Raw genomic sequence first — 71246 nt, 5'->3', positions numbered from 1 at the left:
GACCCACTTATCTTCCTGAGCCACCTTCCAAGGTTGGGCTAGGATGTGTAGGTCTGCAGTTCCCGCAAGATCAAATGACTAGGGCTGGGGAAGTGGGCAAGGAGCTGGGGCCCTCATGGGGCAAAGTCATTAACCACCGTGGTTCTGGAAGCTCATTCCTGGTCCAACCAGGCCACTGGGCTGGAAGCTTCATGGACCCGGAGGTGTGTGCAGGTTTGCTGCCCGTATTTTAGCGGTTCCTCCCAAGCCCGCCGAGGCTCCTGTGTGTTTCCTTACTCCTTCAAGGCTGTTTTGATTTCACCCACTTGACAATGTTGAGGGGTAGAGTGGGGCAGACAGAGAGGCCCGTGAGGGAGTCCTCAGAGCCTTGTCTCGTGTCCTCCGCTCCCAGACAGATGCCTGCTCAGGCCTGCAGGGCTTCCTCATCTTCCACAGCTTCGGGGGCGGCACCGGCTCCGGCTTCACTTCTCTGCTGATGGAGCGCCTCTCCCTGGATTACGGCAAGAAGTCCAAGCTGGAGTTCGCCATCTACCCGGCCCCGCAGGTGTCCACGGCCGTGGTGGAGCCCTACAACTCCATCCTGACCACGCACACGACCCTGGAGCACTCGGACTGCGCCTTCATGGTGGACAACGAGGCCATCTACGACATCTGCCGGCGCAACCTGGACATCGAGCGGCCCACGTACACCAACCTCAACCGCCTCATCAGCCAGATCGTGTCCTCCATCACGGCCTCCCTGCGCTTCGACGGCGCCCTCAACGTGGACCTCACCGAGTTCCAGACCAACCTGGTGCCCTACCCCCGCATCCACTTCCCCCTGGTCACCTACGCGCCCATCATCTCTGCCGAGAAGGCCTACCACGAGCAGCTCTCCGTGGCCGAGATCACCAGCTCCTGCTTCGAGCCCAACAGCCAGATGGTGAAGTGTGACCCCCGTCACGGCAAGTACATGGCCTGCTGCATGCTCTACCGGGGGGACGTGGTGCCCAAGGATGTGAACGTCGCCATTGCCGCCATCAAGACCAAGAGGACCATCCAGTTTGTAGACTGGTGTCCCACAGGCTTCAAGGTGAGAGCTGGTGACTCAGTGGAGACAGACAACTAGAGAAGCAGAGGGAGAGACCCAGGATGGGGAGAAAGAGGTGGAAACTCAGGGTCTTGGACTGATACACATTCCCTGGGAGCTTTGGGGTGAGATGGGAAGAGGGGCTTCAGCCAAATGTAACACTGATTTCATTCATTAATTCGTTCATTCACTTATTTTAGGTCAGGAGAGATTCTGAGAGGATTATTGGAAGAGGGGGAGGGCGCTAGTGAAGTAGGGAGAAGGGCTCCACCTGCTCCTGCCCTGAGATCTGCAAACATCTCAAAGGTCAGGCAGAAAGGACTTTTCTCTTACAGGGAGGAGTGAACGGGGCTAGGACAAACTTGTGTGCAAGTGGGATGAAGAGGATGATGGGGTGGGAGTGGCTCTGATCCGACAGTAGATCAGAGAATGCAGTAACCAGATTATTCCAGTTGCCGGAGAGGTGTAACTCCCTCCTCCAACAAAAGATGTGTTCTTCTCTCCCCAGTTTATTTTGAAAAATTATTCGCCTTGTAAGTAAGTTTTCATCAATTTAGAGTAAAGATAAGAAATTTCCTGGTTATCATATGGTTGTGATTCACATTATGAAGCCCTGACATTTCCACTAACCGGGACTGAGCTGGGAGCCTGTTGTAGGTCCGCAGTCTGGGGAACACCAGACTCTGAGGGTTGGTGTGGGTACAGAATAGCCAGGGAAGGCCCCCAGCTCCCAGGACCAGAAGGTGTCGAGCATTGGAAGCCACCCCCCCGAGTTGCCCTGGCCAGGCAGGCAGCTGCCCCTGCACTCGTGCCTGCTTGACTGCTTTGTCCTGTGTCCCACAGCTTTGTCCTGTGTCCCAGCTGCCACCATTCATGTTATTAGACCCCTGGTAGGCCTTTAATAATTTAGAGGTTTGCTGAACACCAGAGGTGGTTGTGACAGTTGCTTGAGACAGAGATGAGCACATCTCAGTTTTCCCTGCTGGGACTTACGGAAACAAGACACCTCATGCTGGCTTCTCGGCCGAGAGGCTGACGGCGGGGAGCGTTCCCCACCCTGCTCTGCTCCCAGCCACGTACAGAATCCTTTCCCCTGGACTGTGCCTATTTTTTGTGGCAGTTCTGGTCACTCTTGCGAAAACATTCAGGATCTTCCCCCAAGTTGTTGGGTTTTTTCCTTTCAAATGGAAACAAGCAACAAAACAAGCTAGTAGTAAAATGAATAGGCAAAAAAAAAAAAAAAAAGAATGAGATATGAGGGTGGTGGAGAAATTAACAAAAAAGGAGATGCCCCTGTATTCTCGCCCGTTTATTTTAAGCTGAAGCTCTGGGGTTATGACCAGAAAGATAAGGCAGTGCTAGAACCTTTAGCTGCTTCTCAGAAAAGCACATGCCGTGGGGGTGGATGGTGTTGAACTTCACCCTGTAGCATCCTCCCCAGGGTCTAGGGATGCTACTGCTGAAAAGAGAGCAGAGTTGGCTGGTCTAGTGAAATATGTCACGTGGCATTGCCTTCTCCCTTCTCACTTTGGTCCTTTGCCCCTGTCTCAGCATCACCTCCACCCCCAAGATGCCACTTTTGTTTAAGAGGAATGATAGATCATTGTGAATTCATTTAGTGGGTTACCCACCTTGGCTGTACAGCCTGCTGCCACTCCCACCTCCACCTCTCAGAGGACATGCATTTTAAAGCTATGAATTGAAGAGATTGGCAGTTGAGACCTGGTGGCCTGGTGGAGAGGCATTTTGGGGCCAGCTCCATGGTTCTCAGTGTCCCATGAGTATTATCACAGTCATCACCTGAGGCCCCTTCCAGGTTCCTAGAGTTCCTGGGGTCGGCTCCAGTTTGGGGTATGTGTGGGGAGAAGGGAGATTTCCGGGATAGTAGCCCCCTCGTCAGGTTGGGCTGGATCAACTTGGAGGACCCTCCATGCTTCCAGAGCTTGGGGGATTGGCTCATCCAGCAAGAGTTTTAACTGACTTTCTTTGATTTCCATGCTTTTCTTCCAAGAAACCCCACTCCCCAGAGATAGAGGGCCTGGTAAATGCTGACACCATCCCCAGAACCTTTTGCATCTCTTTATTTATTGCTTGAGAATATCTCCCTGATCTTTTTTAAAAATTGATTAATTAATTAATTTAGTTTTGGCTGCATTGGGTCTTCGTTGCTGTGCGCGAGCTTTCTCTAGTTGCGGCGAGCGGGGGCTACTCTTCGTTGCGGTGCGCCGGCTTCTCATTGCGGTGGCTTCTCTTTTTGCTGAGCACGGGCTCTAGGCGCGAGGGCTTCAGTAGTTGTGGCACGCGGGCTTCAGTAGTTGTGGCTTGCAGGCTCTAGAGCACAGGCTCAGTAATTGTGGCGCACGGGCTTAGTTGCTCCACGGCATGTGGGATCTTCTTGAACCAGAGCTCGAACCCGTGTCCCCTGCATTGGCAGGTGGATTCTTAACCACTGTGACACCAGGGAAGTCCTCTCCCTGATCTTTTAAACAGCCCTTCACCCTTGGCAGAGAAACTGCCCTAAACCCGTTGACAGCATAACTAAGAGGAACCCGAGATACCATTGGAAGGAGTGAATTTATAATAATCTCCACCTACTGGCACTGCACACCCACCCTGCTTGACCCCCCTCATTTGTCTGCTTGAGTCTCCCACTGGGGTTTCTACCAGCCCTTCCCCTCCCCTTGAGCTTCCCGGCCCAATGCCGCTTGCTTTTGCTTTCTCTCCCACACGCACCTCTCTACCCACCCGCCGTCCCACCTCCTGATCCCCCTCTTCGCATCCAGGCCTGCTGCCCCACCCACCATGTGACCAAGGTGCCCCAGCTTGCGTTATCCGCTGACTGCCGCATCTTCGCCCTCTGTTCCCCAGGTGGGCATCAACTACCAGCCCCCCACGGTCGTCCCCGGGGGAGACCTGGCCAAGGTGCAGCGGGCCGTCTGCATGCTGAGCAACACCACGGCCATCGCCGAGGCCTGGGCCCGCCTGGACCACAAGTTCGACCTCATGTACGCCAAGCGCGCCTTCGTGCACTGGTACGTCGGAGAGGGGATGGAAGAAGGAGAATTTTCCGAGGCCCGGGAGGACCTGGCTGCCCTGGAGAAGGATTATGAGGAAGTGGGGACTGATTCTTTTGAAGAAGAAAACGAAGGGGAGGAATTTTAAATACAAACGTTCCTCGTGGCTGTGTCTCTTTATTCCTGCTGCCCCTCCAAGCACGTTTAACTTTTCCTAGAGCAGCAGACCCCAGCCTGGGTCCCGACACCAGTACCTGTGGGTGACGGGGCCAGCACGGACGCTGAGCTCTGCCAGACCCTCCCGTGGGGGAGCGCAGCTCCGTGTCACCAAAGGAAACGAGAGTCACTGTCTCTGGGTTAGGGTGCATGCCAGTCACACCTGTGCGGAGACCTAAGCGGGATTTAAAATTCTCTATTAGGCTGGGCTCACCCCAAACACAGCCTGCTGGCTGGGGGGCAGAAAGGTGAGATCTGGGCACGGGGAAGATTCTGGAAAGGGAGTGTTCTCAGAGTTAGAGTTAGAAGCAAGAGCCCATTTCCTGCCCTTGTAAATACACAGATAAACGAGTGGGATCATTCCAGACAGTGTTCAGTGCTGTGAAGCAAAAAAGCAGTGATGGGAGAAGTGGGTGGTGAGGTCAGAAAAGGCCTCGTGGAGACCCGGGTGCAGCTCGGAGCCACCCCGGAGGTTCTGGAGTCAGAGACGCCGGGTGGGTGTGTGAAGAGCAGGGAGGAGGCCAGGGTCCCCGGAGGATGGAGGTGAGGGATGCGACCAAGAGCCACGCGGGGTGCAGGGCACACTTAGGCTAATCCTGCAGAGGACGTAAGGAGTTTAGGTTTTCTCTAAGTGAAACACAACATTTCTGTTTGGAATTTGGAAGGCTTTAAGCAGAATACCTACTATGCTTTATATACACATACACCTTATCTCTAACCCCCAACCATCTCAAAATGGATATTCTTCTCATTTTATGGATGAAGAAGCTGAGGTGTAGGGAGTTTATGTGTTGGAGATACAAAAGGGCGGGGCCAAGAGTCTGTTCTCTTGGCTACCCCGCACTCTTTCCACCGTTGGTGTTTGTGTCCGGTTCCAACCGCTGCCTCATAAAATGAAGGGTGGGGAGAAGCAAAGTCCATTTATTACAAGGGAGAGGACAAATTAATGCATCTCTTCCCTGAAGTTGGCAGCTCCGGTAGGATTTTGGGAGAAATCAAAAGGCTGCTCTGATTAAACTACTGATAAGACACCCAGGGTTGGGCCCATAGCAGGTCCCTGTGCGTTAAATGTACAGCTCGTCAATTGTGGACTTGCCCTACATGTTTCTACGCTGTATTCCTTGGAGGCCCCGAGAAAAATAGAATAAAATGTTCCAAGGAAAGGAAGACCAGGCAGGAAGTGACGCTGACCACTTGCTGAGGCCTGTTTGCGGAGAGACCACACTTTCTTGCTCTTCTGTGAAGGAGATCATGGTGCTGAGGAGGAGTACAGATCTCTGCCCATCAGGACCCCCTTGCCCGAGGTCACGCCTCACCAAGTCCCGCAGGGGCTGCAGGGACAGACCCAGCTGTGCAGAGAATTGGGGTCAGGAGCTGTGGCCCATCTCAGGAAGGGGCATTTCCCCTCTGACAGAAGTGAGAGACCTACCCACGGGTTTCAGATAAGCCTCGAAGGACTTCCCGAGTGTGTAACTAGGACCTAATTAGGGAGAGCGTGACAGACCCCCGAGGCCAGGGTTTAGGGGAAATCACCTACAGTGTCTTCCTTCCCTCTAGATTTATGTGAATTAGGTTAAAATAAATACGAATGGTGGGGGCTTCCCTGGTGGCGCAGTGGTTGAGAATCTGCCTGCCAATGCAGGGGACACGGGTTCGAGCCCTGGTCTGGGAAGATCCCACATGCCGCGGAGCAACTAGGCCCGTGAGCCACAACTACTGAGCCTGCGCGTCTGGGGCCTGTGCTCCGCAACAAGAGAGGCCGCGATAATGAGAGGCCCGTGCACCATGATGAAGAGTGGCCCCCACTTGCCACAACTAGAGAAAGCCCTCGCACAGAAACGAAGACCCAACACAGCAATAAATAAATAAATAAATAAATAAATAAATAAATAAATAAATAAATAAATAAATAAAAAAAATAAACCCAAAAGTTAAAAAAAAAAAATGAATGGCAAAGTCACAGAGGTGATGTCTGAGAGGTATGGGGAAGGGGGAGTTTGAGGGATGATATTTTAGGGCCTTGGATGTATTTCCCCCCAGTTTCTTCTCTTCCATTTTCCCTTGTTTTGTTGAGTCCCTGTCTGATCATGGGGTTGGGCCCGTCTAGCCCTGCTGGTTTTTATCTCTGTTCACGAAGCAGGAGTATTGAATTTTAGAACTGGAGTAATGCATCCCTAGAAAGAGGGTGAATAGGAAAGTGGATGATTCTCTAGCGTTCCCCAAGAAAAGGCAGCTTCATAATTCTCCAGCATGGGATTGGCTAGAGGCTTCTTAAGACGGTAAAGTAAGTTTGGCAGATGCCAGAATTGGGCCACGGCCTGTGGTAGGCAGCTTGTTTAGCTCATTGGACTTTAGCCTGGGTTATCCAGTTTCTTGAATCCTAATGCCATCTCTGAAGGATTCCTAAGTAATTTCTACCGATAAAAAAAAAGTCTTTTTTACTTTTTACTATTTTACCCCAGGAATTAGGAGAGCCCATAGTTAACGTAATATCTAGTGAAATCCACATGCATATTCATATGTACTCCTCACCCCAGTGTTTGCAGTCTGGGTCCTTCTCAGCAAGAGGGACAGATCTCCAGCCTTTGACCGCAGTCAGCTTAGGTTCCAAAAAGAACCTACTGAGGAAAAAGATAGTATGTTAATATATTTATTTTCTCCAAACTTCTGATTCTATCAGTGATTTGATCGACATTTAACTTTAATACAAAATTGCCACTAACCCCACTATTCTGAATTTTTAAGGGTCACTGGATCAATGCCATGCAATTGTCTTTCCTATTACAATGCTAATCTACTAAAGGGATCAAAAACTTCCCTTTTTAAAATTTTTTTATTTTTTTGGCCACACTGCGCAGCATGAGGGATCTTAGTTCCCCGACCAGGGATCGAACCCATGCTCCCTGCAGTGGAAGCAGCGTCCTAACCACTGGACCGCCAAGGAATTCCCAAAAACTTCCCTTTTTAAGTTCTCAGTCTAAACCGTCTACATTAAAAAAACAAAAAACGAAGAAACCAGTGCTATAATTAGTTTTTTATTTTTAGGTCTTGTGACAAATTTATGATGTCGACCACTTTAGGGATGAAGGTGAAAGAGTGAGTGGGGCAAGAGGGGAAGATATCAATACGGATACTGTTAAATTTTGTAGAGTTTATTTCATCCTTCCTTCCCATATACACAGAACCCCCAAGAGCTAAGGTGAGTCCTCACTTATCCACATTTTTTTCATGAATATGCAGAATGAAACTCCTTATGTGACCTTCTACATATTATATTTGGGGCTTAGACACTGAAGTCTAAAATATAAGGCTGTTTGTTTGGCTCATGGTTAATGAGACAGGACATTGTCTCTCCAAGCAGGTTCTATTATCTTGCAGTGGGGAGAAATAAAAACACATGAAGTGATCTTTTGTATTAATGCCAGGGACTTTCCTGGCGGTCCAGCGGTTAAGACTCCGCACTCCCAGTGCAGGGGGGATGGGTTCCATCTCTGGTTGGGGAACTAAGATCCCACATGACACGTGGTGTGGCCAAAAAACATCCCAAAATACAAAAAAAAATCCCCAAAACCCCAAGATTTGTATTAATGCCAATGCAAAAACCATTAGTAAAATATCAGCAGAGTCCATACCATGTTAAAAAATATAGCACAACCAAGAAGGATTTATTCCAGGAATTCAACCGTGGTTCAGTTATTAGGAATTTCATCAGTGTATTTTTTTTTTAAGTAATTTTATTTTATCTATTTATTTGTTTATTTGTTGGCTGTGCTGGGTCTTCGTTGCTCTACGTGGGCTTTCTCTCTAGTTACGGCAAGCAGGGGCTTCTCTTTGTTGCGTTGCGTGGGCTTCTCATTGTGGTGGCTTCTCTTGTTGCAGAGCACAGGCTCTCAGCACACAGGCTTCAGTAGTTGCAGCACACGGGCTCAGAAATTGTGGCTCACGGGCTCAGTAGTTGTGGCTCGCGGGCTCTGTAGTGCAGGCTCAGTAGTTGTGGCGCATGGTCTTGGTTGCTCTGTGGCATGTGGGATCTTCCCGGACCAGGGATCGAACCCGTGTCCCCTGTGTTGGCAGGCAGATTCTTAACCACTGCACCACCTGGTAAGTCCTATAATGTATATTGATGTGGGTTTCTTTGGCCTTATCTAGGGAGTCCACCCAGTTTCTTAAGTCTGCAGATTTATGTCTTTTGCCAAATTTGGGAAATTTTCAGCTTGTCATATCTTTGAATGGTTTTCAGCCTCACACTTTCTTCTCTTCTTTGGAGCTCAGTGAATGTTAGATCTTTCATTATAGTACCACAGGCCACTGAGGCTCTGTTAACATTTTTCAGTCTATTTTCTCTCTGTTGTTAATATTAGATAATTTCAATTGTTCAATCCTCAAATTCACTGATTCTTTCTCCTGTCATCTCTCTTCTGTTGAGATCACCCAGCGATTTTTTCCTTTTGAAACTTTGGCATGACCAAACAATTTTTTCTTTTTTAATAAGCTTTTATGGGCACTGATTGTAAATACAGATTTTATTTAATACATTGCATTTTACGACACGTTAATAAAATACAATGTTATTTCCTTTCCCTGTGCACATATTCCCTAAGTAATGAGAAAGCCAGTAATTCAGTACAGTATTGAATTACTCAATAGCTCAACCTTAAGACTGTCACTGGATTTGTTGTGAATTTGGCTCCTTCAATTTTTTTTTTTTTTTTTTTACTGTGGAACAGTGCTAAATTATCTATGCTCAGGTTGGCTTCACTTACATCTTCAGGGGTGGGCCCAGAAGAGGAGCTCCGTCACCCGGGAAGCCCCAGGCCTTCCTCTCACTCTGCTACAACTTGATAATGATGATGTTGCAAATCTTCTCCAGCTCTTTCTGCCAAAGTTCAAGTTCTTCCTTTTCTGCAGTCAGATTCTTATCAAGCCAGTTGATGATTTCATTATACTTGTCAAGAATCTTCTGTTTGTCCTCATCTTTGATCTTGCCTTTGAGCCTCTCATCTTCAACCTTTGCTTTCATGTTGAATGCACAGAATTCAAGTGGATTTCTGGAAGCCATCTCTTCCTCTGCTTCTCATATTCAGCTTTGTACTTCTCAGCTTTTGGACCATAAGCTCAATGTGTTCTTTGCTCAAATGGCCCTTGTCATTTTTTGATGGTAATCTTGTTCTATTTTCCTTATATTACTCTTATCCATAGCAGAGACACCTAGGATACCACTGGCATCCTGAAACTACATCACCAGAAACAAATACATTGAACTGTGTATCAGATGGACACCATAACCACGTAGAAGAAAATATAATCCACAGTACTGAACACAGTATTTTGACGATATATCTTCTGTGTAAAGATATAAAGAATGGAAAAAATATCTTGAACTTAGTAAGTTTGCTGTTGGTAGGTAGTGTAGCTATTCTCAAACTACCGTGTATGTGTTCTCAGATCGAGCAAAGAAAGAAATAGATTCATACTAATGGGAACCAGAGTTCTCACTGTGGAAGAAGGAATATACAATTATGGAATGGGATAGAGCAAAGAACAACCCTGTAATAGTGGATCATATTGTGAAATTGGAGTCTTCAGTATGAACTCATGTTTGCTTCTTTTCTTTTTTTTTTTTAATTTTGGCTGCACTGGGTCTTCGTTGCAGTGCGTGGGCTCTTTGTTGCGGTGTGCGGGCTTCTCTCTAGTTGTGGCGTGCAGGCTTCTCTAGTTGCAGATCACAGGCTTCTCTAGTTGTGGTGCGCCGGCTCCAGAGCGCATGGGCTCAGTAGTTGTGGCACTTGGGCTCTCTAGTTGCGGCGAGTGGGCCTAGTTGCCCCGTGGCATGTGGGATCTGAGTTGCCCGACCAGGGATTGAACCTGTGTCCCCTGCATTGGAAGGCGGATTCTTATCCACTGGACCACCAGGGAAGTCCCTCATGGTTGCTTCTTTGGTTTTTTTTTTTTTTTCTTTAGCTCTGCCCTTGAAAGGACCTAGCAGCAATGACACCCCATAGCATAGCAATGAGAACATCTAGTGCTTGTATCTTGGTTTCTAAATACCATTCCCCTCTAAAAGGAATTATGACTCATTGGAGAACTGGCTGATTTCAGGGCTGAGTCAGGAAAAGTACAAGATGAACCTGGAACATCTTGTGCCAGAAGGTAAAGAAGTGCTCAAAAAACGATGGAAAACATGTCATAAAGACACAGGAGCCAGTTTGACAGAGCTCCTACTGGCCAGTTGAGCACCAAAATTAATAAAGGCAGTACACATTGAGTATAAATGAATTTTTGCATTTATAATATGACGAAACAAAGAAGCAAAGAGGAGGGGGAGAAGAGAAAGCTCTTCTTTTTAGTAGAATGCCAACTAATAAAGAAGAACCATGACAGAATCACTAGGGGAAGCTAAAACCATTAGGTGAAAGGTTCTTGGGTATCAAAGATAAACAAAGCCAGCTATTAGTTTAAGAGGTGAAAACAGATTTTATTCAGTAACTACTGACAGTAGGGGAAAGAGCTGAACTCCATTCTGATTGGCACAGAGGTGACTGGGCATTTCAAGGGGAGAATGAGGGTGTAGGGAGGGGGCTCAAATGAAAAGTCACAGAGGGTTGGTCAGTGTAAATGTGACCAGGCCAGCTGTGTCTGCAGCTGGCAGTGCTCCAAGGGAGGGTTCTGTCCCCACAGAGACTGGGGACAGAGGCCTGCATCGCAAAGGAATGGCTTTCAGGTCCTTGAGAAAGATGCTCCTGAATTGAAGGAGATACAAATACATCTTGGAGGGACACAGAAAGGATTCACAATTGTGAGCCCTTTTGAGTAAATGCTCTGAGAAACGGAGGTCGGGGCCTACCCTCCGGTATCCGAACAAACAGTAAATTATTTTGACAGCCCTGAGGCTTTTCCAGACGGGAACACAAGAGAGGGCTGGGTGTCCCAAGGATGTGGCTTTGCTGCTAGAAGCTGTGTTAAAGGTTGGTCACGTCTCTGCTTTTTTTTTCCCCTCACTTCTACCCTTTTTTTTTTTTTTTTTGATCAAGTCTCTTTGTTCAGGGGTTTGGATGGAGTGTTCGTGTGCAAAGTTTTTAGAGTTCTCATGGGTTAAAGAATATTTACATATTCTCAAAGTGTATCTGTCCTCAGATTACTCGTTAATTAAAGGGAGGGAGATTACCTTTATAGTGGAGAAATCTGGTGGACACCATCTTAAGTGATGGAAGCTATCATCACCAATAACAAGACAAATGGCCATCGGGTGGCTCCTGCCTTAGGCACAGAGGCTACGTCGTGTACACGGCACTGCTGTCAGTCATGTGCAACCTGAATCATATTAGTAGGAAACAAGCCAACAACCCCAAATTAAGGAACATTCTGGAAAACAAGAGGCCTGTACTTTTTAAAAATGCCAGTGTCATGTAGGACAGTAAAAGGTCAACCCCAGAGGAAAGAAAACTAAAGAGACATTAAAACTAGATGAAAAACCCCAATGAGATATTACTATAAACCCATCAGAATGGCTAAAATGAAAAACACTGATAACACTAAATCCGGGCAGAGATGCAGGGAAATTGGATCACTTACAGACTGCTGGTGGGGATGTGAAATGGTATAGCCACTCTGGAAAAGAATTTGACAATTTCTTAAAAAATTAAGCATGCACCATCCTACCACATAGAAATTGCTCTCCTGGGCAACTATGCCAGAAAAATAAAAACTTATGTCCATGCAAAAAACTCACATATGATTATTAATAGCAGCTTTATTTGTAATAGACAAAAACTGGAAATAACCCAGATATTCTTCAACAGATGAATGGATAAACTGTGGTCCATTAAAATAAAAAGGAGCAAACTCTTGATACACTCAACAACCTGGATGGATTTCTAGAGAGCTAAACTGAGTGAAAAAAAGCCAGTCCCCAAAGGCTACATATTGTGTCACTCCATTTGTATAACTTTCTTTTTTTTTTTTTTTTGGCCATACCCCACTGCTTGTGACATCTTAGTTCCTCCATCAGGGACCAAACCAGTGACCCCTGCAGTGGAAGCACGGAGTCCTAACCACTGGACGACCAGGGAATTCCCCTATACAACGTTTTTTTAAAATTTTATTTATTTTTTATTTTTGGCTGCATTGGGTCTTCGTTGCTGAGCGCAGGCTTTCTCTAGTTGTGCCGAGCGGGGGCTATCCTTTGTTGAGGTGCGTGGGCTTCTCATTGAGGGGGCTTCTCTTTGCTATGGAGCATGGGCTCAAGGCTTCAGTAGTTGTGGCATGTGGGCTCCGTAGTTGTGGCTCATGGGCTCTAGAGCGCAGGCTCAGTAGTTGTGGCACATGGGCTTAGTTGCTCCGAGGCATGTGGGATCTTCCCGGACCAGGGCTCGAACCCACGTCCCCTGCATTGGCAGGCGGATTCTTAACCACTGTGCCACCAGGGAAGTCCCCCTATATAACATTTTTGAAATGACAAAGTTATACAAATGGAGAACAGATTAGTGGTCGCCGGAGGTTAAGGAGGGGGATGGGCAGGAAGGAAGTAGGTGTGTCTATGAAGGGCAACCTGCGAGATTCTTTCTTTCTTTTCTCTCTTTCTCTCGTTCTTTCTTGCTTGCTGCGTCGGGTCTTTGCGGCACGTGGGATATTTTGCTGTGGTGCGTGGGCTTCTCTCTAGTTGTGGCACGCAGGCTTAGCTGCCCCGTGGCACGTGGGATCTTAGTTCCCTGACCAGGGATCGAACTGGTGTCCCCTGCATTGGAAGGCGATTCTTAACCACTGGACCACCAGGGAAGTCCCGGGATTCTTGAGTCTATGGAAATGTTCTGTATTGACGTTGGCTGCATTGGCATCAATATCCTGGTTGTGATGTGTGCCACAGTTCTACAAGATGGGAAAACTCAAATCTCTCTGTGTTATTTCTTACAATTATCTCAGAATAAAAAGTTTAATAATAAAAAACCTAAATGAATGAGATTATGGCTTAGAATCTGTATTGGAAAAAAGAGTTGATATAAAAGACAATACTGGGATAACTGGCAAAGTTTGAATATTGACTTTGTATGTTAGAAAATATCAGTAATATTGTATTAGTGTTAAATTCCCTGAACTTGATAATAATTACACTGGAGTTATATAAGAACATGTCTTTGGCCCTAGCAGATATATTAGATTATTTGGGGCTGACGAATCTTGATTGCTATTTCCTCTCAAATAGCCCAGCAAAAACAAAAAACGAAAAAGCTGATTTAATATATATCGACATAGGGTGTGTGGGTGTGTATAAGAGAGAAAAGTAATAAAGTGTGCCAAAATGTTAATAATGAGTGAAGAGTATATGGTGTCACTGGGATATTTTTGTAACCTTTCTGTACGTTTAAATTTTTTTTTAATATTTTATTTATTTACTTATTTATTTGGTTGCCCCAGGTCTTAGTTGCAGCTCTCGGCTCCTTAGTTGCAGCATGCAAACTCTTAGTTGCAGCAGGCATGTGGGATCTAGCTCCCTGATCTGGGAACCCAGACCCCCGGCATTGGGAGTGTGGAGTCTTAGCCATTGTGCCACCAGGGAAGTTCCTAAAATTTATTTCCCAAAATAAACTATTTATTTATTTACATAAATTTATTTATTTATTTTTTTGGCTGCGTTGGGTCTTCGTTGCTGTGCGCGGGCTTTCTCTAGTTGTGGCGAGCAGGGGCTACTCTTCATTGTGGTACACGGGCTTCTCATTGCGGTGGCTTCTCTTGTTGCAGAGCACGGGCTCTAGGCGTGCGGGCTTCTAGTAGTTGTGGTGCGAGGGCTCAGTAGTTGTGGCTCGTGGGCTTAGTTGCTCCTCAGCATGTGGGATCTTCCCAGACCAGGGCTTGAACCCCGGTCCCCTGCATTGGCAGGTGGATTCTTAACTACTGCGCCACCAGGGAAGTCCCAAAATAAACTATTTAATTTAAAAAAAGTTCTCCATTAAGGCAACAAATCACCAGAGGACAGAGAATGACCAGGGATGGTAAGGGACACCAAGCCACAGGCTGTTTCGGTGCTGCCTTGAGACCTGTTTGCTCCGTTTACTCCCAGCCCTCCTCCTCAGGAGTCTGTTCACCCAGATGAATCCTGTGGGGGAGGTTCGATCTACACACCTTAAAGGCAAATTTATTAGTTGTTTTTGGAACCCTACAAAATAAAGTAAAATTTAAAATAAAAAGGCATATCTTGACAAAATGCAGAGAGGAAAATGGGCAGGAGTTGTGCAGAGGGAAGAGGCGGACAGGTCATACAGAACCACCTGTTTGCAGAGAAGTGAACTTTATTAGTCATTGTTTTCCTTTTCTTTTTCTTAAAACACCACTTTCCCTTTTCGTAGAGCAAAAATTAGTGTCAGGTTTATAAATTGCTCCTCACCTTGGACACATAACTTCTCTAAAGCAGCTTCCACCGTGAAGGAGAACTAGGTTATCCCATAAAGCCGTCAAGCGCCTTCTCCTGTGAGCAAGTTTTTAGGCAGAATTTTCAAGAGAGGCAGTAGGTGTGGCTTCTTGCCTCATACATCCAATTAAAAAAAAAAAAAAGGATAAAAAGAAAAATCCAGCTGCTGAGAATTTCAGTGACATTAAAAATATCCCAGGACTTCCCTGGTGGTCCAGTGGTTAAGACTCTGCACTCCCAATGCAGGGGGCCCGGGTTCCATCCCTGATGCGGGAAGATCCCACATGCTTCGGGGCGCGGTCCCCAGCCACCCAAAAAGATTCCTAAATAGGCAGAAATACTGTGTGAGCTACTCGGGGCCCAAACTTTCTTTTGAAACAGGTGTTATGCAGTTTCAATTTAAACTCTTTCTGGCAAGGTTTTCAGAAATCTTTCAACTAATGCTCTCCAAGAGCACAATCTTTTTAATAGACTTCAGAAAAAAACACTACCAACCCATATTACTTTTTTACACTAAAAAATGTTGAAACAATGCTGAACTTACAGAAAAGGACAAACCTTTTTTTCCTTGAACTATTTGAGAGTAAGTTTCCGCATGGTGCTTCATTTCTCCTAATGCCTTAGTGTGAGGTGGCTGCTACCTACCTAGTCCTCTGACCCCATTCAGGTTATACCAGCTGACCCAATATCATACTTTATAGCAAAAGGATCCCGTTCAGGATCTCCTGTTGCATCTACTTGTAATTATCTCTTTGGTCTGGAATAGTTTCTCAAGCCTCTTTTAAAAAATTTTTATGACCTTGACACTTTTGAGAATTACAGGCCAGCTGTTCTGTAGAATGTTCCTCAGCTAGGGTTAGTCAGGTGCTTCCTCATGGATAGATTCAGGTTGTGTACTTTTACAGGAGCATCTCAGAAGTGATGCTGTGTTCCTCCAATTTCATCCTAACAGATGGCACATAACTCAATTTCCCATCACTGATGGTGTCCAGTGAAAGCACTTCTTTTCCCATTTGTAATTAACATTTACATTAATTGTAAGTATAATGTATATTACATATGCATAATATCAGTAATTAATAATATGTGTTTGGTGGGAAAGTGTTTTAAAATTGTGTAAATATTCTGTTCCTCATGAAACTTGGAGCTTATTCAATTATTTATTTTTATTGGTGTGGACAATGAGTTCCTATTTTATCTAGTGAGTTATAATCTGTCCGTTTTGTCACTTATTTTGATGCTCAAATTGTTCTAGGTTGGGCCAATGGGAGTGCCTTCCAGCTGGCTTCCATGTCCTTTTGACATGTCCTCATCATTCTTTGAGCATTTTCTTACTTTCCGACAGAACAAGGCGTCCTAGGCTCATCTTGTACTTAACCCTGAAAACAACAGTTTCTCTAAGCACTCTGACTCCTGTAACTAGAGAACGGCAATTAGAAGCCAAAATCTGGGCGCTCGATGGGCACAGTGCTATCAGGCTCTCACTGGTCCAGGCCTTCTCAGTGGACAGAGTTGGGGACACAAGTATGCATACACACGGTTACTGCTCTATTTGTTTCTTTGCCTATCTCTCTAAACATTCTGAAATCATGAGTCCACACTAACTCCCATTCCAGTTCAACACGGTAGGGTTCATTCTCCCATCTGCCTCTCTGATGGTGACAAATCTGGTTCCAATTATCCTTCTCACCCTACTTGGGGGCCAACACCCTTGCTTAGGCCTCATAATAATTGTTATGGATTCTTACATTGTGTAGTCCAGTCTCCAGCCCCGAGACTGACCCTGACCATGCTACACCGGGGCAGCAATGCCAATTCCTTTGCTCCACTGCTTTACCAAGATTCAAATAGAATGAAGTGATTGACTACAAGTAGCATCTGCTAAGAATCACTGAAGGCAGATACAACTGTTCCTTAGAATTCTACTGACTTAAAGTACTTAGAAATTATACCTAATTTACAACACCCTCTCCCCATGCCCTCACCTCAGGGGCGTGAGGCTCCTGTTTACTGACGGGTGATGTTGGTTATATTGATTGCTCTGCATTCACTGCACCTGTGTAAGCACGGGCTGCATACACTCACCCCCAGTCTGGAGAGGATGTGCCCTGCGGTGCACTCTCCTGCTTTCCATTCCGACAGCAGGGAAGGGGAGCCTTAGCTTATGTGCAGGGTATACGTGCATTCATGCACACCGACAGGTATATGCAACATGGATACATGTGCCTTGCTCAAGCTTCTAACAGACACGTTATGCTACGTGTATCTTCACACCAGGACAATGTGAACAGAATACCTCACTGCAAACCCGCCGCAGCCTCAGTGAGGCCCTGGCAGCTTTGGGTTTCTGAAGCCTCTCACCCTCACACCTGGTCAGTGGATGGCTTTCCGAAAGGCTGAGCACTTGTGAGGAGATTCCATTCTGCTTCCCTGCACAAATCTACCACTGTCCAGCAAGGTATCTGAGGCCCCTGGCAGACAACCCTTCTGCTGCCAACCCATGGGTCTACACACGTGAAGTGCATTCTGAAGAGGTAACAAGAGTTTCACGCGTGCAAGTTGTCCATCCCTTTTTGAACCTTAACCTATCTGCATGCCCACCCGGTGAGCCCCTGATTTCACAGATCTGGCATTTCATATGAAGGGGTGAAATTAAAGTCAAGGCGGTGGCAGTGGGGGGTTAAGACCGAAGGTTAAGACCCCTCTGGAATCCTGGCTCTACCACTTGTAATCTCGTGACCTTGGGCAGGTCACTTAACCTCTTTGAAATTTAATATTCCCTCCTATAGAATTGGGATAAAAATAGGGCCTACATCAGGAGACTGTTGCATAGATTGAATTAGGTTTAGAGTTTAGAAGCGAGCCTGGCATTTCTCTGGGATCCAGTGTATGTTAGGTTCTAAGCAGGAAGAGGCAGTTCACTTTCTTTTCCCCAACTGCTCTGCATCACAGTGGGTCCTCCCCTCCGAGCAGAACGGTGTGATAACGGCTTGGTACCCATGTGCCGTATTTCATCGAATCTACCAGCCATCGATTTTAAGGTACCCAATTTAAGAAATTATATTATGGCTTTAAAAAAGAAAAACATGCTGCCACGTGTACTACGAAATGCCAAACGATTGTAAGACGCCCCCTAATTACTACGAGGATCTTCTAATGTCAAAAGAAGCGCTTCTTCTAGGAACCGCTGGGAAAGGGCATGTAACGCAAAGTGCGCGCACGTTTAAGCGCGAAACCAGCTTCGGCTGCACCTGCTCCGCGCTCGGGGGCGAAACGCGGGGCCCTTGAGGCGAAGCCTCGGTTGAGTTTCGCTTTCGGTTCGCAGGAAACGAAAGCTGGGCGGCGGGGCGGAGCGGGGCGGGGAGGTAGGCGGGGACAGAGGTGCTGGCACAGAGGTGCTCGGCGCTTGGGGACAGAGGCGCGCGGACCGAGGTGGGGACACAGGCGCAGGGACAGAGTCGCAGGGACAGACGCGGGGGCCGAGGTGGGGACAGAGGCGCGGAGGCAGACGCGGGGACAGGCTTGGGGACCGAGACTTGGAGACCTAGGTGGGGACAGACGGGGCCCCGCTCACCCCGCCCGCAGCGCCCGCCACGCCGCTGCCTGGAGGACCGGACGCGGTTGCTGAGTTTCTCCCTCATCCAACTTAGCAGCGCGGGTCTGACGCTTCGCTGCACCTGAGGCAAGTTTGGTGATACTTTTGGAAGCTTTCTTTCCAGGGAAGGCACAACGGGGCTGTGCTCAGATGCCACGTGGATAATTATGGGATTCTTCTGGGCTGAGCGAATTATAATAATGGTCTGTATTCGTTAATACGTATATTAGATCAGTGAAATTTTCCCACGCTGATATATTTATTTGGACTTTTTTTGCACGGCTGTTTTTAATTAAAGAAGAAATTGCAAAATCCGCCTCCTACCGTCTCCCTCTTTTCCTGGAAGAAAGCTAAATTTAGACCTTTAAACCTAAAGCTCTATTCTATGACCCCTGAAAAATCTGGGTTCAAAGTGTTTTGAAAACTAAAGCAGAGCCTTTAACTTCATGCTTTACAGCATTGAGGTAGTTATACTTTGAAACTGTTCAAAAAAGAGGCAAATATTTAAAACATTTCTTTGTGGTGTTATATTGTGAGAGTGAGGCGGAGGGTTCAGACCTAGTCATCCAGGTGGTCTAATGTGCTCATACAAATCGGACTAATACAGGTGCACAGATCCGTCTTGGTTTTTGGATCACTATCAAATAACTGAAGAAAAAAACACCGCTTTTTGTATTTTCACTAAAGAAAAATGCGTTGCACAGTTTGGGCACTTTTACACAATGATGAGCTTGCAGAGGGGAAAATGGGTTTCATGTGGAGTGTTCTAATCTGTGTGCCCAGCACATTACCATCACTTGAGAAACACACACGAATGATTAAGAATGAGGTCTGAATCTGTCATTGCCATGATGGGTTGGATTTAGAAGACTGTGAGGCTTGTGTCATGTTCCAGGCATGATGATTTTGTTCCTCTTTGAGCATTTAAGGATGGAGTCAGTCCTCCTTGTAGAGAATCTAGTGGTGAGTGAAGAGCCCAGCTAGAGACCAGGGCCAGCCCACGTTTCCATCATGTCTTATGTTGTTTCTCTGAAGACCCCAGTTGTTTCTGTGACTACAGTGATGGCCAGTCTAAGCCAGCTGTTTCTATCATTCACGTCTCCCATTTATTATTTTTTTAATTTTATTTATTTTTTTAAAGACACCAATTGTACTTGAACATTTGTTTTTTTTTTTAATTAATTTATTTTTGGCTGTGTTGGGTCTTCGTTTCTGTGCGAGGGCTTTCTCTAGTTGTGGCAAGTGGGGGCCACGCTTCATCGCGGTGCGCAGGCCTCTCACTATCGCGGCCTCTCTTGCTCTGGATCACAGGCTCCAGACGCGCAGGCTCAGTAGTTGTGGCTCACGGACCTAGTTGCTCCGCGGCATGTGGGATCTTCCCATACCAGGGCTCGAACCCGTGTCCCCTGCATTAGCAGGCAGATTCTCAACCACTGCGCCACCAGGGAAGCCCCTCCCATTTATTTTAAGGGCAAAAATTTTTGGAAGGGTGGGAGCTATGTTAGTTTAGTTCTTTGGAACCAAAAATTTTGCTTAAATAATAGACTTTAATACTAGACTTCACTTTTCAGAGCAATTTTAGGTTCATGGCAAAATTGAGTGAGTACAGGGGGTTCCTGTATATGCCCTGCTGCCTCCTTTGACTCCACAGCGGCCTCCACCTTTAACAGTTTGTTACAGCTGATGAACCTAGGTCATTATCATCCAAAGTCCATTCTTCGTGTTAGGGTTCATTGTTCTCTGCATTCTGTGAATTCTGACAAATGTACAGTGACATGTATCCACCACTATAGTATCAGAATAGTTTCACTGCCCTAAGAATCCTGTGTTGGACCCCATTTTCTGAGTCAGGGTTTGAGTTTGAAAATTCAGCTTCCTTGGGATATATCCATTCTCTTTTTCCCTGTCACCAGCTGCTTAGGTCACTTTGCCTTTCCCCATCCTTCTCAGATCTTTAAGTTTCACTTTCCTTCCTTTTTTTTTTTTTTTTTGATAGGATCACTATTTATTAATGATAATATTTTGAAAACAAATTAAAATTTGCTTTCTTCAACCATTTAAATGCAAAGATCTTAATTTGATGCCTAAAACTAAAAACACACGATAACACCCAGGAATCAAAGTTTGAGTGTTTTCCAACAATACAAAATTATAAAATAATTTAAAACTGGACGCTATTTGACTAATATAATTCAAATCAGTCTCTCAGTGGAAGAGACTAACGTCGCAAAAGTGAAATCCTGCATGCTGTTGCTGTCTAAAGAATCTTCAAAGACATTGCTGTGTTCTTACTAACATTAACAGCTGCTGAAACAATTCTTTTAGAAATCCTCATTTTCTTCCAGGGGTGCAGTTTCCCAAAGAATCCCAGGCTAAAATCTAAATGGACACAGGGCCAAAACCGAGTGATACCACAAAATTCAGACTTCCTTTAAAACAACTTTTACACTCTTTCCTTGGAAGAGAGGACAAAGGACACAGCTCTCATTATTTGCTCTGTTTACACCACAAAGGCTTCAGGACAAGAAACTCTGGGGGTGATTACTGGCCAACTGGTTGAAGTGCATCCCTGCTCATAGAGAATGCTTCTGTTATTTTCCTTCCTTTTTTGCCCCACTTAACCTATCTCTCATCTGTGATCAGCGCTGAAGTTTCCTGCCTTTTTCTGTTGCTCTTTGGGATCTGGCCTGCCAGCCGGCCCAAATGATGCCTCCTGGGTTTTACTGTCGTATTTTCGAGGTTTTGGCACAGTGCAGAATAATGTCTCTGGAAAACAGGCTGGTCCCTTTCTACTGTTTCATCAGATTTCCCTCAATGTGGTCTCAAAGTCCTATTTTTCGCTCATGGAGTTGTCAACTGCCATCATTTCTCTCTCAGTTTGACTTCCCTAGGCTGAGCCTCGTAAGAGGAACAGCTGTTTATGACTATTGAAAGTAAATATTTACTAAGAAAAGAGATTTTGTTATCTGAGCCATTTAACATGAATCTGTTAATTATGCCACTTATATTTAGCTGTTTCCCAACTTCAGATGTTCTCCTTCCTTCACATTTTATAACAGAATTGAGAAAAAAAATTTTAAGACTTCTCATCCCCAATTCATTAATTTTTTGGATCTTGGAATAGGAACATTATTGCCAAACAAAGCCTCCCTTAAAAGAAATTAAATCTGTGCCTTAAATGAATTATTGCTTATTTTAAATCACATATTAATTAATTATAGGAAATTTGGAAATTAAGAGAAATAATCCAGAAAAAGACAAAGATGATTTGTAATCCCACCAATGAGTTATCCTTTAATGACATTTTTGATGTTTTGTCCCAGTCCTTTTTCTGTGTGTATATGTAGTTAGATTTATGTTTTATAAAATTGTGTTCAGACTATACAATTTGTAAAACACATAAAGAAAACAGGCTGTAAAAATGAACTTTGGTGAACAGTCTTTTACATAGATCTTTGTGTCTTTGTTTCTTGAAGATAGAATCCCAAGGTAGAATCAGTGTTAATCAGTAGTCTTTCAGCTACAAGTGACAGGAACCCATTTCAAACTGATGTTAAGAACAGCAGAGGCGACTGTGAGTGGCAGGCAGCTGGGGGCTGGGTTGGATCCAGGGCTTCAGCTGGCAGCCTCAGGGTTCTGTCTCTTTCTCCGTCTCTTGGTTCTGTTTCCTGTCATTGGCTCTTTTCCTTGGCTGGTGGTTTTTCTTCCTGTGGTGGAAAAGATGGTCTGATTTATGTTCTTCTGGCTTAAAACGCCTTGTAAGAGGCTGAGTATGATCAGCCCTGAGTGGGTCACGTGACCATTGCTGAAACAGTCCCCTTGGGCCCTGAGTGGCCAGGCCTTTGAGCCAGGCAGTGTGTGGGCTCCACCCAATCCTCATAGTCTGAAAGTGGAGATAGTGTTTGTAAAGAAAAGGTGAGTATGCTACCACAAGGTGGGGCACTGGGCTGGCAGAAATGACAGGCATCCACTGGGGTCATTTTCAAGGTCGTGGTACACGTTGCCAAGTGGTCGTCCAGGCTAGCTGTGGCAGTGTCCACTCCCAGTAGCAGTGTGTGAATAAGAAGCTCGCTGCTGCTGTGCACCCGGACTGAACGATCTCTCTGCACAAGTAACACCGGGAGGTCTTCACTGGTGACCCCTTAAATCGAAATAGAGCAGCCGGGAATCATGCACCTTTAGGGAGAGCAAAGCTGGGACTGAACTGAAAAAAGTCTTCGTGAAATGACCTGAAGGTAGCTGGTCTGCAGGAAATCCTCTATGCCGGTGGCCAGTCCCCTGCAGCCTGAGCTTGGTCAGTGCTTGTCTAGAACAGCTTCTCAACCTTAATGCTTGCGTAGGTCACCTAGCAATCTTGTCAAAAGGCAGATTCCAATCCTGCCTTTGTAACAAACTTCAGGTGATGCTGCTGTGGCTGGTCCAGAGACCTGCCTACCTGCTTCTGAGATGCTGGACCAGTGGATGCCAATATTTTAGCAGAACAAAAGAAAAAAATTGAGGCCCCAGCTCCCCTTCAGATAAGAACTGAACTCTTAGTAGCCATTAATTGAGAAAACACACTGAAAATCTCTGTGCATTCAGGAAAGCTTTTACACCTTTTGGCAGAACACTGAAGGGCTGAGTGTTAGACTCAGTATTTGGTTACAGTTGAGGCCACTTGCCCCTCACCTTTGCTTAAACGCACACCAATTTCAGCACATCACTGGGACTGAAGAACGGGAGGCTCTTACAGCAGGTATCGCATGAGAAATATTTGGATTCTCAAGAAGACTTTCAGTGTAGTTTCTAGTGAACAAACTGCAGGTGCTAAGTTCTGAAAACTACAGCATTAGGGCTTTTTTTCCCCCCCCTTGTGGTCCTTACTGTCTTAGTAGCCTTTTAAACACATAGTGTCTGCTACCCCATAGTGTTTGAACATCTCACATAAGTACTTGACGAGACTATTCCAAAGTCTCTGACAAAGGATGATGAAACCGTCTCCCCATCTTTCTCCTCTGACCAGGATTTCTTGTTACATTCTTCTGTGCTATAATTACCCTCCTGTACGCATACTGAAGGATGTGAACAAAACACTATATACAAGACAGTCTACATAACTTGCAGGTCCCCCAGTAAAGTAAAAACGTGGGGCTCCTTATTAAACAATTGTGAAAAATTTCAGGACTGCAACAGGAGAGCATTAAACCAAGCCGGGCTCTTCTGAGTGCAAGTCTGTGCAGCTACACAGGTTGTGTACTCACCAAGTCAGCCCTGACTAAGTCTGTGATTCCCAAACCACTCGTAGCCTGCATCTTCTTTGTTCCACTGTTGATGACAACTGTATGGTGTTGACATTTAAAAAACGGGTTTTCCAGTCTATAAATATTTCTTCAATCAGACTTGCAAGGAGAGAATCTGACTGAACTCACCATTAACCCACCGTGCTGTTTAAAAGAGGCTCTGGTTGTTTCTGCCTGTTCAGATGCCTGATATACATGATATAGAAGTAGCACATTTAAAATTATCACTGTTTTTTTTTGGTGCGCACAGCAGAATATAATTCAGGAAAATTATTTTTAGGAATGTATTTTCCAGAGCAATATTGTCCCTAGGATTCATAGTTTGGGTAACTGTCAAAAGTTGAGAGTTTTATTTCCAATTATTAAACTGAGTGACAGTCTAAAGCCATCATTTGAACAACAGTTTTTAGCCTCCATAAGTAGACCAGACATTACAAAGAGCAGTGTGCTTGATTCATGTGTGTAGTCTGTGGTTTTTGAAGTTTGACTAGTGAGAACAAACTGTGTTTTGGGTGCTTTGGTTCTTTTCAGATTTTTTATATTCTTTATCACACCTGGATTGAATGATGGTTTAATTATTGATTTTTTTGTAGATATGTTTGGAGTTTTTCCTCCTCATGATAAGTGGTAAAGCTGATGTTCTGGTTTTAATTCATCTTCACAAGATGTGAAGAATTTGCAAATAGGGTTTTTTTGTTTTTGTTTTTAATTTATTTATTTATGGCTGTGTTGGGTCTTCGTTTCTGTGCGAGGGCTTTCCCTAGTTGCGGCAAGCGGGGGCCACTCTTCATCGTGGTGCGCGGGCCTCTCACTATCGCGGCCTCTCTTGTTGCGGAGCACAGGCTCCAGACGCGCAGGCTCAGTAGCTATGGCTCACGGGCCCAGTTGCTCCGCGGCATGTGGGATCTTCCCAGACCAGAGCTCGAACCCGTGTCCCGTGCATTGGCAGGCAGATTCTCAACCACTGCACCACCAGGGAAGCCCGCAAATAGGGTTTTTTTCTTGAAAGACTCATGGCTTAATTGGGATTAAATAATTAAAATTTAAATACAATTCTTAAAGATTATTTTGTTTAATAGTATGAGAAGGCTGGCATACCAAACAATTTTGCAAAGTCTAACTCTGTTAGACTTGATACAGTCTAACTCTGTTATTCTCAATTACTTTAAAAATTTAATAAAGTTGTAAGCCAAAAAAGATATAATATCCTCTATAAACTATTTAGCAAACTTATTCTCTTTACTATATGTATTAATTTCTTTTCCTTTTTTAAGATTTTAAAATAATTTTATGCATATAATGGCCCAGACAATTCACTGTTACAGCATCTTTCTTTTGCAGTGAAAATTATGCTTTTATATCTCAACATACAAAGTACAATATATGAGATTTTCTACCCTAAGTTGTGTGGATCATTTGCAACTGGATATTCAGATATTAACAGTTAATCCAAGTGACCCCCCCCCCTTTTTGTTACACTGGTCACATGGGGTGGTAACCAAAGTGATCACTTGATTGTGTACCAGTGCAGGGACACCAGAAGGGGACTGAGGTGGGCGTTTGGTGGATGGCCTTTCAAAGGCTGAGGCCAAGGAGCAGATCTCAGATGAAGAATAATAATAAAGTGAAGCCACGCTTTGGTACTTTCCTACTTCATCTGAAAAACGTAAGTCTTCATACAACGTTTAGCGTGCATTTGGATGCAGTGCCACTATCATTAAGTGCTCTGGCAGTAGGTGGGAACGACTGGTCTTTCGGTATGATTCAGGGTTTTCGTATTAGGTCTTTTATTATCTGTCCTTGGGTGTGTGCTCCTGTCTGTTTAGTTGGTACCAGCCTTGGCAGTCTGTCTTCAGCCCACGTCCACCGGGACATTCCCATGTATCCACTAGGGGGCAATGCCGACACTCCCACGCCTGGTTTGGCTTCTGCTTTTCTCACTGGAGAGAGAGATCTAAGGGCATCTGCCTTTAAGGACTTCTCCAGTCAATTAAAACTGAGCTTGTTGGGGCAAGTCCTGGAAGTGATCTGTGGTTCGGATCTGTCAGCAGTTGAGTTAGCTGTGCCTTCACTGCTGGGCTGTGTGTGTGCTCTTTGCGGAGAATGACTCCACACCCGCATCAGACCATGTCTGTTTGCCTCAGACCACTGGCCTTGACTCCAAGTTCCAATTAATTAATTAACTAGTTAATGATAAAATAAACACTTATGAAACCCTTCCCCCCAAACTAGAACATTACTGGCGATTACATGCTCTCTACTTGTCTCATCCCTCTGCCTGCCCATTGGAGGTAATGACCTGGTCTTTTTTTGTTTTTTTAATATTTATTTATTTATTATTTATTTGGCTGCTCCGGGTCTTAGTTGTGGCAGGCGGGCTCCTTAGTTGCAGCTCACGGGCTCCTTAGTTGTGGCATGCGAACTCTTAGCTGCAGCATGCATGTGGGATCTAGTTCCCTGACCAGGGATTGAACCCGGGCCCCCTGCATTGGGAGCACAGAGTTGTAACCACTGTGCCGCCAGGGAAGTCCTTGACCTGGTCTTTTTGATCTTCGTTATCCATTTAAAAATCTTTGTCACACATGCACGTTGATGCCTAAACAGCATAATGTCTCATTTTCCTTGAGTTTGAATCTACAAAAAGAAATATTAGATATTGTCCTCTAAGAATTGCCTTTTGACTCAGCATTGTGTTTCTAAGATTCACCCTATTGTGACATGTTCAGTCAGGTGCAACTGAGGAATATTATTTCATTGTGTAAATTTATTACAGCTCATGTACCCATTCTTCTGACATTTGGGTCGAGCGCTTGGATTGTTTCCATGTTTTTGCTGCACAAACAGCACTGCTATGAACATTCTTGTTTATGTCTCCAGGGACACATGTAAGAATTTCTCTTTTGAATTTTTGGGTTGAAGTTAAGTGAATGTTTAACTTTACAAGATGATGCCAGGTTGTTTTCCCAAGCGACTGTACCATTCTACACCCTCCCCTAGTAGTATATAAAAGACCCTATTTATCTACATCCCCTCCAACACTTGGTTCCATCAGAATTCTTAACTGTTGCCAGTTGAATAGTGTAAAATGCTATCTCATTATGGTCAAGGTTTGCACTTCCCTGGCCACTAGTGACCACTTACTTTTTATAAAAACTAAAATTCTGGAACGTCTACATTTTATTCCAGTCCTGGCTTGGATGCACCCGTGCAGGTCTTCTCACAGTCCTTTGCACACTCTTCCCCACACGCTTCTCCCCCAAACCCCTGGGCTTTTTTGCACAACACCTGCCCTGCCTCAAGGTGCCCCTTATTTTAAACCATACCCTTTCCTCTTTAATAAACTCAGATCCAGACTCATTTTCCCCACGAACCCTACCCTCGTGAACATCAGTGAACTTAGGTTACTTCATTAAACCACTGAGTCCTGACGGGCCTCTGAGCCACTGGCTAGAGTACAGACGGGGGCAAGTCATTTAGCTACGTATATTAAGAGGCTTAAACTTCGTACACTGTGACCTTGTAATTATATTTTTAAGAATATCTCCTAGGGCTTCCCTGGTGGCACAGCGGTTAAGAATCCACCTGCCAATGCAGGGGACACAGGTTCGGGCCCTGGTCCGGGAAGATCCCACATGCCGTGGAGCAACTAAACCCGTGCGCCACAACTACTGAGCCTGTGCTCTAGAGCCCGTGAGCCACAACTACTGAACCCGTATGCCACAACTACTGAAGCCCACGTGCCTAGAGCCCGTGCTCCGCAGCAAGAGAAGCCACCGCAATGAGAAGCCTGTGCACCGCAGCGAAGAGTAGCCCCTGCTCACCACAACTAGGGAAAGCAGACGCTCAGCAACAAAGACCCAATGCAGCCAAAAATAAAAATATAAATAAATAAATTTATTAAAAAAAAGAATATCTCCTAGGTATTTAAAGATTCTTTTTTGAAGTGGACCATTTTTAAAGTCCTTATTGAATTTGTTGCAATATTGCTTCTGTTTTATGTTTTGGTTTTTTGGCCGCGAGGCATGTGGGATCTTAGCTCCCTGACCAGGGATCGAACCCGCACCCCCTGCATTGGAAGGCGAAGTCCTAACCACTGGACCGCCAGGGAGGCCCCCCTCCTAGACATTGATTTAGCGTCTGGTTGTATCTGAAGGCCACAGGTTTATTTGCACGGGGACAGCGGAGCGATTGAGGAAACAGCATGGGTTGTGCCCGAGCTTAGACCCGGGGGCAGGCCTGAGCCCTGGGGAGAGATGGCTGCCCGCAAAGCTGAAGAACTTGGTGAAATGAAAAGGCACGAGGCAGTGGGAGGACTGGGCTTGGATCCCACTTCCACGTGAAGGCCCTGCTTGTAGATACGAGGGAACATTTGTGCATGGATTGCTGTGTCGGGCAGTGCCCTGAAGACACCAGTGGGCGCTCCAGGGCAGGTAGGGACAGGGTATGATGGTTGTGACCTCACTCCAAAACACAAGAGACTCCTGAGATTCCCACACACCTGGGGAGAACTTACAGGTGGCTGAAGCCTGTGTTGCCAGGAAGACGTTGGTTCTGGTTAACATGACGTGGTTCACAGCTGCAGTTTTGTTGTGTCCATGACCTTTGGTTTGCCTGAGGAAAAGTCACATAGGTAGAAAAAGGTTTTATACCTAAAAATGTTCACTGCAGTTTTTTTTATAACTGCAAAAAATTGAAAACAGCCAGAATATTCTGCAATGTTTTGTTGCTATATCAGGCATCACTGTGAAATGGTTGAAAATATACTGCTTTTTCCATTTCACATTATAACAAGAATATTTGATTACAGGTCTCTCTCAATTGCTTGTGCCCATGCAAGGGAAAAAGGAGAAAGCCCAGGGCAGAAAAGAATGTGTCAGAAAGTTTATTTATGTGAATGTATACATATGGGCGTGGTGTTTGGGTTCCCAAGGACATTTGCCAGCCAGTCCTGGCTGAGTCTCAGCATTTCTTGGTGGAGCCCGTTGAGAAGAAGTCTCTATACCCTGTGTGTGTGTGTTTTGTCTGAGAAAGCTCAACAGACTCAAGGCCCCACCATTGATTTGCCCTCCTTTGACGGTGTAGTCCCAGCTGAGCTGTGTGTGGGGAAGGTTTCCTGGGGAGCACGCTTGGGAACGACACCCAGGGGTGAGCACAGCAGGTGGGCAAACGGAGGACTTGAACTCCCAAAATTTGCGACAGAGGCCTCAGCCAATGCTAAGGGTAGCTCGGGGGCTGGGCGACCCTTCAGGCAGGTGGTAAGGCCCTTAGGCCCCCTCATCGTCCAGACTCTGGATAGGGACCGGGCCAGCTTTCTTCACTGGGGTGAATTCTGGAGGGGGCCTCAACTGGGGGCCGTTGACCACCAACACCCAGCGGCCTGGTGAAGGGCTCCTGTCCCGCCAGAGTGTGAGTGGTCACCACCTTCCGCTACAGGCAGACATAGCTGTTCCCCGCCCCAGTTACTTGAACGGCCCTGTGTACAACACGCGTGGGCGTTCGCAGCAGCCCCCGCCCCGGGAGCCAGGACAGGCTTCCTTGGGGCCAGCGTGTGGATGGCAAGGAGAGGGCTTTGAGCAGCCTTCAGGCAGTGGAGGGCCTGGGAGTGAGGAGCAGGGAGACCCAGGTGTCTGGTCTGGACCCCTTGGTGAACGTCGAGCCATTTGCCAGAACAGAGGGCCCAGGGCAGAGGCTGTGGCCATGGGTCCCAATGAGGACACTGTGGGAATGAGGGACCAAGGGGACGGAGTCTCGCCGAGTTGTCGTTTCTCACCCTAGAGCTTTGCAGGCCAGTCTCCCCAGACTCTGGTCTCCCCCCAAGCCTGGCTCTTGGGGATCAGAACTGATCACTTGGACGTGCTTCCCCTTCTCTCATCCTTTCCTCTGCGGTGTGCTTTCACAGAGGTCCCGCCAAGGCCGGCTCATGAGAGCTCTTCCCGGAAGTGAGGTCGTGCCTTCCTGAAGACGCCCTGCAGCTGCCGTCCGGGGGTCTTGGAGTGACCGCTGATGGGTAAGGTGCCGGGTCCCTAGGCCGGTCTTGGCTGTCTCAGCGTTTCTCAGCAGAGCCCATTAGGAGAAGGATGGGAGCAGCAATGGGAAGAGGCACAGGGAGCCCCGAGCCCGGGCTCCCAATGGGCCGAGAACCCCAGTCTTCTCTCTTGACTGCGCAGAAATGCTTTGTTCGTCCGCTGGACCGTAGAGCTTTGTGGTTGACGATTGCTGCTCTCTGTGCCTCCACTTCCGCATCTGTGAAATGGGGATGATTATGATCCTGAGCCCATAGGATTGTTGGGAAGAATAATGAGGTTGTTGTGGAAGCTGCTTTAATCCTGTGCTTGGCATGTCGTGGCCCCCAGCCTTCCCCCGGGTGCTAGTGTGTCTGGTGACAAAGTGCTTCTGCTGATCGGGTTCCTGCTGACCACGGATTCTTACGTTCTTACTGCCCCAGCTCGTACACCAGAGCCCTTTCCCCGGGAGCTCTGAGATTAGTGGACTCCCTCCCTCTTAAATTATGCACCTTGTGGGGTCTGCGGAGCCCAAGGTTGGGTGGGAAAGGGGAGGTTGGTTGCTAGTGGGTCAGAGAAATACTACCTTTTGGTTTTCTCACATCCTCATAAGTTCCTTGTGGCTTCCAGCCTCTCAAGGTGAATTTAGATGAGGTGGATCTCACCCAGAGCTTTCTTCTGATTCCCTTCCACCACCTGGTAGGGCCTGGGCAGGGGCCTTACCCCCGGGGCCCAGAGTAGATTGCCTGGGAGATGACTCTCGCCTCTGAGCCCGTAGCTGCCCGCTGTGAGCCAGCTCTGTAGGGGCAGCTTGGGTGGGCAGGGCCCCTAGTTCTCCCCGATGCGCTGTCTGTAAGGTTTCTCTTCCTTTGCTATTACTGTTGTTTGGGTTACCAGTTTGACAACGAGTGATACACCTCCTTGTGGCCTCTCTTTTCCTAATGGACTGTTAAAACTTCTGCTGCTATTTCACTTTGCAGAGGCTCGTGTTTCTCTCTCCTTTCCAATTTGTTTCCAAGCTCCTTAGTGAATTCTTTGTGCCTCTGGGAGTACCTTATAGAATTTCATGTCCTTAGGAGGGTCTAGAGAAATGTTTGGTGTTTGTTGAATTCTGTGGCAGGGCTTTCCCTCAGTATCTTCCCTCTGCTCCTCATAGGCCCGGTCGGTTTACACAACATTGGACAGACCTGCTGCCTTAACGCCCTGATCCAGGTGTTCGTTATGAACATGGAATTCACCAAGATATTGAAGAGGTAAGGCAATTGTTCGGGCAGATAAATGTGTGTATTATTTTATGTTTTCAATTATTCAGTTATTCACAGTGGTTTGGACTTTTAGAAGTCTACTTCCAAAAGCTAACAGAGAAAAGATCTTGTTTTGCACAATCTGGATTATATACTATAATCATCTAAGATGATTTTTAAAAAATGTAAATGCTGATCCCACACCCAGATATTTGGTTTCACTTGGGGCCTAGGTGGGTGTCTAGGGTGGGGCCCAAGCATTCGTACTTTTCAGAAGATTCCCCAGGTGATTCTAAAGTGTAGCCAGATTGGCAGCCACTGATTTGGTTAAAAGGAAGTGGGGACCCTGCCAGTGTCAAATCAACGGGCAGGTCTATGAGTCTATTGATTTTTCTCAAACGAAACACATCCACATCCACACAGTATACACACCGTGAGAACCCTTCTTTCTTTTTTTTTTTTTTTTTAATGATTTTTAAAAAATTTTTATTTAGTTTTGGCTCCTTTGGGTCTTCGTTGCTGTGCGCGGGCTTTCTCTAGTTTCAGCGAGCGGGGGCTGCTCTTTGTTGCGGTGCGCGGGCTTCTCACTGCGGTGGCTTCTCTTGTTGCGGAGCACGGGCTCTAGGCGCACGGGCTTCAGTAATTGTGGTGCGTGGGGTCAGTAGTTGTGGCTTGCGGGCTTCAGAGCACAGGCTCAGTAGTTGTGGTGCACAGGCTTAGCTGCTCCGTGGCATGTGGGATCTTCCCGGACCAGGGCTCGAACCCGTGTCCCCTGCGTTGGCAGGCAGATTCTTAACCACTGTGCCACCAGGGAAGCCCGAGAACCCTTCTTTCTTCTCAACCGGTTCTGCAGAGAGATGCTGAGACTCCGCCAGGACTGACTGGCAAATTTCCTTGGGAACTCAAGCACCACGCCCATATGTATATATTCACATACATAAACTTTATCACTCATTCTTTTCTGCCTTTTGCTTTCTCCTTTTCCCCTTCCATGGGCATGGGCAGTTGAGAGATGCCAGTGATTAAACAAATCATTGCCAAGATACACTGACATTCCTTCATGTGTCCTTCCCAGAACCTAGATCATATTTGCTTTTGACCTTTGGAGAACTTCAGGCTGGCCATTTTGCTGTGGACGCAGGACCTATTGCACCTACCCTTCGTTTTGGTGTGACTGCCGTGCAGGGTGGGGAGAGGGGTGAGGCCGCAGCTGTGCTGATCCCCCTCTCGAGAGGATACTCCCCTATAGCTGATTTGCTAACACGGTAGCTCTTCATCCTTGTCTATATGTTTAAATCATCTGGGAAACTTAAAAATCCTGGGAACTGGGCCCACCCCCAGAAATTCTGATGTAGTTAATCTGCAGAGTGGCCTGGACGTGAGATTTTTGAAAGTTCTCCCAGGTGCTTCTGGTGTGCCCCCGGCACTGAGAATCGTGGTGACAGGGAGGGTCGTGGCTGTTCTCACTCGGCAGGATAACGGTGCCCAGGGGAGCTGAGGAGCGGAGGAGAAGTGTCCCCTTCCAGCTGCTCTTGCTGCTGGAGAAGATGCAGGACAGCCGGGAGAAAGCGGTGCAACCCATGGGGCTGGCCTACTGTCTCCAGACATACAGCGTACCACGTAAGGCGGTCCTCCTGCTCGGGCTCCCGGCCTGGCGCTCTGAGAGGGAGGGGAGCGCGAGGGGGAGGGGACGCGGGAGGGGGCAGCGGAGGAGAGGAGAGGAGAGGAGAGGAGGGGGACGGATGCTCAGTGAGTGAACAGGAAGGAAACCCTTGTGTCGGAGGCACGTGTGTGGATGCGAGATATCTCAAGGAGCCCCCATCTTCCAGGTGCAGCACTGGTGTTATTTATGCATGTATTACTTCCACACTCACTCTTTTTCTGCCTCTCGGTGGAGTAAGTAAGCCTAAGAGTCTCCTCAAAGCTGATTCAACTGCCGGTAAAGGATTCAAGGGAAACAGAATAAAGGCTTCATAAGGAGAAACCATGTTCTACAAAAGGAAACTCTTAAATAGCTTAGTTTTTTTAAAAAACAGCCTTAATGAGATATACATCACATACTGTAAAATTCAATCATTTAAAAATGTACAATTCAGAGGTTTTTAGTATTTCACAGAGTTGTGCAATTATCATCACAAACTAAATTTAGCAAATTTTCATCACCCCCCAAAGAAACCCCATACCCATTAGCAGTCATTCTCCTTTGTTTTCTTCTAGGTTTTATACTTTTAGCTCTTATATTAGATCCATGTTTCACTTAGAGCTAAATTTTGTGAATGGTGTGAGATAGGAGTCCAACTTCATTCTCTTGCATGTGGGCATCCAGTTGTTCCAGCACCATTTGTTGAAAATGCTACTCTTTTCCCACTGAATTGATTCAGTCTCTTTCCTTGTTACAACGAGCATCCTTTCATTTCAGCTTGACAAACTCCTCTCAGCCGTCCTTGTAAGGTAGGTCTAGTGGTGATGAGCTCTCAGTGTTTCTTTGTCTGGGAAAGCCTTTGTCTCTCCTTCATTTCTGAAGGATAGTGTTGCTGGATACAGTTTTCTTTATCAGCAGTTTTCCCTTTCATCACTTTGAATATATCATCCCACTTTCCCATGGTCTGTAAGGTTTGTGCTGAGAAATGTGCTGATAGTCTTATGGGGGTTCCCTTGTAGGTGATAAACTTCCTGTCTCTTGCTTTTAAGATCTCTCTTTGTCTTTGATTTTCGACAGTAGTTTTGACAGTATTATGATGTGTCTTGGAGAACATCTGTTCAAAGGGAGTATGTTTGGGGACCAGTGAGCTTCATGAACTTCAATGTCTAAATCTCTAACCAGATTTGGGAAGTCCCAGCCACTATTTCTTTAGATGAGTTTCCGGCCCCCTTTCCCCTCTCTTCTTCTGGGACTCCATTAAAGTGTAGGTTGTTTCTCTTAATGGAGTCCCATAGACTTTCTTCAATCCTTCTCAGTCTTTTTGCTCCTTTGACTGGACAGTTTCAAATGACCTGCCTTCTAGTTCACTGATTCCTTCTGCTTGGTCCAGTCTGCTTTTGAAGCTCTCTGTTGAATTCTTCAGTTCGATATTCTTTGGTTCTTTTTTATGTTTTCTATCTCTTTGTCAAACTTCTGTTTTAATTGTATTGTTTTCCTGATTTATTTAAATTGTTAATCTGTGTTCTCTGGTAGCTCTCCGAGCATCTTTAGAACAATTATTTAGAATTATTTTTCAGGCAATTTGGTATCTCCATTTCTTTGGGATCAGTTACTGGAAGTTTACTGTTTTCTTTTGGTGGTATCATGTTTCCCTGATTGTCCATGATCCCTGTAGACTTGTGTAGGGACTTTGCGAAGAAGGACCTTCACCTGCAGCTGGGGTGTGCTGTGATCCAGGTGTAGTGCTGTGAGGCTTGTGGTGGTTCTGGGTCTGGGTGGGTGTGATATCTCATTGGCTCAGGCTGCTGGGGTCCACGACCTCGATAACTGTGCCATCCTTGGAGAGAGCTGCAGGGGGTCTGAAGTAGCTGCAAGGGCTGTGAGGTAGTATTTCATTGTAGTTTTGATTTGTATTTCCCTAATGATTAGTGATGCTGGGCATCTTTTCATGTGCTTACTGCCATTTGTATGTCTTCTTTGGAAAAATATTCCAGTTCTTTGCCCATTTTTGAATTGGATTATTTTTGTTGTTGAGTTTAAAAGTTCTGTATATTCTGGATGTTAATCCCTTATCAGATATATGCTTTGCAAATATATTCTCTCATTCTGTGGGGTGCCTTTTTACTCTGGGGATACTGTCTTTTGATGCATACATTTAAAAAATTTTCGTGAAGTCGAAGTTTTCTATGTTTTCTTTTGTTACCTGTGCCTTTGGTGTCACATCCAAGAGGTAATTGCCAAATCCAAGGTTGTGTGCTTTTGTCCTATGTGTTCTTCTAAGCATTTTATTGTTTAGGGTCTTACATTTAGGTCCTTGATCTGTTTTGAATTAATTTTTGTATATGCAGTTAGAAGCGTTCAACTTCATTTCTTTGCATGCGGATATCCAGTTTCCCCAGCATCATTTGTTGAAGAGACTATCCTTTCCCCACTGTATACTCTTGGATCCCTTGTCAAAAATTATTGGACCATACATGTGAGGATTCATTTCTGGACTCTTTATTCTATTGCATCAATCTATATGTCTGTCCTTATGCCAGTACCACACTGTTTTGGTTACTGTAGCTGTGTAGTAAGTTTTGAAATGAGGAAGTGTGAGTCCTCCAGTTTGTTACTCTTTTTCAGAATTGTTTTGGCACTTTGGGGTCCCTTGAGATTCTATATGAATTTTTTTTTTAACAATTTTGCTTATAGCTAGAGGAGTGAGTGGAGAGTATAGTTTATTTATTTATTTATCCATTTTTATCTTTGGCTGTGTTGGGTCTTCGTTTCTGTGCGAGGGCTTTCTCTAGTTGCGGCAGGCGGGGGCCACTCTTCATCGCGGTGCGCGGGCCTCTCACCATCGCGGCCTCTCTTGTTGCGGAGCACAGGCTCCAGACGCGCAGGCTCAGCAATTGTGGCTCATGGGCCTAGTCGCTCCGCGGCATGTGGGATCTTCCCAGACCAGGGCTCGAACCCGTGTCCCCTGCATTGGCAGGCAGACTCTCAACCACTGCGCCACCAGGGAAGCCCCTATATGAATTTTAAGATGAGTTTTTCTATTTCAGCAAATATCTTATTAGGATTTTGTTAGGGATTGCATTGAATATGTAGATTGCTTTGGGTAGTATTGACTTTTAAATAATACTAAATATTCTAGTCCATGTACATGGAATGTGTTTCCATTTATTTACGTCTTCTTTAATTTCTTTCAGCAGTGTTTTGTAGTTTTCATAATACAAGTCTTTTACCAATTTGGTTAAGTTAATTCCTAAGTATTTTATTGTTTTTGAAGCTATTATAGATGGATTTGTTTGTGTTATTTCATTTTCAAATTGTTTATTGTTCATGTATGTATAGAAATACAATTGACTTTTATGTGTTGACTTTGTATCATATTTTTAATTTCATTTATTAGATCTAAAAGCTTTGTTTCGTGGAGTCTTTTAATATATGAGATCATATCATCTGCAAACAACGGTAATTTTACTTCTTCCTTTCCAATTTGGATGCATTTTATTTCTTTTCTTATCTAATTGCTCTGGCTAGATCTTCCAGTACTGTGTTGAATAGAAGTGGTGAAAGCAGGCATCCTGCTTTTACAGAGACCCGCACTCCACTGTCCCAGTTGTATGTCACCTTTCTTTAGCTTTCCATAGCAGTTTGTACACCTGGGGAATTTTTCTCATTCTTCTTCTTTTTTTTTTAAAAAATAAATTTATTTATTAATTTTTTTTTTTGGCTGAGTTGGGTCTTCGTTCCTGTGTGCGGGCTTTCTCTAGTTGCGGCAAGCAGGGGCTACTCTTCTTTGCAGTGCACAGGCTTCTCATTGTGGTGGCTTCTCTTGTTGCAGAGCACTGGCTCTAGGCATGCGGGCTTCAGTAGTTGTGCCACGTGGGCTCAGTAGTTGTGGTGCACAGGCTTAGTTGCTCCACGGCATGTGGGATCTTCCCGGACCAGGGCTCGAACCCGTGTTCCCTGCATTGGCAGGTGGATTCTTAACCACTGTGCTACCAGGGAAGGCCCTCTTATTCTTCTTTGAATTGTGAGTACATGGATACTTGCCTCCCACTAGACTATAGGTTTCTTGGGGACAGGAACTTTCTCTGGCCTGTGCAATGCCTTGCACGTAGCAGGTGTGAAGGAAGTTATGGGTTGCGCAAGCATCCCTGTATTTCTTAGATGAGTCGGGATTCCTGGTTCTGGGATGGTCAGGTGCGGCAAGGTGGCTCTACGTGGCAAGCTGACGCGACTCCCCTTATGTCCTTTGTGGTGGGCAGCCTTCTGAAAATAATTCCCTGGAGACTGCATCAGTGCAGCCTGCTACCAGCCTGCTTGTCTACGGTTTGGGATTATTAGCTTGGAATGTGGATTAATTAACCATTCAACAAATATGTAATGTTCACCTATTATGTGCCAGTTACTGAGCTGGTAAGGGAATTAGACTGACAGAGTATTTGCCTCTATGGAGCTGACAGTTTAGAGGAGAGACACAGGCCAAAACAAAATACAACCCCAAAACATTAAGTACAGATTGTGATAAGTATCACAAAGGAAATTGTGTTGAGATAGCAGATATGAATGTTTAATACCTTTTCTTGCAACGTCTTTGCGACTCGGGAACATGGATTCATTCACCCCTGTGCACCGCTTGTAGCCTGATGTTCACGTGTGTAGGATTCATGGCCTATTCCTGCTTCCTCTCCGCCAGCACCCTCTAACACTGAGAAGGTTATTTCCCTTCTTGTTCTCCCGGACACCTTTGGGGAAGACCTGGGTCAGGTATTAGTGTTGGGAAACTGCTCAATTTTTAGGGGAGTGAATAAAGAAAATATGGAGAGGCATAGAGAAGTCAGTAGCCACAGGAGTCCAGTTGGAGGCTTGGCAGGGACATAGGAGAGAATCCACCACTGACTATTGGTTTTGTGTAGCTGGATTCCCCAGCAGAGGGCAGCATGGGTGGGTGGCAACTCAGAGGACAGAAGACTTGTGTGATGCGGTGGGGCTGGACTTTGAGTTTTAAAAGGAGTTCTCAAAATCAATACCAAGCTGATCTTTCATTTGTATGACTGAACATCCTGTGGAAACTTAGCCTGAAAGCGGGGAAAGACAACGTGACGAGTGTTCGCATGCATCTAGGTAGCTGGGGCAGGAGGGCATGACAGGTGTCCCTGGGTCCTCACCCTGGGCGTTGCTTTTCTCTTTGGCCAGTGTTTGTCCAGCATGATGCTGCCCAGCTCTACCTCACAGTCTGGAACCTGATTAAAGACCAAATCACAGATGTGGACTTGGTAAGTCCTAGAACGAGAGAGCTCCGAAGATGAGCATGCTGTCTGTGTGACGTGTAGAGAGGATTGAAAGGGGAAATGCATGTAAAATGCTTATCACGATTGCATAGTGCAGTTGCTGTGATTTCTCTGCGCCTTTGTGAGCGAGCGGAGAGCGGCTGCCCTTCTGGAGCTGTGTGCGGTGGCTCCAGCGCTGGAGCTTGGCCGGACCTGCTTACTCGCGGCTTTCTCTGCACCTTCATCCTCCTCCCCCTCCCTTTTGCAGGTAGCGAGGCTGCAGGCCCTCTATGCCATGCGCGTGAGGGAGTCCCTCGTTTGCCTTGGATGTACCGTGGAGAATGACAGAAGCAGCAGCATGCTGACCCTCCCCGTCTCTCTTTTCGACATGGATTCAAAGCCCCTGAAAACACTGGTGAGGGGTCCTTGTGGGGAGTTTGCTGTTCCCGCACAGCCCAGTGCTGCTGGTGCCCCCTTGCTTCTTTAATCCACCCTTGGCTTTTAAAAAATCATTTCCGTTTCCTTTGCATGGCTCTGGCTAAGTTCTCCTTTCATTTGCGGGGGGAAAAAACGTTTCTCTTCCTACGGCCCCTTATCCTCACTGCTTCCTCCAAAACGTAGGTCTTTCCTGAGACCCTGGCACATGTACCACGCTGGGCTGGATGTTAGGGGACCTGGGGAAAACCAGGAGAGAAGCTTAAGCTCATCGGCAGGGTGAGGGGTTGTACCCAGAAGGAAATAACCCTGCCTTTCCCTTGCTCCCCTGGGACAGGAGGACGCCCTCCGCTGTTTCTTCCAGCCCAGGGAGCTGTCCAGCGCAGACAAGTGCTTCTGTGGGAACTGTGAGAAGAAGACCTGCTGGAAGCAGGTACTTGCTCCCAAACCGAATGCTTCTGGCCCGTCTGGGGTTCCCCTTGGGGGCCTCCCGCTGAGGGAGGGAATCCCTTCAGGCTGGGGATCCTGGGGCTTGTGACTTCCAGGGCTGTGGATACGCTCCTCGGACCCCATCACTGAGACGGACGGGGGAAGGCACAAGAGCGGGGGCTGTTTTCCCCTCAGGGCCAGACTCCCCTGGGAGGGGAGCAGACCCCGTAGTTCTTCTGGGTTCCTGGGTGGAGCCCTGGGCTTCTTGAGCCTTCTGTGGGGGGCCCAGCAGATCCAGCAGGTGGGGCCCTTACCGTGTGATTCCATTCCGCTCCCTTCTTTTTTGGAAGACGAACATACCGTCGGCCCTGGTGTTTCTCGGAATCGACCTGTTTCAAGTGCCTGGGACTCGTCTCCACGGTGACTTTGCTTTTTCCAGGTCTTGACGCTGACCCACCTGCCCCAGACATTGACCATCCACCTCATGCGTTTCTCCAGCAAAAATCTGCGGACAGAAAAAATCTGCCACTCACTGTGTTTCCCCCAGAACTTGGATCTAAATAAGCTCCTTGAGATGGAGGGAGAGCCGTGCACTGCTGAGGAGCAGGTGAGGGCCCCTCGTGTCCCTTCCACCCACCACGTAAGACAGCCCGTCCTTTGTTTGTCTTCCCTCCCCCGAGCTGATTGGCATCAAGATCACCGGAGATGCATTTTGAGCATCCTTCTTTCCTCCTGTGGCTGAGCTCAGGACACGGAGGGACGCTCACCAACGGCTTGGTATGATTCATAGAAACATATTCATACACTCGAGAAACACTTGTTTCTCTAAAAAGGAGTTTAATGATGGGAACCCGAGTCTCTTTAATAACAGCGATGGGCTGTTAGCCTCACATTGCCACCAACATTTGCTGTTGGCAGTTGCATTTCTTTTAAGATTCAAAAGACTTTATTTCTGATGATTGCATTTGCACTCATCTACCTCACAGCAATGAGGGAAGGAACCCATAAGTCAGAACCTTCCTTTTAAATAGGATGTGCAGTGCTTATGTAGCCACAGGTAACCACGGCACCCTGGGTTCTAAATAGAGCCCCAGCCTAACGTTCTACTTCAGGCAGCTTATGCTTACCTTGGGGATAATAAGAAAGCAGCCAGCACGTTGGGCCAAACTGATTCAGAGTAAAGTTGGATTCAGTTGTCTTGAGCTAATAAATTGTTGGGAAATTCTGAGAAAAAAGTGACATAAATGTCTTTTCTCCATAGGTTTAAAATGCTACATTTATTCCCATACATATGTGAGTCCATTTTTGGACTTTCTGTTTTGTTCCACTGGGCTGTTTACTATCCATGCTCTAGAACCATGGTTTTTTAAAAATTGAGGCCTGACAACGTGTTATAGTGGCTCCTTCCCTGTTCAGGGCATGTACATTTCATAGGATTCTCAGTTTCTTTCCTTCTAGTTTCCTTATTTCCACTTGCACAGCCTACCTAATGAAATGTATCTTAAAATTTTTTTCCTCTTGAAAAGACTTGTGAGGAATTATATAATGAATCTCCACATCCACCAACGGCTTAAACAGTTACCCAAACTCATGGCCAGTCTTGCTTTACCTACACCCCATCCTCTTCTTTCTCCAAACCTCTACTGGATGATTTTGACGCAAATCCCAGACACCATACATGTCATTTGTAAGCATTTCATTATGTCTCTCTAAAGAATAAGCACTCTTTTTCTAAACATGACCAATTCCATCTTATGATTCTTTAATATCCTCTAATAACCGGTAAATATTTGGATTTCCCTGACTGTCCTGTAAGTTGTTTGCTTTGTTTGAATATACAGCCAAGTAAAGTCTACACTTGTATTTGCTTACCTTTGTTTCTCCCCTCCCTCCCCCTTGCCTTTCTTTCTTCTTCAGGTTAAGTTTCTTTGATGTTTCCCCTCCTTTTCTTTTCCTTGAAATTTATTTGGTTGAAGGTTTTTTTAAATGTATATCCAGAATTGGCTGGCGGGTCTTATTTGACATATTCCTCTAGCCCTGGTATTTCTTGTGAACTGAGAGTTAGATCCAGAGATTGCCCCGCACTTTTTGCACAGCAAAGGAAACCATAAACAAGACAAAAAGACAACCCTCAGAATGGGAGAAAATATTTGCAAATGAAGCAACTGACAAAGGATTAATCTCTAAAATATACAAGCAGCTCATGCAGCTCAATATCAAAAAAACAAACAACCCAATCCAAAAATGGGCAGAAGACCTAAATAGACATTTCTCCAAAGAAGATATACAGATTGCCAACAAACACATGCAAGGATGCTCAACATCACTAATCATTAGAGAAATGCAAATCAAAACCACAATGGGGTATCACCTCACACCAGTCAGAATGGCCATCATCAAAAAAATCTACAAACAACAAATGCTGGAGAGGGTGTGGAGGAAAGGGAACCCTCTTGCACTGTTGGTGGGAATGTAAACTGATACAGCCACTATGGAGAACAGTATGGAGGTTCCTTAAAAAGCTAAAAATAGATACCCTGAGAAAACCATAATTCAAAAAGAGTCATGTACCACAATGTTCATTGAAGCACTATTTACAATAGCCAGGACGTGGAAGCAAGCTAAGTGTCCATTGACAGATGAATGGATAAAGAAGATGGGGCACATATATACAATGGAATATTACTCAGCCATAAAAAGAGATGAAATTGAGTTATTTGTAGTGAGGTGGGTGGACCTAGGGTCTTGTCATACAGAGTGAAGTAAGTCAGAAAGAGAAAAACAAGTACCGTATGCTAACACATATATATATGGAATCTAAAAAAAAAAAAGGTTCTGATGAACCTAGGGGCAGGACAGGAATAAAGAGGCAGACGTAGAGAATGGACTTGAGGACACGGGGAGGGGAAAGGGTGAGCTGGGACGAAGTAAGAGAGTGGCATGGACATATATACACTACCAAATGTAAAATAGATAGCTAGTGGGAAGCAGCCGCATAGCACAGGGAGGTCAGCTTGGTGCTTTGTGACCACCTAGAGGGGTGGGATAGGGAGGGTGGGAGGGAGATGCAAGAGGGAGGAGATATGGGGATATATGTATATGTATAGCTGATTCACTTTGTTATACAGCAGCAGCTAACACACCATTGTAAAGCAGTTATACTCCAATAAAGATGTAAAAAAAAAAATCCAGTGTAACATCCCCACATGAGAATAGAGAATGATTTTAGCCCTCCCTTTTGGGGGACTAAGTTTCGTTTGTCCTACCCTCATCCTGTCCCTTTCACGATCCTGTTTCAAAGTCTCAGGTTAGGGATATTATTTGACTGTGTTGAGAAAACAAGTACAGTTTTCCTGACTCATGTGGAGATCTTGCTCACAGTCAGTGAAAACTCTTTCTCTTGACACTGTTCTCTTTTCACAGAGAATTCTCTCTTATCTTGACTTGCTAAGATTTGAGGGAGTAGAAAGACTTACTGCCAAACCTAGTGAATACTTTTTGGTCTTTCCCTTACTTGATCTTTTTGTGATATTCTGTTATTGATCCTATTCTCCTTCAAAATCTGCCTACTGTAGGCCTCTCTCCTGGGGTTTCTTTCTCCATTGCTGGATCCTTTACTGCCCATTTTTATTGGTATTTAGTTTTAATTACATTCCTTTTTCTTCCCATTTGTTGAATGTCATCTCATTAATTCTCATGGTTTCAATCACCTCAAACTGAAGACTTCCAACCCCTGTCTCCTGCCCAGGTCTCACTCTTGACCTCCGAACGGTGTGTCCACCTCCTACTCAGTGTTGTCACACGGTCCCCAAATGCACTGTCTTCATCCCCAATCACCTCTGTTCCATGTGTGACTTTATAGCAGCAGCGTCTTCCTAATTTCCAAGCCAAAAATCTGGGGTTCATCCTTGTAGTGCCCCCTACTTGCTCCCCCACCACCATATCCATCAGTTGCAAAGGAACTTATTATTTTTCCTTAACTTTGCACAAATCTGTCCTCTCGTCTCTACGTTTGCCCTCACTTCCTCAGTATAGGGGTCGAGAGCTTGGGCTTCGAAGCCGGGCAGGCCTGGGTCGAAGTCCCGCCTCTTCTCTTTGTAAGCTCTGACCCTTGCGTAAATTACTCTGCTCCCTGAGCTCAGATTCCACATCTGCGAAGTAGGATTTATGCTGGCACCCAGTTTACAGGTTTGCTGTGGATGTTAAATGTAACAATGCATGTGAAGACTGAGCGGGGTGCTGGCAGTCAGCTAGTAATTGCCGTGTTAATAATGCTTATTATCATTTAGGGGCTGCTCCCGGTAGTAATGGCTGGGCTCTCACCACTTCTTCCTCGTGCCCTTGTGGTTCCCTGACTTGTCTCGTTGGCGCGGCCTCACTTGAACTCTCAGTCCGTTTTTCGCGCCACGTTATTTCAGTGTTTCTCAAACACAAATCCGATGACGTTGCTCTCCTGCGTAAAGCCTTCCGACGGCTCCCCCTGCTCGGGATAAAGTTCTGATTCCTGACTGGGCCTTTGTGGACGTTAATCCCATGGCTCCCAGCACCCCCAGCTGCGTTTCCGGGTGCACTGTTCTGTTCCCACCGGGCCTCCGCAGTTCCTGGTCCATACCCCATCACGCGTGTGCCATGATGGCCCTTCAGGATCAGTTCAAGCACGTCTTCTCTGGCAGCTTTCCTCAGCTGGTCATTCCTTCTCCTTTTTGGGGCAAAAAGTGGTTCTTCCCAGATTTACCTCCAAATGCATCTGGTATAAAACATGGCATTACAGCTCTGGCATAATTAGCTGTGAGCCTTGTGGTCAAAGACGGTTTTCTAGTGCCCCGGAAGCACCAGTGCCTGGCAGAGAAAGGCACTGAATAAGCAAAGGCGCGATGAAATAGTTTCCTCCTTCTAGACGAGGGTCAGAAGAGGAGGGATGATGGGGGTCTCTTTGTCCTTGTGTCCTTCAGCATGGGGGACGGTATGAACTCTTCGCTGTGATTGCCCATGTGGGGAAGGCTGACTTCGGTCACTACTGTGCTTATGTCCGGAGTTCTGTGAATGGAAAATGGTTCTGCTTCAACGACTCCAATGTTTGCTGGGTGAGAAACATCCTCCAGAATTGCCTCTTGCCCTGGATTCTCCATCTCTAATAAGTTCTGAGCCAGGACTAGATGGGCCCTCAAGGCCCAGACACCCTGTGGTCCTGTTCTCTGTGTGGGGGGCCTTTTGTGGGGTTTGAGGCCCTTTTCTTCATGGAGCCCCTGTCTGGTTCACAGCGCTCTGCTACTGCACTTAGCTCAGTGTCTAGGTTTTTGGGATTCTAGGCTCAGTGCCCTGCAGCCTCGTGCTCTGGGGGAAGCTTACTGAAAGCAAGAAGAGTCAGAAAGAGTTAGAAAATCTTGGCTTGGCGACACCAAGTTTAAACAGAGGGACAGTGTACTAAAGAGACTTCATACACATGGCACCTGTCACTAGGTGATCCAGGTCACGGGTGTAACGGGGGTGGGTTTGTCTGGGTGAGTGAGGGAGGGCCGCTTCACCTTGTCTGTCTGTGTGCTTCCAGGTGTCCTGGGAAGACGTCCAGTGTACCTATGGAGATCACAGCTACCGCTGGTGAGAGAAGCACTGGGGTGGTGGGGTCCCAACGCGCTTACACACCCTGAGCAGCATAGGGTGCTAGCTGCTCTATGAAGCGCTCACGGACTCAGCTGCCACTTGACTTTGGATGGCCCCCTAGTGAATACTGCTCAGCCTCATCTTTCAGTACCACCCACCACACTGCTCTTCCTGCAGTTTAGACTCCAACAGTACTAAAGTATAAGTGGCTCCCGAATATCACGCTGTCCGTGGCTTTGCGCATGCTGTTCCTGGCCTGTGCTGCCTTTTCCTAATTTGTCACTGCGGCAAAGCCCCTCTCGTGCTTCGGTACGTCCGCTCGTGCCCGCCTGCTCTGTAAAGCCGTCCCAGCAGCATCCGGCAGGTTTGTAGGAGCTTCTCAGATGCTTTCCCTGCATTTGGAGCTCACCTCCTTTACAGCAAGGATCCCACTGCTCTGTAATTGTTCGCCTACATAACATTCTTTCACATTAACTGTGAACTCTTTGGAGGCAAGGATCACTCTTTTCCTCCTTCTTTGTCTGGTACAGTGGCTTGCATGTAGTAAATAACAATAACTAAATTGTTAAAAATCAATAACTACAGAGGGGAAGCTGGAGAGAAAAAACTGGGTGAAGGTAAAGCAGAGACTTTGTCTTTCCTGCTAAGCTTCTGGCTTAGAGGTGACATTAAGTATGATGTGCGAGATGACCCCAGCTGCACACGTAGGCCTTCACTTGGAAACTAATGAATTAGGTGAAATTCGTGCTTGAAATCCTCCCCGCCTCCACCTTGTACCTTTCGTCTTCTCTTCCTTTTCTTCTAAGCATCTCCCTTAGATGCCCACTCTTTGTCACCTTTTGGTTGTCAGTGATCCCCCATTATTATTATTATTTTTTAAAATATTTATTTATTTATTTGGCTGCGTGGCGTCTTAGTTGTGGCACGAGGGATTTTCATTGCAGCGCACGGGCTTCTTTCTAGTTGTGGCATGCAGGCTCCAGAGCACGCGGGCTCAGCAGTTGCAGCACGCAGGCTTAGTTGCCCTGCGGCATGTGGGATCTTAGTTACCTGACCAGGGATCAAACCCATGTCCCCTGCATTGGAAAGCGGATTCTTTTTTTTTTTTTTTTTAAATTAATTACTTTTATTTTTGGCTGCATTGGATCTTCCTTTCTGCCCGTGGGCTTTCTCTAGTTGTGGCGAGCAGGGGCTGCTCTTCGTTGCAGTGCGTGGACTTCTCATCGTGGTGCCCTCTCATTGCGGAGCACGGGCTCTAGGCACGCAGGCTTCAGTAGTTGTGGTGCATGGGCTTAGTTGCTCCATGGCATGTGGGATCTTCCCAGACCAGGGCTCGAACCCGTATCCCCTGCACTGGCAGGTGGATTCTGAACCGCTGTGTGGAAGGTGGATTCTTAACTACTAGACCACTAGGGAGGTCCCGATAACCCATTATTTAGATCAGGGTTTGGCAGACTTTCTCTGTAAAAGGCCAGAGAGTGAATGTTTCAGCCTCTGGGACACACAGTCTCTGTTGCAACTCCTCAACTCTGCCTCTGCAGCACAAAAGCAGCCACAGATGATATGTGAGTGAATAAACGTGGCTTTATTCCAGTTATGTTTATTTGCAAAAACAGGGTTGGATTTGGCTCACGGGCTCATAGTTTGTCAACCCCTGATTGAGACATTAACTAGCAGCTTAATAGTAGTTATTTTCCCAGGTCACCAGTTTTGTCCCCTCTGAGGTGATGGATATGAAGACTTACTTGATCCAATAACCTGGAAAGTTTTCTGACGGGTGTCCTATCGTGAATTAATAATGTATTAATTAACTATGAATGTTTCATTTCTGTGACGCTGTTGCAATTGTTTTCTTCCTAGGCGGGAAACTGCATATCTTCTGGTTTACATGAAGATTGAGTCCTAATGGATGTACCCTAAACCTTCAGAGACCTACAGAGTATCATTTTCCTTTTCAGTTCCTGGATCTGCAGACTCTTTTAAGATATTCTGCAGTGAGGAGAGGCACCGTTTTGAAATTGTTTAATTAAACTTTATTTATAATCAGTGATGATTATCAAAATATTTAACAGTGACACTGTGCATGTTTGGATCAGTCAGAGTGGATACTTCCACCAGTGGACCCTGGCCCCATGGCTGCATCATGTCCAGAGTACTCCTGCTGTGCAAGGGGTAGTCCTTTAGCTGGGAGATTGCGGAGCCCAGGGGCTCCCAGGGGAGTAGAGACCAGGCCAGCACTGGTAGCAGGGGGCAGTCAGGTGGCAAGGGGCAGTGGTAGGGAACTATTTCCATATTTTACAGCTAAGGTTACTGTACTGGTTGGTACTGGCTGTATATCATTTCTGTTTATAATTTAAAAAATTTTAGAACCTGTATCAATTACATAAAACTCAAGTGCTTTGTAATTGTTATTCATTTATTTGGCAAATATGTATTGATCACCTACTCTCCATGAGATGGTGTGCCAGACACAATAATGAATAAAGTTCTTTCTCTCAAAAGGAGTTTTTAGTTTAATGGGGGTTATACTAAGGGTTAATGCTACAGGAATTCAAAGGAAAGTGAAATTGCTCCTGTTTTGGGGCCATGGGAGAAGACTGAAGGCTGAAAAGGGGCTTAGAGTGAGGACAGTTAGTTTACAGGGAGAAGCATACCCAGTGGCATGCTTGAAAGGGCAAGGTTCAAGGTCCAAAGATCATCCACACACCTGGATGGAAGGGAAGTGGGGCTCAGAATGTAGAAGGTCTTGATCTAGGCGCAGAAATTTGGGTTTAATTTAATAAGTAATGAGGAATTTCTTTTTTTTTTCGGAAAGGGTTCAAAAAGGAAAGGAACAGTTAGTGGTGTTTTCGTAAAATGGATTTGCCAGGGCTGGCGACATGGATTAGAGACAGGATGGCAGAGCGGGTGGAAGGGCGTTCACAGTCTCTGGAGCCACGTTAGAGGAAGAACGTGGACGGTGAGGGGCGGTCCCGGGAGACTCCATACCAACCTGGGAGGTGAGTATGTGGACACCCTCGTCTTACAGATGAAGTGACTGAGTCCTTCGCATGTTTAACGACCTGCTCCAGGTTTCATACTTGGTAAGTGGCAGGGGCCGAAACTTCCAATGTGAAATGTGGGTGGTTTGTTATTTTTATTTTTATTGGCAAAAAATTAGCCATGCAAGAATAAATTCTCACTGTAAAATATATTGATAGAACCTCTTCCTTAGACATAAACATTGTTAAACAGGTGTGTATTCGTTTCCCAGCACTGCCGTAACAAATTATCACAAAGTGCTTGGCTAAAAACAAGAGGAATTTTATTCTCTCACAGTCTGGAGGCCAGAAGTCTGAACTCGAGGTGCCACAGGGCTGGTTCCTTCTGGAGGCTGTGAAGGAGAGTCTGGCTGGCCTCTCTCCTGGCGGCTGGTGGTACGGCCCTGCCTGTCATTTCTTGCGTGTCGCTGGGTCACTGTGGTCTCTACCTCCGTCTTCCCGTGTCCGTCTTCCCTGTGTGTTTTAGTGTAAGGACACCAGCCACAACTTAGGGCCCATATCCTAATCCGGCGTGGCCTCGTTTTCACTTGGCTGATTACATCTGCAAAGACTCTATTTCCAAATAAGTTCACATTCTGAGATTCCAAGTGGATAGGAATTTTAGGGGCATACTATTCAGAGTAGTAAAATGTGTATATCCCTCTAGGCCTCTTTCTAGGCATTTGCATACGTGTATATAACAGATACAACTAATTTTTACATCATAAATTCTACTGTACAAATTATTCTGCTCGTTTTTTTTCACTTAATAATGTCTTAGGAAAATTTCCAAGTCTGCATACAGATGGATAATATTTTAAATTGTTACATTTAACCCATAAATAGATATACTATATTTTTTCCATTCCCATATTGGTAAATATTGAGGGCATTCCCATTTTTTCACTATTTAAAATGCAGAGTGAATGAACACCTTTAGATGTATTTTTGTGCATGAGTAAATATTCTGCAGGTACTGAGAGGTGAAAGTACTGGATCAAAGGGCATGAGTGTCTAAAACTGTGGTAGGTACTGCCAAGTTGACTCCAATTAACACCAATTACTTACTAAGTTTTAATTTTTGTCAGTCTGATAGATTTTTAAAATCTCATTTTTTAAAAATAAATTTATTTATTTACTTATTTATTTATTTATCTTTGGCTGCGTTGGGTCTTTGTTGTTGCGCGTGGGCTTTCTCTAGTTGCAGCGAGCGGGGGCTACTCTTCGTTGCGGTGCGTGGGCTTCTCATTGCAGTGGCTTCTCGTTGCAGAGCATGGGCTCTAGGTGCGCGGGCTTCAGTAGTTGTGGCTTGCGGGCCCAGTAGTTGTGGCACACGGGCTCAGTAGTCGTGGCACGTGGACTCAGTTGTTGTGGCTTGTGGGCTTTAGAGCACAGGCTCAGTAGCTGTGGTGCACGGGCTTAGTTGCTCCACGGCACGTGGGATCTTCCCGGACCAGGGCTCGAACTCGTGTCCCCTGCATTGGCAGGCGGATTCTTAAGCACTGCGCCACAAGGGAAGCCTTAAAAATCTCATTATTGATTAAATTAGATCAGATTTAATTTACAGATTAATACAGTTGAGTATCTTTCCATATGTTTATTAACCATCTGTATCTCTTCTATGAATTTCCTATTATATACTTTGTCCTTGTTGTAGTATTTTACTTTTTTGTTATTGATTCATATAGGATAATAATTTTATCTATTACATATGTGGCAAATATTTCTCCCCAGTCTGTTGCTTGACTTTAATTTATTCGTTAGTATTATTACTTTAGGTTGCAGAAATGTAACATTTCTACCTAGTTATATCTGCTAGTGGGTGGAGTAACTGTGGGGAGTGAAAAGCTGGTGTGCATGTGAATACAGTCTTTTTGGACAATTCCATGGTTAGGTAAGATGTTGGAGGTGGTTGCCATCTGGGAGTTCTGTCCTTTCATACCAGGTTTGGGGCAAACTTGCTCTGTTTTTCTCTCTTTCTTTCCTTTGGCTCTGATAGATTGATAAGACCTTGATTGGACTTCAGGGTGGAAATAACAGAGTGGCTTGTGATCTTCTTTGAACAGAGGATACAGAGGCCTGTCTGATATTGGAAAAATGAGTCCTCCACTTAGCTTGGCTTAGCCACTGGAGTTCGGTACTGGCATTTGGGGTCAAAGCTCCAGCTCGTAGTGAAATGTTACCTTGCTTGCTTTGTATACTTTATATAAATCTCTTCTGGTTTCCTTGAAGAGAACTGGCTGGATGCAGATATTCTTTTATTTATTTATTTATTTTTAATCAAGGGAACAATTTTATTTATTTATTTAAATTTTTTGTATTCTATTTTTTTTTAACATCTTAACTGGAGTATAATTGCTTTACGATGGTGTGTTAATATCTGCTTTATAACAAAGTGAATCAGCTATACATATGCATATATCCCCATATCTCCTCCCTCTTGCGTCTCCCTCCGGCCCTCCCTATCCCACCCCTCTAGGTGGTCACAAAGCACTGAGCTGATCTCCCTGTGCTATGCGGCTGCTTCCCACTAGCTATCTATTTTACATTTGGTAGTATATATAAGTCCATGCCACTCACTCACTTTGTTCCAGCTTACCCTTCCCCCTCCCTGTGTCCTCAAGTCCATTCTCTACATCTGCGTCTTTATTCCTGTCCTGACCCAAGGTTCTCCAGAACCATTTTTTTTGATTCCTTATATATATGTGTTAGCATACGGTATTTGTTTTTCTCTTTCTGACTTACTTCACTCTGTAGGACAGACTCTAGGTCCATCCACCTCACTACAAATAACTCAATTTCGTTTCTTTTTATGGCTGAGTAATATTCCGTTGTATATATATGCCACAACTTCTTTATCAATTCATCTATCGATGGACACTTAGGTTGCTTCCATGTCCTGGCTATTGTAAATAGAGCCGCAATGAACATTGTGCTACATGACTCCTTTTGAATTATGGTTTTCTCAGGGTATATGCCCAGTAGTGGGATTGCTGGGTCGTATGGTAGTTCTATTTTTAGTTTTTTAAGGAACCTCCATACTGTTCTCCATAGTGGCTGTATCAGTTTACATTCCCACCAACAGTGCAAGAGGGTTCCCTTTTCTCCACACCCTCTCCAGTATTAATTGTTTATAGATTTTTTGATGATGGCCATTCTGACTGGTGTGAGGTGATACCCCATTGTGGTTTTGATTTGCATTTCTCTAATGATTAGTGATGTTGAGCATCCTTTCATGTGTTTGTTGGCAATCTGTATATCTTCTTTGGAGAAATGTCTATTGGGGTCTTCTGCCCATTTTTGGATTGGGTTGTTTGTTTTTTTGATATTGAGCTGGATGCAGATATTCTTGAGTCTCTGGTCAAATACCATCAAAATATCACCCTTTACCCTTTTGAATAAAAATCCTGTTATTTTTATTACATTCGATGGAAATAGTGTCAAAGGAATACTTTTATAGGAGGGAGAACCGTAGTCAGTTTGTAACAAGGTAAGGACCCCTTAAAAAGGAGGAATAGAAGAAGGAAGAAAATAGACTCTAATTACTGAAACGAGGGACTTGGAGGAGACAGGAGGAAAAGTGATGAAGAGCACAGGTGGTAGAATTATCTTGGAAGCGAGGGTAGCAAGGAGTGGGACACAGAGACAGAAGAGCAGCAGGGGGTGGGAGAAGTTACATATGGACTCCGAATTAAGAGGAACAGCGGTAACAGATAATTTTTAATGTCCTGGATTCAAGGAGAAGGAAAAGGAATCAACTGACTGAATTTCTAGAAGTAGCTGATTTCTAACTATTTTGTTTCTTCTCTAAAGAGCTACATATTCATCCATATATCCATTTGTCCAAAAATCAAAAGTTCACAGTGAGGCCTGGTGCCCAAACCTGGTGTGAACTTGGCTGTGTTCTTGTTTTGAGGGGTTGGGGTCTACTGTAATTTTACCCGTATATACCCCTGCTGTCTGTTGCCCCAGACCTCTTCAGCACATACACCCAGTACCTTCATCCCCCCCTTTTTTTTTTCTTAAAAGGACTACTTTAAGGAATTCCCTGGTGGTCCAGTGGTTGGGACTCTGTGCTTTCATTGCTGAGGGTGCGGGTTTGATCCCTGGTCAGGGAATTGGGATCCTGCAGGCCATGCAGCGTGGCCAAAAAAAAAAAAAAAAGGACTACTTTAAAGAATAGGGCACAGTGGATAAAACCCTGCTCTCCCAATGGAGGGGGCCCAGGTTCAATCCCTGGTCAGGGAACTAGATCCCACACGCATGCTGCAACTAAGGAGCCCATGTGCCACAGCTAAGGAGCCCTGCAGCCACAACTAAGGAGCCCACCTGCTGCAACTAACACCCAGTGCAACCAAATAAATAAATAAATATTTAAAGAATAGGGCAGAGAAGCCATGCCTTGTCCCACGCACCAGTGGGCCGGCACCAGCCCCAGGCCCCCCAGGCCCCATAGCCAGTCCTGCCACAAGGCAGGGCTTGGCAGCCACCCAGGCCAGGGACAAGTCCTGCCTACCAGAGTGCCCACAAGAGTAGGCCCCAACACAACAGAGGCCCCACTCAGCCCACACAGGGGCACCCATAGATCATATAGCTCTATTACTGGTGACCAGAAGAGAGTGCTGCTGGGCCCCATAGGGTGTCTCCTATATAAGGCTGCTTCTCCATAATAGGGAAGCATAACCAACCTAACTAATACATATAGAGAATTAGGCAAAATGAGGCAACAAAGGAATATGTTCCAAACAATGCAACAAGATAAAACCCAGAACTAAGTGAAGTGGAGATAAGCAATCTACCCAATAGAGTTCAAAGTAGTGATCATAAAGATGCTTAATGAACTCGGGAGGAGACTGGATGCACACAATGAGAAGTTTAACAAAGAGAAGAAGAAGCAAACAGAGTTGAAGATTACAATGACTGAAATAGGAAATACACTCGAAGGAAACAACAGCAAATTAGATGATACAGAGGAATGGATAAGTGAGCTGGAAGACAGTAGTGGGAGTCACCCAAGCTGCACAGAAAAAAGAAATTTTAAAAATGACAGTTTAACGAAGCAACTGACAAAGGATTAATCTCCAAAATATACAAGCAACTCATGCAGCTCAATATCAAAAAATCAAACAACCCAATCCAAAAACGGGCAGAAGACCTCAACAGACATTTCTCTAAAGAAGATATACAGATTGCCAACAAACAAATGAAAGGATGCTCAACATCACTAAGCATTAGAGAAATGCAAATCAAAACTGCAATGAGGTATCACCTCACACCAGCCAGAATGGCCATCATCAAAAAATCTGTAAACAGTAAATACTGGAGAGGGTATGGAGAAAAGTGAACCCTCTTGCACTGTTGGTGGGAATGTAAACTGATACAGCCACTATGGAGAACAGTATGGAGGTTCCTTAAAAAACTAAAAATAGAACTACCATATGATCTAGCAATCTCACTACTGGGCATATACCTTGAGAAAACCATAATTCAGAAAGAGTCATGTACCACAATATTCATTGCGGCTCTATTTACAATAGCCAGGACATGGAAGCAACCTAAGTGTCCATCGATAGATGAATGGATAAAGAAGTTGTGGCATATATATACAATGGAATATTACTCAGCCATAAAAAGAAACGAAATTGAGTTATTTGTAGTGAGGTGGATGGACCTAGAGTCTGTCCTACAGAGTGAAGTAAGTCAGAAAGAGAAAAACAAATACCGTATGCTAACACATACATGTGGAGTCAATAAAAAAAAGATGGTTCTGGAGAACCTAGGGGCAGGACAGTAATAAAGACACAGACGTAGAAAATGGACTTGAGGACACAGGGAGGGGGAAGGGTAAGCTGGGACGAAGCAAGAGAGTAGCATTGACATATATACACTACCAAATGTAGAGTGGATGGCTGGTGGGAAGGAGCTGCATAGCACAGGGAGATCAGGTTGGTGCTTTGTGACCACCTAGAGGGGTGGGATAGGCAGGGTGGGAGGGAGACACAAGAGGGAGGGGATATGCGGATATATGTATACGTATAGCTGATTCATCCTTGTTATACAGCAGAAACTAAGACACCATTATAAAGCAATTATACTCCAATAAAGATGTTTAAAAAAATGACAGTTTAAGAGACCTTTGGGATAACATCAAGTGTACTATTATTGACATTAAAGGGGTCCCAGAAGAAGAGAGACAGAAAGGGGCAGAGAACTTATTTGAAGCGGTAATAGCTGAAAAGTTCTCTAACTTGGGAAAGGAAACAGACATTCAGGTCCAAGGGGCACAGAGAATCCCAAACAGGAGCAACCCAAAGAGGAACACACCAAGTAAAAAATGAAATCTTAGCAGTCCACATCGAGTGTACCATTTTTATCAAACTCAAGAACAAACAAAACAGTATATTGGATAGACATATATAGTAAACCCAGAAGAGAAATGCAAAATTCAGGATAGTGGTGCAAACACACAGATTCAAACCATTGAGAAACTTCTAGTTCTGGAGTTGAGTGGTGCGTTCGCAGGTGCTTGTTATTTTATTTTCCTTTATAGAGGAGGAGCAATGTGTGGATCCAGACAGATCCAGTACGATTTCCCTGTCACACAGTTCCTTGTTTTCACTTTGTCACAATGGGACCCAGAGGTCTTTGGGGAGGTTGGTTCAGGAAGTGGAAGGACCAGAAAGTGGATGAGGGCATTCCTCCCCCTGGGCCTGTTTCCCCGTAAGCAAAATAAAGGCTGCACCGGGAATGACAAATGGCTGGCATGCATAACGCAGGTCTCCCCTTTCTCCTCCACCGCAGACATTACTAACGGATTGCAGCACTCTTTAATGCTGAGCACATATGCAGCTTTGGACTCCTTCTTAGCTTGGCATTCAGGCTGCCAGGGATGGCTGATCATAGATGGCGTACTAAATGACACCTACTTGCTGAGTTGGAGAGTCCCTCAGCTCTGGCCTGGGAGTTTTGAAGCCTGGCTGGCAGGCAGGAGCTGCTCTGAAAGGCAGTCAGGGAGCAAGCAGCCCACTGGCTTTGCAGCCAGCCCTGGCCAGATCCTGGCAGTGGGGAACCTCAGCTTCTACAGCCCCCCCCGCCCCCCAACGGCCTCCAGTCTCTAGAGCCCCTCACTGCCCACGCACCATCCTCCTGGGCCTCTGTGTTCCCACCTTTTGTGTGGGCAGGCTCATGTCTACCCTATGCTTGTGATCTTCGCTGGAGTTGAAAACAGCTTTGCCGGCACAGAAGGCCCGGCAAGATCATCATCACCCTCTAGTCCGGAGGGCACCGCTGGGAATGGCCCGCTGAGCCTTATCCAGTCTCCCCCAGGCAGACGGACCGCGTTCCTCTCACCACCTTTGCCTCTTAGGCCCCAGGCCTTTGTTCTTATGCTCTGCCTGCCTGGGGCCCCCATCTCTCCTCCTTCGTGGCCACAGCTCATAAAAGCCATCCTGGGTTGTGCTGCCCCAGCACCTTCCTCCCCAGCAGGAGCTAACGTGCCTCCTCCTGATGTCCACGAGGCAGAGGTCAGCTTTCTCATGGAGAATATGTGTGCTGGGCCTGCGTCCAGTTTCTGTGGGTGCCTGTCCCCGCAGGTCAGAGACCTGCCTCACGACTGGCATGAAAACACTAGCGCCATCAGGAACAACAGCAATTCCTCCGAATAAGCGGGCTTTTCCGAGCACTGGCCACTGGCTGCATCAGCTTCACACCAGGGCAGCGGGCGGTGAGGGGCAGCGCTTCACTCTGCATTGTAACGGGGAAAAGTCAAGGGCCACAAGTGTCACTGCCCACTTCCCCACCCTTTGGGAGGCTTGGGGGCTTTCCTGCCACATTCTGGCCCCAAAGCCCCAGTCCTGTGTGGACACCCTTCCCTCCCCGGAGCAGGGGACCACCGAGTGACCACAGTCACTAGTCACGGAGCGCGGGACTTGTCCCGGCTCATCCGGCTGCCTGCAGGTTATGCTAATAACAAGATCCTAGCGAGAGACATTATATCCAGTACATGGTGTGTTTGGTGATTCATCTCGCTTACACTTTATTCATCTTAGCAAATGTTAAATGACAGCTGGGGCTGTGTGCTCAGGAAGCTTTGATTTAATACTAGAAAAAACTATGGCACGTTCTTAGAAAACAAGGACAGGAATTAAGGCATCCAGACACCGCCAGTGAGCAGGGTGGGGACAGTGTTGTCTCCTGCTGCTTCATCCCAGAACAAAGCCACCCATGCGCCCACAAGGGACTCACCTGACCCCCAGACCAGAGTGCGCCATGACACCCATTGTGCGGAAGGGCCTGCAATCTGCTATTCTCATTACTGTCCATCAGCTTCAAGAAGCAAACACCACGAGCTGCTTTTCACTGGCAAAGTCACCTGAACAAGAACACTTGTGTTCACAGGAACACAGATGACAGATGCTCACTTCTGGTCCCGGCTGCTCCTGGGCTAATCTTTTTTCAAGACTTGGAAACCCTGGGCACACTGTTTCTTGATCTACAGTCCCCCCACCACATCCCTCAGCAAGCTCCCCACCCGGACAACTCCAACGCCTCCTCCAGAACAGGCTGTGATACCCCTTCCTCCAGGCAGCCTCCCTTGCCTTCCCCCCAGCCTCTTTAATATTCATTTCCTGCTAAAATGATCACAATGGGTTCAAATGCTGCTGCTTGTGTGTTTGTCTCCTCTGCCATGAGGTGGGTTTGTGGAAGCAGGGTTCATGGCTGATTCATACCCAGTACCTCCGGCCCCTCAGCATGGGCTCTGGCATGTAGTGGGGATAGAGCAAGGCCTCCAGAATACATGCGATAACTACCTGGTCTCTGTCTTCATGAACCTCATAGTTTAGTGAAAGAGATCTAATGACAAGGTGAATTCAAGGTATTTTGAACACGGATCAGACAATCCTCTCCTGAGTACCTCACATTTAAGCTTAGATCTCTGGTAAGTAAACATTAACTGGGCAAAACAAGGGTGTAAAGAACCTTCCCAGGAGAGAGAATAACAGACAAATGTTCTAAGGTGGGAGGGAGCAATTTGTGTAACTATGAAAGGCCAGTGGGGCTTTAGCAAAGAGATGGGGCAAAAGCAAAAGCTCATGGATTATGTGCATCAGTTAGGATAGGCTGGGTTATGCTGAGTAACAAATGATTCCCAAACCTCAGTGGCCTTCAGTAAGGCTTATTTACCTCTCCTGTTACATGCCCACGTGGCTCTGCTCCGTGTCATCTTACCTTTGGACTCGGGCTGACAGAGCAGTCTCTATCTGGATACTGCCAATGCTGTGGAAGAAGGAAAAGAAGTGGTAAATCATGCACTGCTTCTTAAGCGTGCGCTCACATGTCTTTCACTGTTCACCAGCACCTTTGCCATGACTGAGAGAAACAAAGGGCAGGGCTGTATAATCCTCCAGTGAGAGGGGGGCCACAGCAAAGGGCACTGAATGTGGGCGCATTGTAATCTGGTTGCACACTAAGCTTAAGATTTTGATGTCTATCTTAGGAGCAGTGGAGTACATTTTCCGTTTTTAATAAATCGCTCTGGCTGTAGTGAGGAGAACAGCAGAGTGGACGTGGGGAGAAACACTAGGAGGCCATTTCAGTTTTCTGGGGACAAAGAATAGTACTTTAGACTGGGTCCCTGGCAGTGGAACTGGAGGGAAACCAATAGACTTAAAGACTGGAGGACATAGTGCTGTGCAAAGAGAAGCAGAGGTGAGTGACCATGTGGCCCCAGGAGGGTGGTGGAAACGCAGCAGGCCTGGCATCTCCTGTCTTACCAGCTGTTTCTCCAGTCTTTTAAGAAGACCAGGTAATCTACTCTCTGTTTTTAGGTTCCCTGTGTTCTAATAAATCTCCCTTCCTGCTTAAAAAAGAGCATGAGCTATATAAAGGGGGGAACAAATGGATTAATAAGGTGAGGAGCTGCTGAGTGAACTGACAATAAATTACAGAATGACCAGGGGAATTAATTCATGTCCCCAAATGTCCAAAGAGTGAAGGGAAACTAGACTTGTCCAGAAGAAAACAGACTCTCCACCGGGCCTGCCTCAGAAGGATCCTCCCTTCCTCATCAACACGCCAGTATCTCTATTCTTCGAGGGAGCCACGACCAATTTCATCTGTGACAGAGAAAGGAGAGGAGGGAGAGAGAGGGAGGTGGATGATGGATGGGCTCCACGGAACCTCCACATCTTCCTCCCTCCCCTCCATGTGGCCTCCCTCTACTTCCCTTTCAGAGCCCCAAACTTGAATTTCAGAGGTGGGAAGGCTTGGGAATCAAAAATGTCCCCAAAGAGATTTCCTGGAGCAGCGGCAGCATAGGGCAGCCTCACAGGGACCCAGAGCCTGGGGTCCTCACAGGCACGGAAAGCCCTGATCCTCGTCTGCCCTGGTTGCTCTCAGCAGCCACGAAGAGGAAGGATCTAGATGCACAGCTGTGTAATTGTGGACTCATCTCAGCCCAGCCCTGCCGTGGGAGCATTGTGGCCATTGTCCATGGTGCTCATGGGCTGACTCAGCTGGAGAGACATGTTCTAAGACCCACCTACAGTATGTCAGAGCTGAGGGGGCTCCAGGACCTCATTTGCCCCAGTGCCTCATTTTGCAGATGAGAAATTAGAAGCCCAGAGAGGGGGAGGAATTCCTCAGGGCCACACAGTGGGTGGCAGAGTGGGACTGGAAGGTCACCTCCAGATGCCTCCTCAAACAAAACCTGTTCCCTTTGGGAGGCCCCTGGTTGATGCCCACTACTCAGAACAATTAACAGTCCTGAAAACCCGTAGCAGCATGTAGTAGGTGCTCAGTAGACATTTGTTGACTGAATAAATGATCGTTTGTTGACTGAACAAATGATTGTAATGGGAGACAAAAAACAAGCCTTGAGGCTGCGAGTGAATCCCCAGTCCTGTCTTCAAACAGGAGGTCTTGCTCCTTTTTGGTGTGGGTGGGTGAAACAGGGCTTGGGAAGAGAAGAAAGAAACGCGTCATGAATTCTTTTGTAAACAGAGGGCAATGGGGTGTGGGAGGAGGATGTGAGCAGATACATCCCAGGAAACTGAGCACAGAGGGCGCAGCAGCTGGACCCTCACCCCTGCTCTCTGGGCATCACACTGTCTCTCACCCTGGGACACAGGGCGAGCAGCTCACAGGTTTCCTGGAGAGGATGGTCACATGACCTTGACCTGGCCAATCAGCATGTTCCATCCTCCCTGGCCACTTGTGATTGGCTTAGGGCTGGGGGAGTGGCCAATCAGGTCCCTGGCAGGGCCTCATGCTGGAATCCTGTGGAAGAGAAGCTCTATTTCTGTTGGGAGGGAAGGGGACATGACGTCAGCCTGCAGCAGCTGGTGGGAACGTGACGTCAGCCTGCAGCAGTTGGAGGGGACACAATGGGGCCAAGGTTGAGGCCAAGATAGAGGCCAAGCACGGGGCCTGGGATTGAGGAGAGTCTTGGTCACCTTGCTTGGTCCTGGGCACCTGCCTGGTGTCTCTGTGTCCTGAGCTCTTCTTGTAAGGACACCAGTCCTATGGGATCTGTCATCTCAGAGTGAAGGGGGATTGTGCACCCTCAGGGCCTCAGGACGGAACCTCAATGGAAGTAGGGTCTGGTCCTGTAAGTAGTTAAGACAAGGACATTAGGGCGGCCCTAATCCTGTGTGACTGTGTCCTTACAAGACGAGGGGAGACACAGAGACAGAGGGGAAGCCACATGAAGACGAAGGCAGAGACAAGAGGGATGCGGCCACAAGCCCAGGGATGCCTGGAGCCCCCAGAAGCTGGAAGAGGCAGGAAGGACCCTCCCCTGGAGCCTCAGCACTTTCCAAGTAGACAGTTGCCATGGGTGGGCCTTAATTGAAGGCAGTGCTGTGGCTCCTGACCATTCTGTCTTGCCCGCATGGTGCCCTGGGGAGCAGCTCTCACAGGACACTGACCAGCGAGTTGGTGTCACATGAGACTACAGGGCTGGTCCTCTAGACATACAGGCTCGTGTCAACATTCCTCCTGGGCTCTGGTCACGCAGGGTGACTATGCACGGTGTGGGCCTGAGCTTTTGGCCCCTGCACAGGACCCCTGGGTGTTGGTTAAAAGTCAGGTTACACCCTAAAAATGATGGAAGGTGAATTTCTCATCAGCCCTGTGCAGTGCAGGCAGAGAGTCACAATTAATTATAGAGTTAAAAGTAGCGGGGGATATTACTCAGCCATGAAAAGGACTGAAACACCGACACAGGCTGCAACATGGATGAACCTTGAAAACATGATGCTCAGAGCAAGAAGCCAGACACAAAAGGACAATTAGTTGATTCCACTTACATGAGACGTTCAGAACAGGCAAGTCCGTAGAGACAGAAAGTGGATTGGTGGTGCTGGGGCTGTGAGAAATGAGGGGTGACCTCTAAAGAGTGGGGTTTTGGGGAGATGATGGAAATGTTGTCAAGTGGATTGTGCTGATGGCTGCACAACCCTGTGAATATGCAAAACACCACTGAGCTTAATACTTAAAATGGGTTAACTGTGTGGTATGGAAATTAAATCTCAATAAAGATGTTATCAGAAGTGAAAAACTGGAGGCCTCCAGGCCCAACTCCAGAATGTGACCCCAGAGGTGCGGGGTCGGACAGGACCTGTGTGTCTGAAAGCCCCATGTGTCCAACCAGGTGGTCTGAGGGCACCTTGCGAAATTCTCCCTGTGGCATCAGAAGCGTGGGACGCTAGTGTGGCCAGGCCTCAGGCAGAGAGGCTGGATTCCGTGGCCTTGCTGTCCTCTCTTAGGGACTGTGGCATCGTCTCCACTGTAGCAGGAGGTGGATCAGCTTGAACACCACTTCCCTCTTCTGCACGTTTCTTCTTTCTCTCCCAGCCATGGTGCTGGCTGAGCTGTGCCAGAGCAACCAAGGCAAAAGCATCATGCACGGAATGACTGAGAACTTTGACCAGGTGCCGTGGGCTCCTCAGAGGCAGTGACCCAGGACTGAGGTCCCAGAGCCTCCTTCTGAGTGTCGTGGCCCCAGTGCCCCTCTCATGGGAGTTGTTGTCAGGCTTGATGGTTGAAGCAGCCATGGTATCGAGATTTCACTGGTAGAAACTATTCCTTTTCTTCCCTCGGAGAAGCAGGTCTCCTTCTACTTTGTTGGGGAGACCCCCTTTTTAATAAACAATAATGATAAGCTGTAAGTACATATTAAGGATTAGGTTAAATACATGTAAAGAATAATCATAAAGATCAGGAAACAGAACATGATGAGTGGACACCCAGGAGTGTCCTTCCCTCGTCACAGCGTCCTCCCCACCGTGAGGTAGCTGTTCTCCTGATTTTGTGTCAGTGACTTGTCCTCATAGTTTACGCCCAGGCTCGCATCCCTAAACAACGCAGCCCAGCTTTGCCTAGTTCCAAAGTCTGTAAGTGTGTGTACCGTGCTTGCTGCTTTATTGCTCTTGATGGCTCAGCATTGTGTCCATGAGATTCTTTCATCTTGTGAATATAGTATTTTTAAAAAATAATTTTTATAGTTTTACTACCTTTAAACAAAATGTACTCCATTGCTGTGGAATATTCCTTCATAGGAGCGTGCATGGTTCATTTCTGCATCCGCTTGTGATGGCCTTCAGGTTCTTTCAGGTTTGGCTCCTGTGGCTGCAGAGTCCATGTCCGTGTGTCCTGGTGCAGGGCTGGTGGGTTTGTGTTCAGCTGGGAGGAGCACTGTGGGTCTCTGTGCACGGACTTCGCTATCTGAGGCCCGATTGTTTCAGAAGTGGTTGCATCCCCCCCCGCTGCGTACCAGGCTTTCCATTGCTCCACATCCTGCTGATATTTGATACTATGTCTTTCATGTCTGCCATTCTGGTAGGTGTATGCACAGTATTTTTCTTATGGCTTTAATCCCTCGGTTGTTAGTGAAGTTGTGCATCTTGTGGTATTCATGGACTATTTCCTGTTGTTTTTAAAAAAGTTTTAAAAGTTGTGGTCAATTACACATAACATAAAATTTACTATCTTAACCATGTTTAAGTGCACATTTCAGGGTCATGAAGCAATTCACACTGTTGTACAACACTGACCGCCATCCTCCTCCAGAACATTTTCATCTTGCAAAACTGAAACAGTCCCCGTTAAACACTCACTCCCCATTGTCCCTCCCTGAGCCCCTGCACCCACCATCCTGCTTTCTGTCTCTATGGTTCTGACTGCTCTAGGGGTCTTGTATGAGTGGATCAAGCACTGTTTGTTTTTTGTGTCTAGCTTACATCACTGAGCATAATGCCCTCAAGGTTCATCCCTGGTGCAGCCTGTGTCAGAATTGCCTTCCTTTTTAGGCTGAATAACATTCCCTTGTATTGATGGACGGTGTTTTTCTTCTCCATTCATCCATTAGTGGACACATGTAATATCTACATTCATTTCTCCTGTCATAATATTTGTGGAATAACGTCAGAAAGTCCTATGAATCAAAAGTCATTTGCCATTAACTTTTTTCTTAAACTTTTTATTGTGAAAAACATCAAAGCTAAGAAAAGGGAGAAATACATGTCAGCTTCACTTGTGTTCATGGATTAATGCTTTACGGATTCACTTTATCCCCTGTGTGTGTGCTATGCGTGTGCATGTGCCTGCTTGCATACATATGCCGTGCATGTGGATAGGTATGTGCACTTGCACACGTTAGTGTGTGCATGGGCATATGCGTGCATGTGTGTTCACATGCTAGTGTGTGAACATATTTGTGCTGTGCACGTGCATGTGTTTGTGTGTGTGCTGTGCCTGCCTGTGCGCACACCTGCGTGTTTGCTGGAACCACTTGCAAGTTGGCTGCAGACTGAATTGTGCCCCAGATATATCCGCACGCAGCTGCTCTAACAACCCTGCGTAGCCACGTAAAGGTCACAGATCTCGGGGATTTAAATGGATGGAGCAGGATATCCTGACACGGAGTCTGTCGTCCAGTGACTGTCACTGTCTCAGTAACACCCTTCACACCTTCTTTAAGCCCCATTCAGGGTCCAGTTTTTTTTTTTTTTTTTTGTAATAAATTTATTTATTTATTTTTGGCTGCGTTGGGTCTTCGTTGCTGTGCGCAGACTTCCTCTCGTTGTCGGCAATCGGGGGCCACTCTTCGTTGCGCTGTATGGGCTTCTCATTGCAGTGGCTTCTCTTATTGCGGAGCATGGGCTCTAGGCTCACGGGCTTCAGTAGCTGCGGCTCGAAGGCTCTAGGGCGCAGGCTCAGTAGCTGTGGCGCACGGGCTTAGTTGCTCCGCGGCACGTGGGATCTTCCCAGGCCAGGGCTCGAACCCGTGTCTCCTGCATTGGCAGGCAGATTCTTAACCACTGCGCCACCAGGGAAGCCCCAGGGTCCAGTTTTGAAAGTCCTGTCTACTGATTACGTTTAGAGCTGACCATGTGTTGTCTATAATAAGATTTAGACCTGACCATGTTCTGTGTATGCTGGGACTATGGACACCTGGGTAGAGACACGGCCTGGCCTCAGTACTGGGAAGCTCCGTGCCTGCATCTGAAGGTCAGTGCTTAGATGTCTGGGGTCTGGAGCTGAGGTGGGCTTGTCTACGTAACAGCCTCTCTTCTGAGTGTGGTGACCTGGTCCTCCCAAGGGTCAGTGCTATGGTCGGGGCCTTAGTCTTAATCCCTGCAAGGTTCACCTTCCCTGGGGCTCGTGGAGAATCCTCAGGAGGGCTACCTGGCAATAATTCCAATTTACCAGCATGTGCATGGTGCGTAGGAAGGCAGGTTTAGCTGGTGAATTGATTGCAGGGCACGCAGATCGGGCAAAAGGCCGATGGGTAACAGCTGAGGCTGCTGCTGAGCTCTCCTTCCAGTCTACCGTCCCTACTCAGCAGAGTCCAGAGCTGCCCTTCGGCTTTCAGCCCTGCTGTCCTGTGAGTTTTCTCAACATGTAAGTGAGACGAGAAAGGACTGAGCCTGCCAGCACCAAGGTCGTGTGTTCAACTCTAGCATGAAAGCTTTAAAAACAGTTAAAATCACACAGAACCAAAGTGAGAAGAGGAGGACTCCTCTGGGACAAGTGTGGGGAAAGGAGGCCCACCTGACACTTTTTCCCATCCCAGGAGGTCCCAGGGACCCAGCTCGTTTCCACATTGGGGGAACCCCCTGCAGAGCCATGGTGTCCTGACCAAGGGGACGTGTGACCCCAGGTGCTGGGTCTGGGGAGGTGAGGTCACCCTGGGACTGTGGACATGTGACCCAGGTGGAGGGGTCTGGGGAGGAGGGGTCACCTGGTGAGAGAGAACGTGTGACTTTAGGTGCAGGGTCTGGGGAGGTGGGTCACACTGGTGAGTGTGGATGTGTGACCCCAGGTATAGGGTGCGGGGACTGTGTGGGTCTCACCACACCTGCATGGGTCAGGATCACATGTATGGGGAGACGGCATATGCGCTCTTTGCCTGCAGTGTGTCCTGTCCCCTTTGAGATTTCCAACCTCTGCATTAAGGGTGTTGCCCTGATTAACCTGTGGTTCCTTTTCTTCTCTTAATCTTGTCACAATCATATGAGGTCAGGCATGTTTGAGTGGGTTGCTCCTCTGTGTTCTGGTGAGTGACAACACTTGGTGGTATCATATTAGTATCATAGCATATCATATGTCTAATCTATGGGGGTCACCGCTGCCTGGGTCCCCTGGACAGAGGTCAGGTGAGCACAGACTAGCCCCCCCTAAGAATGGTCTCCCACGTGCTCTGTGAGGGTACCATGATGGCCCCTAAGGTAGGGGACTGTGTCTGGGCCTCAGACATTTGTGATGAAGGGGAGTCGAAATGGAATCTCAATTAACAAGACATTATTTTAAGAATTTATTTTAAGTGAGATAAGACACACGTCACATACCCTTTACCATCATCACCATTTTAAGTGCACGTTTCTGAGGCATCAGATATATTCACTTTCTCGTGGAGCCATCACCACCATCCCTAGAACTTTTCATCTTGCAAAACCAAAATTCCACAACCATGAAAGTCTCACTCCCCATTCCCTCCCACTGCCCCTGGCACCGATATCCACTTCAGTCCCTGAGTTGTCGACTCCAGGGCACCCACTGGAGTGGAATCCTGCAGTGTTTGCTGATGGGTCATTTTGGAAGAGCTGACTTTCAGTCTGAAGCTCTGCCTGTTTGCATCTGAAGAATCTGCATTTAAGGAGAGGGTGTATGAGGAAGGGGGTGTATGCGGGACAAAGGTGTCCGGGGTGCAGATGATCCAGGACCTGACCAGCTGCCTTTTGGGTCCTCTGGTCCCATCTCTTGGTCTCTGCCTCATCTGCATCATCACTGTCCCCGCTGGCACCCCTGGGGTGTTGTTGTCTGAGCGAGATTCCCCTGGTGCCCCTGCTCTCCTCCCCTCCTCCTGCTGGTTGGGGAGGGAACTGCTTGCTGTGTGGTCTCTACTCCTGAGGCACGAAGGACCCTGTAGCATGCACCTGCAGAGTGTGGGGTGTGGTCCCAAGAGCATGGGGCCCACATAGGACACAACATCGGGGCGTGACAAGTGCTAGGGCTGCCTTATCACTGACAGGGAATGTTGCCCAGATCCTGCTCGAGAGGGCGTGGTGGGTGGCCTGGGACCCTAGAGGCCCCATTCCTATCCTGGAGCTTGGAGAGTGCATCCCCATGGGCTCCAGATTCACCCCATATCTCAGCCGTATCCCTCTGTCCTGTCTTTGAAGTCAGGAAAACGAGCTCTCTTGTCCACAAGATAGGCCTGGTCCTGTTGGTATTAGGATTCTTTCAGCTAGGCGTCCTGGGATAGCAGCTCTTTTTAGGCCTGAGAAGGAACAACTCAGGAGTGTACAACAATTTCAGATGAAACTAATATTCAATGACTATCTCTAACTACTCGGTTGTTGACTTCTATTAGTCATTATTCTCCTGGTTTTAGCTCTGATGTGGGGATTACAGAGGAGTCAACATTTAAATCTTCATCATCTGTGTATTTGTAGCTTCAGTATCATTACTGACCCATAGTTTTTTATGGTTTGGGAAGAGTTACTGATTTCATGTATCATGTAAAGGATTCATAATGATGATAGGGCAATTAAGATTACAATAATGGCTAGTAAATTGTTCACATTTTCTCTACCTGTGCATCTATTGTATGCATGTGAGTTAGTTTAGATGTCAATATTAGGGAAATGATATAGAGGACTAGAGAACTTATTTTAAAAATCACTATTAATGTGTGATGATGAAAATGTAAAAGTTCTTCCTTAATCGGTGATGTTGTATCTTGAGAGCCTAGATGAAATTGATATGCCTTAGTGATATACAGGATTTTAGCCTATGATTTAACTTTGACAAAGCTACATCACTTTTTACTTTTATCTCATTTATTGAGAAGGACATAATTGTTACGGTGTTGGCTTGAAACTGGTTGAGAAGGACTTGAGTCCTTCCTTATTTTACATTTACATAGGTAGGATCTTGAAACATAGGATATGGTGGAGGGCATTCGTGTAACCATTCTAGGTTAGAAGTAGCAATTTCCACTGCTAAGACTTCTTGTTTAGACGCAAATGCTTTTCAAAGTGTGAAGATTATTAGCATTACTGCTGCTACTGAGATAAATGAGCCTAAAGACAAAATATTTCATGTTGTGTGTGCCTCAGGGTACTCAGACTAACGCAGTGACACCCCTGAGAGGCCAAGAAAGCGCTGCAGGAAGTCATATTTACTACTACAAATATACTTGTGAAGTGAATGTTTGCTCATGCTGAGTTAACTGTATAACCTGAGAATAGTGGGAATCAGTGTAGGAAGCCTCCTATAATAGTGAAGACTGCTCCCATGGACATTAGGTCATGGAAGTGTGCTACTACGCAGTATGTATCCTGGAGGACAATGTCTGGGGATGAGCTGGCTAAGATGATTCCTGTCAAACCACCTACTGTAAAAAGAAAAAGTAAAGCCTAAAACTCATAGTATAGTGGGAAGTCATATAATATTACCTCCGTGAACAGTTGCTAACCAGGGACTTCCCTGGTGGCGCGGTGGTTAAGAATCTGCCCTGCCAATGCAGGGGACACGGGTTCGAGCCCTCGTCTGGGAAGATTCCACATGCCGCGGAGCAAAAAGCCCGTGCACCACAACTACTGAGCCTGCCCTCTAGAGCCCGCAAGCCACAACTACTGAAGCCCACGCGCCTAGAGGCCGTGCTCTGCAACAAGAGAAGCCACTGCAATGAAAAGGCCGCACACCACAACGAAGAGTAGCTGCCACTCACCGCAACCAGAGAAAGCCCACGCGCAGCAACCAAGACCCAATGCAGCCAAAAAAAAAAAAAAAAAAAAAGAAAAGAAAAAGAAAAATTAAATAAAAAGTTGCTAATCAGCTAGATACTTTTACTCCTGTAGGGATAGAAGTAATTACGGTAGCTGAAGCAAAGTATGCTCCTGAGTCGACAGCTATCCCTATGGTAAACCTATGATGGGCCCACAAGAGAACTCCTAAAAAGCCAGTGGACATGACTCATACTAGTCCCAAATAGCTGAAAGGCACTTTTTGTCCTAAATAGTATGTAATGATATGTGAGTTTATAACAAACCCTGGTAGGCCATGAATACAGACTTCAGGGTGAGCAAAGAATCAAAATAGGTGTTGGTATAGGATTCGGTCTCCTCCTGCAGGGTCAAAGAAAGTAGTGTTTAGATTTCTATCTCTTAACGGTATGGCAATTCTGGCTGCTCAGACTGAGAGTGGTAATTATAGTAATATGGCTATAGTTGGGGAAGATTAAACAAATAATGGTGTTTGGTATTGGGATATGACTGCTGGTTTTGTATTAAAGACTGTAGTAATAAAAGTAATAATACCAAGAATTGAAGAGACATCTGCTAAATGTAAGGAGAAAACAGTTAGGTCGACAGAGGCTCCTGCATGGGCCAGATTGCAGGCTAGAGCTGAATACACGGTTCCACTGGTACCAGAACCAGCTTCTACTACTGGTGATATGAGTAGGAGTAAGGATGATAGGGGAAGTAGTCAAAAGTTTATATGATTTATTTGGGGAAATGCTACTTCAGGTGTCCGAGTTATTAGTGGCCCAAGCCAGTTTTCAAAGCCTGCAATGATAATGGGTACAACTATAAAGAAAACTATTACAAGTGCAGGGACTGTTATGACTACCTTACAGATTTGGGCATCTCCAAGTAGCGCTCCAGGTTAGCATAGCTCAGACTGGATTCATATACTTAAGGTGCTGCCTGCTACTCCAGCTCAAGCACCAAATAGTAAATATAAAATGCCGATATCTTTGTGATTTATTGAAAATAATCAGCAGTGTATGAACAGAGGTAAAATGACTGAGTTAGCATTCGACTGTAAATCTAAAGACAGAGATTGAGCCCTCCTTCTGGCAAACCCTGTGGTGAATCAACAAATTGAATTGTAACTTGAGAGAAGCAGCTTCAATTCTGCCGGTGATTTTCCTGCCTTTTTCTTCTTTTTTTCTTTCTCAAATGAAGGAGAAGTAGACTGAAGCCAGTTGACTAGAGGATTTGACTGTTAACTAAAGTTTCCTGGGGTTAAAACTCATCAGTCTCCTAAAGATTTGGCTTAAATACAATGTTTGCTTTACATTCAATTGATGTAGAATAAAGTCTTGCAATCCTTATTTTTAGGAATTAAGTAAATTTTACTTGTTTAGGGTTTTGAAATCTCTTGGTCTGAACTAACCTAAATTCCTAGTCCAGCACCAATAGAATGGGTGTTGTGTGTAGTAATCGTATGGGTATTAGGATTGGTAATGATAGGAAGGTTATTTCTTTGTATGTTCAAATTGTTTTGTGTTTGTGTTGTTCAATGAAGGGAATATAGTTATTGATGTGGATTATGTTAGCTGCAAGTAGAAATATATGCTGAGGACTGCTATGATGGCTATTAGTGTTGGGAGAATGATGTTGTCATTTTTGTTATCTCTTGGATAATTATTCATTTGGGTCAAAACCTTGATAGTGATGGGCTATGTCCTAATGATACCATAATGGTGAGGAAAAGGATTGTGATGGGGGGTGTTTTATCACATGTGTGTGATAATGATACTCTTGTAGTACATGATCTGGGCATAAATAAGAAGAAGATAGTGTTGTTATGATATAAATTAGTATGTTTAGGATTGTTATAATCTGAATATACATTATAATAGCTGTTATTCATCCTATATGGGCAATTGATGAGGAGGGTGTAATTCTTTCCAGGTGAGTATGGCGAAGTCTGCCTCAGCCTCCAGCTATGATTTATAATATCACTATGATTAATAGTATATTTAGGTTGATGGATGGTGACATGTGGTATAAAACTGATAGGGGTGCAATTTTGTGATGTTGATAGCATCAGGTCTGCTGTTCACGGGATGCCTTGTGTGACTTCAGGTACTCAGAAGTGAAATGGGGAAAGTCCTACTTTTGTGACAAGGGCGATTGTCATGAGGATGGATGCTGCTGGATTAAAGATTTTTGTTATTCATTGTGTTCTTTGACCAGAGTATATTAGATTAATGTTAATAGCCATTATAAGTATTGATGTGGTGGATTGTTTTAGGAAATATTTGTTGGATGCTTCTGTAGCTTATGGGTTCATGTTTTTTATTAAAATGGGGATACCATTAACCAGTGTGAGCTTGTTATACAATTATATTTCCTGAGATAATGGTCAGTAGAATGATAGTAAAAACAATGAGAGTTTATCAGCACAGGAAGGATATACAAAAACATTTTGGGGGTATGGGCCTGAAGCTTACTTGGAGAGCCTTACTATATAGCATGTGGTGTAATGTGGTAGCATGGAGAATGTAAAATTCTTAGGAAGAATTCAATTCCAGGAATAAGAGCATTGAAACCTCTATGATTTACTCTATCAAAGTAACTGTTTTGTCAGACATATTTCTTAAGTTTGTGGTGGGTTGCCTGGTATGATGACAGGTAGTGAAAACTCTCATATACATAGGGCTAATGTTAGTAGCAAAAAAACTTTTTATAAGAGATGTATATGTTGATCATATCAAAATTGTGGGTAGGATGCTCAAATTCATAGAAAGGAGATTTTTAGATGTGTTTTAATGATGACTTGGGCTGTATATAATTCTGGCACCTAGATATTGTTGAATGCTCCTAAAAATAGATTGTGGTGGAAATGTTTATTATAGGGAAATTGACATATTCTCTAGGAAGAATGGGGTGAATGGGCCTGCTACATTTTCTACATTGAAGACATATACAGGTTTTGATTCTACTTCTGTTAAATCAAGTGGGGCTTCATTGGATTTCTGCTACTGTGGAGATAATCAAATTCTGGGTAGGGGTCAGGAGAAAATTAGTCATAGGTGTTCTTGTGTAATAATTACTGTTGGGAGGAGGGGCAAGATGGCGGAAGAGTAAGACGCGGAGATCACCTTCCTTCCCACAGATACAGTAGAAATACATCCACACGTGGAACTGCTCCTACAGAACACCCACTGAACGCTGGCAGAAGACGTCAGACCTCCCAAAAGGCAAGCAAATCCCCCTGTACTTGGGTAGGGTAAAAGAAAAAAGAAATAACAGAGACAAAAGAATAGGGACGGGACCTGAGCCAGTGGGAGGGAGCCGTGAAGGAGGAAAGGTTTCCAGGCACTAGGAAGCCCCTTCGCGGGCAGAGACTGCGGGTGGCAGAGGGGGGAGCTTCGGAGCCACGGAGGAGAGCGCAGCCACAGGGGTGCGGAGGGCAAAGCGGAGAGATTCCCGCATGGAGGATCAGTGCCGACCAGCACTCACCAGCCCGAGAGGCTTGTCTGCTCACCCGCCGGGGCGGGCGGGGCCTGGGAGCTGAGGCTGGGGCTTCGGTGCTGGCCGGGAGGGAGTCCGGGAAAAAGTCTGCAGCTGCTGAAGAGGCAAGAGACTTTTTCTTGCCTCTTTGTTTCACGGCGCGCAAGGAGAGGGAATTCAGAGTGCCGCCTAAACGAGCTCCAGAGACGGGCGCGAGCCGCGGCTATCAGCGCGGATCCCACAGCAACAGGGGCGCAGAGGGAAAAACGGAGAGATTCCCGCACAGAGGCTCGGCGCCGAGCAGCACTCACCAGCCCGAGAGGCTTGTCTGCTCACCCGCCGGGGCGGGCGGGGGCTGGGAGCCGAGGCGCGGGCTTCGGTCGGATCGCAGGGAGAGGACTGGGGCTGGCGGCGTGAACACAGCCTGAAGGGGTTGGCGCGCCGCGGCTAGCCGGGAGGGAGCCCGAGAGGAGGTCTGCAGCCGCCGAAGAGGCAAGAGACTTTTTCTTGCCTCTTTGTTTTGCAGCGCGCAAGGAGAGGGGATTCAGAGCGCCGCGTAGACGAGCTCCAGAGACGGGCGCGAGCCGCGGCTATCAGCGCGGACCCCAGAGACTGGTAGGAGACGCTAAGGCTGCTGCTGCCGCCAACAAGAAGCCTGTGTGCGAGCACAGGTCACTCTCCACACCGCCCCTCCCAGGAGCCGGTGCAGCTCGCCACTGCCAGGCTCCCGTGATCCGGGGACAACTTCCCCGGGAGAACGCACGGCGCGCCTCGGGCTGCTGCAACGTCATGCCGGCCTCTGCCGCCGCAGGCGCGCCCCGCCTCCTCCGTATCCCTCCCTCCCCCCGCCTGAGTGAGCCAGAGCCCCCGAAGCAGCTGCTCCTTTAACCCCGTCCTGTCTGGGTGGGGAACGGACGCCCTCAGGCGACGTACATGCAGAGGCGGGTCCAAATCCAAAGCTGAACCCTGGGAGCTGTACGAAGAAGAGAAAGGGAAATCTCTCCCAGCAACCTCAGAAGCAGTGGATTAAAGCTCCACAAACAACTTGATGTGCCTGCATCTGTTGAATACCTGAATAGACAACGAATCATCCCAAATTCAAGAGGCGGACTTTAGGAGCAGGATATATTAATTTTTCCCCTTTTCCTTTTTTTGTGAGTGTATATGTGTAGGCTTCTCGGTGAGATTTTGTCTGTATAGCTTTGCTTTCACCATTAGTCCTAGGGTTAGGTCCGTCCGTTTTTTTTTTTTTTTTAAATTTTTTTCCTAATATATGTTTT

At 46.3% G+C, this 71246-nt stretch overlaps 2 protein-coding genes across 4 annotated transcripts in view; both read left to right on the top strand.

Annotated features, from left to right (window-relative positions):
* LOC137774859 (tubulin alpha-8 chain) overlaps positions 1 to 4231 on the top strand; it is a 7143-nt gene extending 2912 nt beyond the window's left edge. The window contains exons 4-5 of the mRNA XM_068560263.1: positions 392 to 1072; positions 3938 to 4231. Of these exons, the coding sequence (XP_068416364.1) occupies positions 392 to 1072; positions 3938 to 4231 (975 nt within the window). The remainder of the gene's footprint in view (positions 1 to 391; positions 1073 to 3937) is intronic.
* Positions 4232 to 18097: 13866 nt separating this feature from the next.
* Positions 18098 to 46584, top strand: USP18 (ubiquitin specific peptidase 18). 3 transcript variants are annotated; one of them, XM_068560742.1, is made up of 11 exons: positions 18098 to 18383; positions 29475 to 29582; positions 30734 to 30830; positions 32296 to 32441; positions 37654 to 37733; positions 37996 to 38142; positions 38500 to 38595; positions 39031 to 39198; positions 43544 to 43675; positions 44140 to 44189; positions 46053 to 46584. In XM_068560742.1, exons 2-11 carry the CDS (start codon positions 29579 to 29581, stop codon positions 46096 to 46098), a joined length of 966 nt encoding a protein of 321 aa, XP_068416843.1. In that variant the 5' UTR covers positions 18098 to 18383; positions 29475 to 29578; the 3' UTR covers positions 46099 to 46584. The 3 variants fall into 3 exon arrangements, with proteins under 3 accessions (XP_068416843.1, XP_068416846.1, XP_068416844.1); XM_068560745.1 differs by lacking the exon at positions 37996 to 38142; XM_068560743.1 differs by lacking the exon at positions 43544 to 43675.
* The last annotated feature ends 24662 nt before the right edge of the window (positions 46585 to 71246 follow it).

Source organism: Eschrichtius robustus, chromosome 13 (assembly GCF_028021215.1).
Source record: "Eschrichtius robustus isolate mEscRob2 chromosome 13, mEscRob2.pri, whole genome shotgun sequence".
Lineage (NCBI taxonomy): Eukaryota > Metazoa > Chordata > Mammalia > Artiodactyla > Eschrichtiidae > Eschrichtius > Eschrichtius robustus.
This window is presented reverse-complemented; position numbering and strand designations above follow the sequence as displayed.

Coding starts and splice junctions, on each gene's coding strand:
- USP18 (XM_068560742.1), top strand. Junction 37,734..37,995: donor AAATCACAGATGTGGACTTG/GTAAGTCCTAGA, acceptor TCCCTTTTGCAG/GTAGCGAGGCTGCAGGCCCT. Junction 38,143..38,499: donor CAAAGCCCCTGAAAACACTG/GTGAGGGGTCCT, acceptor CCCCTGGGACAG/GAGGACGCCCTCCGCTGTTT.